We start from the raw sequence: 72,089 nt of genomic DNA on the forward strand, positions 1-72,089 counted from the left end.
GACGTAGCACGTCCTGTAATACCGCGAACGTGACGTAGAACGTCATCTAACGGCGAGGGCGGAAACTGTGCGAGAGCGCTCTTATGCTACCTATGGCATCAAGGCTGCCTGAACCGAGACCCTCGTAAAGCTATTAGCAGACAAGTTAAATGAAATGAGGGGCCCGTTTGACAAATTTATGAAGGGAGCCAACAGTCACCGAAACCAAGGTGCATAGGGGAACGTTAATTTTTTCTTATGTGTTATGCTTATCAGTGGGATAATAATACTTAGATTAATAAATCGCTTAAAGAAAATTACTTATAAAGCAGCAGAAAAACAACCATGCCGCCGGTGGGATCCGAACCCACGACCTCCGAATATCGCGTCCGGTGCTCTTACCAACTGAGCTACGGCGACGGCTGTCCAATCTGCTGCTCTCGTGGGTATTTATATTTACTGGGTGTAAGCGAGCCTTGAGAGTGTTCAACAGCGCCACCCTCGACCATAGCGGCAAGGTAGCACGTCCTGTAATACCGCGAACGTGAGGTAGAACGTCATCTAACGGCGAGGGCGGAACCTGTGCGAGAGCCCTCTTATACTACCTATGGCATTAAGAATGCCAGAACCGAGACCCTCGTTAAGCTATTAGCAGACAAGTTAAATGAAATGAGGGGCCCGTTTGACAAATGTATGAAGGGAGCCAACAGTCACCGAAACCAAGGTGCATAGGGGAACGTTAATTTTTTTTATGTGTTATGCTTATCAGTGGGATAATATTACTCAGATTAATAAGTCACTTAAAGAAAATTACTTATAAAGCAGCAGAAAAAACAACAATGCCGCCGGTGGGATCCGAACCCAAGACCTCCGAATATCGCGTCCGGTGTTCTTACCAACTGAGCTACGGCGACGGCTGTCCAATCTGCTGCTCTCGTGGGTATTTATGTTTACTGGGTGTAAGCGAGCCTTGAGAGTGTTCACCAGCGCCACCCTCGACCATAGCGGCGGACGTAGCACGTCCTGTAATACCGCGAGCGTGACGTAGAACGTTATCTAACGGCGAGGGCGGAAACTGCGGGACAGCCCTCTTAAGCTACCTATGGCATCAAGACTGCCAGAACCGAGACCCTCGTTAAGCTATTAGCAGACAAGTTAAATGAAATGAGGGGCCCGTTTGACAAATTTATGAAGGGAGCCAACAGTCACCGAAACCAAGGTGCATAGGCGAACGTTAATTTTTTTTATGTGTTATGCTTATCAGTGGGATAATAATACTTAGATTAATAAATCGCCTAAAGAAAATTACTTATAAAGGAGCAGAAAAACAACCATGCCGCCGGTGGGATCCGAACCCACGACCTCCGAATATCGCGTCCGGTGCTCTTACCAACTGAGCTACGGCGAAGGCTCTCCAATCTGCTGCTCTCCTGGGTATTTATGTTCACTGGGTGTAAGCGAGCCTTGAGAGTGTTCACCAGCGCCACCCTCGACCATAGCGGCGGACGTAGAACGTCCTGGAATACCGCGAGCGTGCCGTAGAACATCATCGGCGAGGGCGGAAACTGTGCGAGAGCCCTCTTATGCTACCTATGGCATCAAGACTGCCTGAACCGAGACCCTCGGTAAGCTATTAGCAGACAAGTTAAATGAAATGAGGGGCCCGTTTGACAAATTTATAAAGGGAGCCAACAGTCACCGAAACCAAGGTGCATATTGGAACGTTAATTTTTTCTTATGTGTTATGCTCATCAGTGGGATAATAATACTTAGATTAATAAATCGCTTAAAGAAAATTACTTTAAAGCAGCAGAAAAACAACCATGCCGCCGGTGGGATCCGAACCCACGACCTCCGAATATCGCGTCCGGTGCTCTTACCAACTGAGCTACGGCGACGGCTGTCCAATCTGCTGCTCTCGTGGGTATTTATGTTTACTGGGAGTAAGCGAGCCTTGAGAGTGTTCAACAGCGCCACCCTCGACCATAGCGGCAAGGTAGCACGTCCTGTAATACCGCGAACGTGAGGTAGAACGTCATCTAACGGCGAGGGCGGAACCTGTGCGAGAGCCCTCTTATGCTACCTATGGCATCAAGGCTGCCAGAACCGGGACCCTCGTTAAGCTATTAGCAGACAAGTTAAATGAAATGAGGGGCCCGTTTGACAAATTTATGAAGGGAGCCAACAGTCACCGAAACCAAGGTGCATAGAGGAACGCTAATTTTTTTATGTGTTATGCTTATCAGTGGGATAATAATACTTAGATTAATAAATCGGTTAAAGAAAATTACTTATAAAGCAGCAGAAAAACAACCATGCCGCCGGTGGGATCCGAACCCACGACCTCCGAATATCGCGTCCGGTGCTCTTACCAACTGAGCTACGGCGACGGCTGTCCAATCTGCTGCTCTCGTGGCTATTTATGTTTACTGGGTGTAAGCGAGCTTTGAGAGTGTTCACCAGCGCCACCCTCGACCATAGCGGCGGACGTAGCACGTCCTGTAATACCGCGAACGTGACGTAGAACGTCATCTAACGGCGAGGGCGGAAACTGTGCGAGAGCCCTCTTATGCTACCTATGGCATCAAGACTGCCAGAACCGAGACCCTCGTTAAGCTATTAGCAGACAAGTTAAATGAAATTAGAGCCCGTTTGACAAATTTATGAAGGGAGCCAACAGTCACCAAAACCAAGGTGCATAGAGGAACGCTAATTTTTTTTATGTGTTATGCTTATCAGTGGGATAATAATATTTAGATTAATAAATCGGTTAAAGAAAATTACTTATAAAGCAGCAGAAATACAGCCATGCCGCCGGTGGGATCCGAACCCACGACCTCCGAATATCGCGTCCGGTGCTCTTACCAACTGAGCTACGGCGACTGCTGTCCAAATGCTGCTCTCGTGGCTATTTATGCTTACTGGGTGTAAGGGAGCCTTGAGAGTGTTCAACAGCGCCACCCTCGACCCTAGCGGCAACGTAGCACGTCCTGTAATACCGCGAGCGTGACGTAGAACGTCATCTAACGGCGAGGGCGGAAACTGTGCGAGAGCCCTCTTATGCTACCTATGGCATCAAGACTGCCAGAACCGAGACCCTCGTTAAGCTATTAGCAGACAAGTTAAATGAAATGAGGGGCCCGTTTGACAAATGTATGAAGGGAGCCAACAGTCACCGAAACCAAGGTGCATAGGGGAACGTTAATTTTTTTGTGTTATGCTTATCAGTGGGATAATAATACTTAGATTAATAAGTCGCTTAAAGAAAATTACTTATAAAGCAGCAGGAAAAACAACAATGCCGCCGGTGGGATCCGAACCCACGACCTCCGAATATCGCGTCCGGTGTTCTTACCAACTGAGCTACGGCGACGGCTGTCCAATCTGCTGCTCTCGTGGGTATTTATGTTTACTGGGTGTAAGCGAGCCTTGAGAGTGTTCACCAGCGCCACCCTCGACCACAGCGGCGGACGTAGCACGTCCTGTAATACCGCGAGCGTGACGTAGAACGTCATCTAACGGCGAGGGCGGAAACTGTGGGAGAGCCCTCATAAGCTACCTATGGCATCAAGACTGCCAGAACCGAGACCCTCGTTAAGCTATTAGCAGACAAGTTAAATGAAATGAGGGGCCCGTTTGACAAATTTATGAAGGGAGCCAACAGTCACCGAAACCAAGGTGCATATTGGAACGTTAATTTTTTCTTATGTGTTATGCTTATCAGTGGGATAATAATACTTAGATTAATAAATCGCTTAAAGAAAATTACTTATAAAGCAGCAGAAAAACAACCATGCCGCAGGTGGGATCCGAACCCACGACCTCCGAATATCGCGTCCGGTGCTCTTACCAACTGAGCTACGGCGACGGCTGTCCAATCTGCTGCTCTCGTGGGTATTTATGTTTACTGGGAGTAAGCGAGCCTTGAGAGTGTTCAACAGCGCCACCCTCGACCATAGCGGCAAGGTAGCACGTCCTGTAATACCGCGAACGTGAGGTAGAACGTCATCTAACGGCGAGGGCGGAACCTGTGCGAGAGCCCTCTTATGCTACCTATGGTATCAAGGCTGCCAGAACCGGGACCCTCGTTAAGCTATTAGCAGACAAGTTAAATGAAATGAGGGGCCCGTTTGACAAATTTATGAAGGGAGCCAACAGTCACCGAAACCAAGGTGCATAGAGGAACGCTAATTTTTTTTATGTGTTATGCTTATCAGTGGGATAATAATACTTAGATTAATAAATCGGTTAAAGAAAATTACTTATAAAGCAGCAGAAAAACAACCATGCCGCCGGTGGGATCCGAACCCACGACCTCCGAATATCGCGTCCGGTGCTCTTACCAACTGAGCTACGGCGACTGCTGTCCAAATGCTGCTCTCGTGGCTATTTATGCTTACTGGGTGTAAGGGAGCCTTGAGAGTGTTCAACAGCGCCACCCTCGACCATAGCGGCAACGTAGCACGTCCTGTAATACCGCGAGCGTGACGTAGAACGTCATCTAACGGCGAGGGCGGAAACTGTGCGAGAGCCCTCTTATGCTACCTATTTCATCAAGACTGCCAGAACCGAGACCCTCGTTAAGCTATTAGCAGACAAGTTAAATGAAATGAGGGGCCCGTTTGACAAATGTATGAAGGGAGCCAACAGTCACCGAAACCAAGGTGCATAGGGGAACGTTAATTTTTTTTATGTGTAATGCTTATCAGTGGGATAATAATACTTAGATTAATAAAACGCTTAAAAAAATTACTTATAAAGCAGCAGAAAAAACAACCACGCCGCCGGCGGGATCCGAACCCACGACCTCCGAATATCGCGTCCGGTGCTGTTACCAACAGAGCTACGGCGACGGCTGTCCAATCTGCTGCTCTCGTGGGTATTTATGTTTACTGGGTGTAAGCGAGCCTTGAGAGTGTTCACCAGCGCCACCCTCGACCATAGCGGCGGACGTAGCACGTCCTGTAATACCGCGAGCGTGCCGTAGAACGTCATCTAACGGCGAGAGCGGAAACTGTGCGAGAGCCCTCTTATGCTACCTATGGCATCAAGACTGCCAGAACCGAGACCCTCGTTAAGCTATTAGCAGACAAGTTAAATGAATTGAGGGGCCCGTTTGACAAATTAATGAAGGGAGCCAACAGTCACCGAAACCAAGGTGCATAGGGGAACGTTAATTTTTTTTTGTTATGCTTATCTGTGGGATAGTAATACTTAGATTAATAAATCGCTTAAACAAAATTACATATAAAGCAGCAGAAAAAACAACCATGCCGCCGGCGGGATCCGAACCCACGACCTCCGAATATCGCGTCCGGTGCTGTTACCAACAGAGCTACGGCGACGGCTGTCCAATCTGCTGCTCTCGTGGGTATTTATGTTTCCTGGGTGTAAGCGAGCCTTGAGAGTGTTCACCAGCGCCACCCTCGACTATAGCGGCGGACGTAGCACGTCCTGTAATACCGCGAACGTGACGTAGAACGTCATCTAACGGCGAGGGCGGAAACTGTGCGAGAGCGCTCTTATGCTACCTATGGCATCAAGGCTGCCTGAACCGAGACCCTCGTAAAGCTATTAGCAGACAAGTTAAATGAAATGAGGGGCCCGTTTGACAAATTTATGAAGGGAGCCAACAGTCACCGAAACCAAGGTGCATAGGGGAACGTTAATTTTTTCTTATGTGTTATGCTTATCAGTGGGATAATAATACTTAGATTAATAAATCGCTTAAAGAAAATTACTTATAAAGCAGCAGAAAAACAACCATGCCGCCGGTGGGATCCGAACCCACGACCTCCGAATATCGCGTCCGGTGCTCTTACCAACTGAGCTACGGCGACGGCTGTCCAATCTGCTGCTCTCGTGGGTATTTATATTTACTGGGTGTAAGCGAGCCTTGAGAGTGTTCAACAGCGCCACCCTCGACCATAGCGGCAAGGTAGCACGTCCTGTAATACCGCGAACGTGAGGTAGAACGTCATCTAACGGCGAGGGCGGAACCTGTGCGAGAGCCCTCTTATACTACCTATGGCATTAAGACTGCCAGAACCGAGACCCTCGTTAAGCTATTAGCAGACAAGTTAAATGAAATGAGGGGCCCGTTTGACAAATGTATGAAGGGAGCCAACAGTCACCGAAACCAAGGTGCATAGGGGAACGTTAATTTTTTTTATGTGTTATGCTTATCAGTGGGATAATATTACTCAGATTAATAAGTCACTTAAAGAAAATTACTTATAAAGCAGCAGAAAAAACAACAATGCCGCCGGTGGGATCCGAACCCAAGACCTCCGAATATCGCGTCCGGTGTTCTTACCAACTGAGCTACGGCGACGGCTGTCCAATCTGCTGCTCTCGTGGGTATTTATGTTTACTGGGTGTAAGCGAGCCTTGAGAGTGTTCACCAGCGCCACCCTCGACCACAGCGGCGGACGTAGCACGTCCTGTAATACCGCGAGCGTGACGTAGAACGTCATCTAACGGCGAGGGCGGAAACTGTGGGAGAGCCCTCATAAGCTACCTATGGCATCAAGACTGCCAGAACCGAGACCCTCGTTAAGCTATTAGCAGACAAGTTAAATGAAATGAGGGGCCCGTTTGACAAATTTATGAAGGGAGCCAACAGTCACCGAAACCAAGGTGCATATTGGAACGTTAATTTTTTCTTATGTGTTATGCTTATCAGTGGGATAATAATACTTAGATTAATAAATCGCTTAAAGAAAATTACTTATAAAGCAGCAGAAAAACAACCATGCCGCAGGTGGGATCCGAACCCACGACCTCCGAATATCGCGTCCGGTGCTCTTACCAACTGAGCTACGGCGACGGCTGTCCAATCTGCTGCTCTCGTGGGTATTTATGTTTACTGGGAGTAAGCGAGCCTTGAGAGTGTTCAACAGCGCCACCCTCGACCATAGCGGCAAGGTAGCACGTCCTGTAATACCGCGAACGTGAGGTAGAACGTCATCTAACGGCGAGGGCGGAACCTGTGCGAGAGCCCTCTTATGCTACCTATGGCATCAAGGCTGCCAGAACCGGGACCCTCGTTAAGCTATTAGCAGACAAGTTAAATGAAATGAGGGGCCCGTTTGACAAATTTATGAAGGGAGCCAACAGTCACCGAAACCAAGGTGCATAGAGGAACGCTAATTTTTTTTATGTGTTATGCTTATCAGTGGGATAATAATACTTAGATTAATAAATCGGTTAAAGAAAATTACTTATAAAGCAGCAGAAAAACAACCATGCCGCCGGTGGGATCCGAACCCACGACCTCCGAATATCGCGTCCGGTGCTCTTACCAACTGAGCTACGGCGACGGCTGTCCAATCTGCTGCTCTCGTGGCTATTTATGTTTACTGGGTGTAAGCGAGCTTTGAGAGTGTTCACCAGCGCCACCCTCGACCATAGCGGCGGACGTAGCACGTCCTGTAATACCGCGAACGTGACGTAGAACGTCATCTAACGGCGAGGGCGGAAACTGTGCGAGAGCCCTCTTATGCTACCTATGGCATCAAGACTGCCAGAACCGAGACCCTCGTTAAGCTATTAGCAGACAAGTTAAATGAAATTAGAGCCCGTTTGACAAATTTATGAAGGGAGCCAACAGTCACCAAAACCAAGGTGCATAGAGGAACGCTAATTTTTTTTGTGTTATGCTTATCAGTGGGATAATAAAATTTAGATTAATAAATCGGTTAAAGAAAATTACTTATAAAGCAGCAGAAAAACAGCCATGCCGCCGGTGGGATCCGAACCCACGACCTCCGAATATCGCGTCCGGTGCTCTTACCAACTGAGCTACGGCGACTGCTGTCCAAATGCTGCTCTCGTGGCTATTTATGCTTACTGGGTGTAAGGGAGCCTTGAGAGTGTTCAACAGCGCCACCCTCGACCCTAGCGGCAACGTAGCACGTCCTGTAATACCGCGAGCGTGACGTAGAACGTCATCTAACGGCGAGGGCGGAAACTGTGCGAGAGCCCTCTTATGCTACCTATGGCATCAAGACTGCCAGAACCGAGACCCTTGTTAAGCTATTAGCAGACAAGTTAAATGAAATGAGGGGCCCGTTTGACAAATGTATGAAGGGAGCCAACAGTCACCGAAACCAAGGTGCATAGAGGAACGTTAATTTTTTTGTGTTATGCTTATCAGTGGGATAATAATACTTAGATTAATAAGTCGCTTAAAGAAAATTACTTATAAAGCAGCAGGAAAAACAACAATGCCACCGGTGGGATCCGAACCCACGACCTCCGAATATAGCGTCCGGTGTTCTTACCAACTGAGCTACGGCGACGGCTGTCCAATCTGCTGCTCTCGTGGGTATTTATGTTTACTGGGTGTAAGCGAGCCTTGAGAGTGTTCACCAGCGCCACCCTCGACCACAGCGGCGGACGTAGCACGTCCTGTAATACCGCGAGCGTGACGTAGAACGTCATCTAACGGCGAGGGCGGAAACTGTGCGAGAGCCATCTTATGCTACCTATGGCATCAAGACTGCCAGAACCGAGACCCTCGTTAAGCTATTAGCAGACAAGTTAAATGAAATTAGAGCCCGTTTGACAAATTTATGAAGGGAGCCAACAGTCACCAAAACCAAGGTGCATAGAGGAACGCTAATTTTTTTTATGTGTTATGCTTATCAGTGGGATAATAATATTTAGATTAATAAATCGGTTAAAGAAAATTACTTATAAAGCAGCAGAAAAACAGCCATGCCGCCGGTGGGATCCGAACCCACGACCTCCGAATATCGCGTCCGGTGCTCTTACCAACTGAGCTAAGGCGACTGCTGTCCAAATGCTGCTCTCGTGGCTATTTATGCTTACTGGGTGTAAGGGAGCCTTGAGAGTGCTCAACAGCGCCACCCTCGACCATAGCGGCAACGTAGCACGTCCTGTAATACCGCGAGCGTGACGTAGAACGTCATCTAACGGCGAGGGCGGAAACTGTGCGAGAGCCCTCTTATGCTACCTATTTCATCAAGACTGCCAGAACCGAGACCCTCGTTAAGCTATTAGCAGACAAGTTAAATGAAATGAGGGGCCCGTTTGACAAATGTATGAAGGGAGCCAACAGTCACCGAAACCAAGGTGCATAGGGGAACGTTAATTTTTTTTATGTGTAATGCTTATCAGTGGGATAATAATACTTAGATTAATAAAACGCTTAAAAAAATTACTTATAAAGCAGCAGAAAAAACAACCACGCCGCCGGCGGGATCCGAACCCACGACCTCCGAATATCGCGTCCGGTGCTGTTACCAACTGAGCTACGGCGACGGCTGTCCAATCTGCTGCTCTCGTGGGTATTTATGTTTACTGGGTGTAAGCGAGCCTTGAGAGTGTTCACCAGCGCCACCCTCGACCATAGCGGCGGACGTAGCACGTCCTGTAATACCGCGAGCGTGCCGTAGAACGTCATCTAACGGCGAGCGCGGAAACTGTGCGAGAGCCCTCTTATGCTACCTATGGCATCAAGACTGCCAGAACCGAGACCCTCGTTAAGCTATTAGCAGACAAGTTAAATGAATTGAGGGGCCCGTTTGACAAATTAATGAAGGGAGCCAACAGTCACCGAAACCAAGGTGCATAGGGGAACGTTAATTTTTTTTGTGTTATGCTTATCTGTGGGATAGTAATACTTAGATTAATAAATCGCTTAAACAAAATTACATATAAAGCAGCAGAAAAAACAACCATGCCGCCGGCGGGATCCGAACCCACGACCTCCGAATATCGCGTCCGGTGCTGTTACCAACAGAGCTACGGCGACGGCTGTCCAATCTGCTGCTCTCGTGGGTATTTATGTTTCCTGGGTGTAAGCGAGCCTTGAGAGTGTTCACCAGCGCCACCCTCGACTATAGCGGCGGACGTAGCACGTCCTGTAATACCGCGAACGTGACGTAGAACGTCATCTAACGGCGAGGGCGGAAACTGTGCGAGAGCGCTCTTATGCTACCTATGGCATCAAGGCTGCCTGAACCGAGACCCTCGTAAAGCTATTAGCAGACAAGTTAAATGAAATGAGGGGCCCGTTTGACAAATTTATGAAGGGAGCCAACAGTCACCGAAACCAAGGTGCATAGGGGAACGTTAATTTTTTCTTATGTGTTATGCTTATCAGTGGGATAATAATACTTAGATTAAAAAATCGCTTAAAGAAAATTACTTATAAAGCAGCAGAAAAACAACCATGCCGCCGGTGGGATCCGAACCCACGACCTCCGAATATCGCGTCCGGTGCTCTTACCAACTGAGCTACGGCGACGGCTGTCCAATCTGCTGCTCTCGTGGGTATTTATATTTACTGGGTGTAAGCGAGCCTTGAGAGTGTTCAACAGCGCCACCCTCGACCATAGCGGCAAGGTAGCACGTCCTGTAATACCGCGAACGTGAGGTAGAACGTCATCTAACGGCGAGGGCGGAACCTGTGCGAGAGCCCTCTTATACTACCTATGGCATTAAGACTGCCAGAACCGAGACCCTCGTTAAGCTATTAGCAGACAAGTTAAATGAAATGAGGGGCCCGTTTGACAAATGTATGAAGGGAGCCAACAGTCACCGAAACCAAGGTGCATAGGGGAACGTTAATTTTTTTTATGTGTTATGCTTATCAGTGGGATAATATTACTCAGATTAATAAGTCACTTAAAGAAAATTACTTATAAAGCAGCAGAAAAAACAACAATGCCGCCGGTGGGATCCGAACCCAAGACCTCCGAATATCGCGTCCGGTGTTCTTACCAACTGAGCTACGGCGACGGCTGTCCAATCTGCTGCTCTCGTGGGTATTTATGTTTACTGGGTGTAAGCGAGCCTTGAGAGTGTTCGCCAGCGCCACCCTCGACCATAGCGGCGGACGTAGCACGTCCTGTAATACCGCGAGCGTGACGTAGAACGTTATCTAACGGCGAGGGCGGAAACTGCGGGACAGCCCTCTTAAGCTACCTATGGCATCAAGACTGCCAGAACCGAGACCCTCGTTAAGCTATTAGCAGACAAGTTAAATGAAATGAGGGGCCCGTTTGACAAATTTATGAAGGGAGCCAACAGTCACCGAAACCAAGGTGCATAGGCGAACGTTAATTTTTTTTATGTGTTATGCTTATCAGTGGGATAATAATACTTAGATTAATAAATCGCCTAAAGAAAATTACTTATAAAGGAGCAGAAAAACAACCATGCCGCCGGTGGGATCCGAACCCACTACCTCCGAATATCGCGTCCGGTGCTCTTACCAACTGAGCTACGGCGAAGGCTCTCCAATCTGCTGCTCTCCTGGGTATTTATGTTCACTGGGTGTAAGCGAGCCTTGAGAGTGTTCACCAGCGCCACCCTCGACCATAGCGGCGGACGTAGAACGTCCTGGAATACCGCGAGCGTGCCGTAGAACATCATCGGCGAGGGCGGAAACTGTGCGAGAGCCCTCTTATGCTACCTATGGCATCAAGACTGCCTGAACCGAGACCCTCGGTAAGCTATTAGCAGACAAGTTAAATGAAATGAGGGGCCCGTTTGACAAATTTATGAAGGGAGCCAACAGTCACCGAAACCAAGGTGCATATTGGAACGTTAATTTTTTCTTATGTGTTATGCTTATCAGTGGGATAATAATACTTAGATTAATAAATCGCTTAAAGAAAATTACTTTAAAGCAGCAGAAAAACAACCATGCCGCCGGTGGGATCCGAACCCACGACCTCCGAATATCGCGTCCGGTGCTCTTACCAACTGAGCTACGGCGACGGCTGTCCAATCTGCTGCTCTCGTGGGTATTTATGTTTACTGGGAGTAAGCGAGCCTTGAGAGTGTTCAACAGCGCCACCCTCGACCATAGCGGCAAGGTAGCACGTCCTGTAATACCGCGAACGTGAGGTAGAACGTCATCTAACGGCGAGGGCGGAACCTGTGCGAGAGCCCTCTTATGCTACCTATGGCATCAAGGCTGCCAGAACCGGGACCCTCGTTAAGCTATTAGCAGACAAGTTAAATGAAATGAGGGGCCCGTTTGACAAATTTATGAAGGGAGCCAACAGTCACCGAAACCAAGGTGCATAGAGGAACGCTAATTTTTTTATGTGTTATGCTTATCAGTGGGATAATAATACTTAGATTAATAAATCGGTTAAAGAAAATTACTTATAAAGCAGCAGAAAAACAACCATGCCGCCGGTGGGATCCGAACCCACGACCTCCGAATATCGCGTCCGGTGCTCTTACCAACTGAGCTACGGCGACGGCTGTCCAATCTGCTGCTCTCGTGGCTATTTATGTTTACTGGGTGTAAGCGAGCTTTGAGAGTGTTCACCAGCGCCACCCTCGACCCTAGCGGCAACGTAGCACGTCCTGTAATACCGCGAGCGTGACGTAGAACGTCATCTAACGGCGAGGGCGGAAACTGTGCGAGAGCCCTCTTATGCTACCTATGGCATCAAGACTGCCAGAACCGAGACCCTCGTTAAGCTATTAGCAGACAAGTTAAATGAAATGAGGGGCCCGTTTGACAAATGTATGAAGGGAGCCAACAGTCACCGAAACCAAGGTGCATAGGGGAACGTTAATTTTTTTGTGTTATGCTTATCATTGGGATAATAATACTTAGATTAATAAGTCGCCTAAAGAAAATTACTTATAAAGCAGCAGGAAAAACAACAATGCCGCCGGTGGGATCCGAACCCACGACCTCCGAATATCGCGTCCGGTGTTCTTACCAACTGAGCTACGGCGACGGCTGTCCAATCTGCTGCTCTCGTGGGTATTTATGTTTACTGGGTGTAAGCGAGCCTTGAGAGTGTTCACCAGCGCCACCCTCGACCACAGCGGCGGACGTAGCACGTCCTGTAATACCGCGAGCATGACGTAGAACGTCATCTAACGGCGAGGGCGGAAACTGTGGGAGAGCCCTCATAAGCTACCTATGGCATCAAGACTGCCAGAACCGAGACCCTCGTTAAGCTATTAGCAGACAAGTTAAATGAAATGAGGGGCCCGTTTGACAAATTTATGAAGGGAGCCAACAGTCACCGAAACCAAGGTGCATATTGGAACGTTAATTTTTTCTTATGTGTTATGCTTATCAGTGGGATAATAATACTTAGATTAATAAATCGCTTAAAGAAAATTACTTATAAAGCAGCAGAAAAACAACCATGCCGCCGGTGGGATCCGAACCCACGACCTCCGAATATCGCGTCCGGTGCTCTTACCAAATGAGCTACGGCGACTGCTGTCCAAATGCTGCTCTCGTGGCTATTTATGCTTACTGGGTGTAAGGGAGCCTTGAGAGTGTTCAACAGCGCCACCCTCGACCCTAGCGGCAACGTAGCACGTCCTGTAATACCGCGAGCGTGACGTAGAACGTCATCTAACGGCGAGGGCGGAAACTGTGCGAGAGCCCTCTTATGCTACCTATGGCATCAAGACTGCCAGAACCGAGACCCTCGTTAAGCTATTAGCAGACAAGTTAAATGAAATGAGGGGCCCGTTTGACAAATGTATGAAGGGAGCCAACAGTCACCGAAACCAAGGTGCATAGGGGAACGTTAATTTTTTTGTGTTATGCTTATCAGTGGGATAATAATACTTAGATTAATAAGTCGCTTAAAGAAAATTACTTATAAAGCAGCAGGAAAAACAACAATGCCGCCGGTGGGATCCGAACCCACGACCTCCGAATATAGCGTCCGGTGTTCTTACCAACTGAGCTACGGCGACGGCTGTCCAATCTGCTGCTCTCGTGGGTATTTATGTTTACTGGGTGTAAGCGAGCCTTGTGAGTGTTCACCAGCGCCACCCTCGACCACAGCGGCGGACGTAGCACGTCCTGTAATACCGCGAGCGTGACGTAGAACGTCATCTAACGGCGAGGGCGGAAACTGTGGGAGAGCCCTCATAAGCTACCTATGGCATCAAGACTGCCAGAACCGAGACCCTCGTTAAGCTATTAGCAGACAAGTTAAATGAAATGAGGGGCCCGTTTGACAAATGTATGAAGGGAGCCAACAGTCACCGAAACCAAGGTGCATAGGGGAACGTTAATTTTTTCTTATGTGTTATGCTTATCAGTGGGATAATAATACTTAGATTAATAAATCGCTTAAAGAAAATTACTTATAAAGCAGCAGAAAAACAACCATGCCGCCGGTGGGATCCGAACCCAAGACCTCCGAATATCGCGTCCGGTGCTCTTACCAACTGAGCTACGGCGGCGGCTGTCCAATCTGCTGCTCTCGTGGGTATTTATATTTACTGGGTGTAAGCGAGCCTTGAGAGTGTTCAACAGCGCCACCCTCGACCATAGCGGCAAGGTAGCACGTCCTGTAATACCGCGAACGTGAGGTAGAACGTCATCTAACGGCGAGGGCGGAACCTGTGCGAGAGCCCTCTTATACTACCTATGGCATCAAGACTGCCAGAACCGAGACCCTCGTTAAGCTATTAGCAGACAAGTTAAATGAAATGAGGGTCCCGTTTGACAAATGTATGAAGGGAGCCAACAGTCACCGAAACCAAGGTGCATAGGGGAACGTTAATTTTTTGGTGTTATGCTTATCAGTGGGATAGTAATACTTAGATTAATAAATCACTTAAACAAAATTACTTATAAAGCAGCAGAAAAAACAACAATGCCGCCGGTGGGATCCAAACCCACGACCTCCAAATATCGCGTCCGGTGTTCTTACCAACTGAGCTACGGCGACGGCTGTCCAATCTGCTGCTCTCGTGGGTATTTATGTTTACTGGGTGTATGCGAGCCTTGAGAGTGTTCACCAGCGCCACCCTCGACCATAGCGGCGGACGTAGCACGTCCTGTAATACCGCGAGCGTGCCGTAGAACGTCATCGGCGAGGGCGGAAACTGTGCGAGAGCCCTCTTATGCTACCTATGGCATCAAGACTGCCAGAACCGAGACCCTCGTTAAGCTATTAGCAGACAAGTTAAATGAAATGAGGGGCCCGTTTGACAAATTTATGAAGGGAGCCAACAGTCACCGAAACCAAGGTGCATAGGCGAACGTTAATTTTTTTTTATGTGTTATGCTTATCAGTGGGATAATAATACTTAGATTAATAAATCGCCTGAAGAAAATTACTTATAAAGCAGCAGAAAAACAACCATGCCGCCGGTGGGATCCGAACCCACGACCTCCGAATATCGCGTCCGGTGCTCTTACCAACTGAGCTACGGCGAAGGCTCTCCAATCTGCTGCTCTCCTGGGTATTTATGTTCACTGGGTGTAAGCGAGCCTTGAGAGTGTTCACCAGCGCCACCCTCGACCATAGCGGCGGACGTAGAACGTCCTGGAATACCGCGAGCGTGCCGTAGAACATCATCGGCGAGGGCGGAAACTGTGCGAGAGCCCTCTTATGCTACCTATGGCATCAAGACTGCCTGAACCGAGACCCTCGGTAAGCTATTAGCAGACAAGTTAAATGAAATGAGGGGCCCGTTTGACAAATTTATGAAGGGAGCCAACAGTCACCGAAACCAAGGTGCATATCGGAACGTTAATTTTTTCTTATGTGTTATGCTTATCAGTGGGATAATAATACTTAGATTAATAAATCGCTTAAAGAAAATTACTTATAAAGCAGCAGAAAAACAACCATGCCGCCGGTGGGATCCGAACCCACGACCTCCGAATATCCCGTCCGGTGCTCTTACCAACTGAGCTACGGCGACGGCTGTCCAATCTGCTGCTCTCGTGGGTATTTATGTTTACTGGGAGTAAGCGAGCCTTGAGAGTGTTCAACAGCGCCACCCTCGACCATAGCGGCAAGGTAGCACGTCCTGTAATACCGCGAACGTGAGGTAGAACGTCATCTAACGGCGAGGGCGGAAACTGTGCGAAGCGGTCTTATGCTACCTATGGCATCAAGGCTGCCAGAACCGGGACCCTCGTTAAGCTATTAGCAGACAAGTTAAATGAAATGAGGGGCCCGTTTGACAAATTTATGAAGGGAGCCAACAGTCACCGAAACCAAGGTGCATAGAGGAACGCTAATTTTTTTTATGTGTTATGCTTATCAGTGGGATAATAATACTTAGATTAATAAATCGGTTAAAGAAAATTACTTATAAAGCAGCAGAAAAACAACCATGCCGCCGGTGGGATCCGAACCCACGACCTCCGAATATCGCGTCCGGTGCTCTTACCAACTGAGCTACGGCGACGGCTGTCCAATCTGCTGCTCTCGTGGCTATTTATGTTTACTGGGTGTAAGCGAGCATTGAGAGTGTTCACCAGCGCCACCCTCGACCATGGCGGCGGACGTAGCACGTCCTGTAATACCGCGAACGTGACGTAGAACGTCATCTAAAGGCGAGGGCGGAAACTGTGCGAGAGCCCTCTTATGCTACCTATGGCATCAAGACTGCCAGAACCGAGACCCTCGTTAAGCTATTAGCAGACAAGTTAAATGAAATTAGAGCCCGTTTGACAAATTTATGAAGGGAGCCAACAGTCACCAAAACCAAGGTGCATAGGGGAACGTTAATTTTTTGGTGTTATGCTTATCAGTGGGATAGTAATACTTAGATTAATAAATCACTTAAACAAAATTACTTATAAAGCAGCAGAAAAAACAACAATGCCGCCGGTGGGATCCAAACCCACGACCTCCGAATATCGCGTCCGGTGTTCTTACCAACTGAGCTACGGCGATGGCTGTCCAATCTACTGCTCTCGTGGGTATTTATGTTTACTGGGTGTAAGCGAGCCTTGAGAGTGTTCACCAGCGCCACCCTCGACCATAGCGGCGGACGTAGCACGTCCTGTAATACCGCGAGCGTGACGTAGAACGTTATCTAACGGCGAGGGCGGAAACTGCGGGACAGCCCTCTTAAGCTACCTATGGCATCAAGACTGCCAGAACCGAGACCCTCGTTAAGCTATTAGCAGACAAGTTAAATGAAATGAGGGGCCCGTTTGACAAATTTATGAAGGAAGCCAACAGTCACCGAAACCAAGGTGCATAGGCGAACGTTAATTTTTTTTATGTGTTATGCTTATCAGTGGGATAATAATACTTAGATTAATAAATCGCTTAAAGAAAATTACTTATAAAGCAGCAGAAAAACAACCATGCCGCCGGTGGGATCCGAACCCACGACCTCCCAATATCGCGTCCGGTGCTCTTACCAACTGAGCTACGGCGACGGCTGTCCAATCTGCTGCTCTCGTGGGTATTTATGTTTACTGGGAGTAAGCGAGCCTTGAGAGTGTTCAACAGCGCCACCCTCGACCATAGCGGCAAGGTAGCACGTCCTGTAATACCGCGAACGTGAGGTAGAACGTCATCTAACGGCGAGGGCGGAACCTGTGCGAGAGCCCTCTTATGCTACCTATGGCATCAAGGCTGCCAGAACCGGGACCCTCGTTAAGCTATTAGCAGACAAGTTAAATGAAATGAGGGGCCCGTTTGACAAATTTATGAAGGGAGCCAACAGTCACCGAAACCAAGGTGCATAGAGGAACGCTAATTTTTTTATGTGTTATGCTTATCAGTGGGATAATAATACTTAGATTAATAAATCGGTTAAAGAAAATTACTTATAAAGCAGCAGAAAAACAACCATGCCGCCGGTGGGATCCGAACCCACGACCTCCGAATATCGCGTCCGGTGCTCTTACCCACTGAGCTACGGCGACGGCTGTCCAATCTGCTGCTCTCGTGGCTATTTATGTTTACTGGGTGTAAGCGAGCTTTGAGAGTGTTCACCAGCGCCACCCTCGACCATAGCGGCGGACGTAGCACGTCCTGTAATACCGCGAACGTGACGTAGAACGTCATCTAACGGCGAGGGCGGAAACTGTGCGAGAGCCATCTTATGCTACCTATGGCATCAAGACTGCCAGAACCGAGACCCTCGTTAAGCTATAAGCAGACAAGTTAAATGAAATTAGAGCCCGTTTGACAAATTTATGAAGGGAGCCAACAGTCACCAAAACCAAGGTGCATACAGGAACGCTAATTTTTTTTATGTGTTATGCTTATCTGTGGGATAGTAATACTTAGATTAATAAATCGCTTAAACAAAATTACATATAAAGCAGCAGAAAAAACAACCATGCCGCCGGCGGGATCCGAACCCACGACCTCCGAATATCGCGTCCGGTGCTGTTACCAACAGAGCTACGGCGACGGCTGTCCAATCTGCTGCTCTCGTGGGTATTTATGTTTCCTGGGTGTAAGCGAGCCTTGAGAGTGTTCACCAGCGCCACCCTCGACTATAGCGGCGGACGTAGCACGTCCTGTAATACCGCGAACGTGACGTAGAACGTCATCTAACGGCGAGGGCGGAAACTGTGCGAGAGCGCTCTTATGCTACCTATGGCATCAAGGCTGCCTGAACCGAGACCCTCGTAAAGCTATTAGCAGACAAGTTAAATGAAATGAGGGGCCCGTTTGACAAATTTATGAAGGGAGCCAACAGTCACCGAAACCAAGGTGCATAGGGGAACGTTAATTTTTTCTTATGTGTTATGCTTATCAGTGGGATAATAATACTTAGATTAATAAATCGCTTAAAGAAAATTACTTATAAAGCAGCAGAAAAAACAACCATGCCGCCGGTGGGATCCGAACCCACGACCTCCGAATATCGCGTCCGGTGCTCTTACCAACTGAGCTACGGCGACGGCTGTCCAATCTGCTGCTCTCGTGGGTATTTATATTTACTGGGTGTAAGCGAGCCTTGAGAGTGTTCAACAGCGCCACCCTCGACCATAGCGGCAAGGTAGCACGTCCTGTAATACCGCGAACGTGAGGTAGAACGTCATCTAACGGCGAGGGCGGAACCTGTGCGAGAGCCCTCTTATACTACCTATGGCATCAAGACTGCCAGAACCGAGACCCTCGTTAAGCTATTAGCAGACAAGTTAAATGAAATGAGGGGCCCGTTTGACAAATGTATGAAGGGAGCCAACAGTCACCGAAACCAAGGTGCATAGGGGAACGTTAATTTTTTTTATGTGTTATGCTTATCAGTGGGATAATAATACTAAGATTAATAAGTCACTTAAAGAAAATTACTTATAAAGCAGCAGAAAAAACAACAATGCCGCCGGTGGGATCCGAACCCAAGACCTCCGAATATCGCGTCCGGTGTTCTTACCAACTGAGCTACGGCGACGGCTGTCCAATCTGCTGCTCTCGTGGGTATTTATGTTTACTGGGTGTAAGCGAGCCTTGAGAGTGTTCACCAGCGCCACCCTCGACCATAGCGGCGGACGTAGCACGTCCTGTAATACCGCGAGCGTGACGTAGAACGTTATCTAACGGCGAGGGCGGAAACTGCGGGACAGCCCTCTTAAGCTACCTATGGCATCAAGACTGCCAGAACCGAGACCGTCGTTAAGCTATTAGCAGACAAGTTAAATGAAATGAGGGGCCCGTTTGACAAATTTATGAAGGGAGCCAACAGTCACCGAAACCAAGGTGCATACGCGAACGTTAATTTTTTTTATGTGTTATGCTTATCAGTGGGATAATAATACTTAGATTAATAAATCGCCTAAAGAAAATTACTTATAAAGGAGCAGAAAAACAACAATGCCGCCGGTGGGATCCGAACCCACGACCTCCGAATATCGCGTCCGGTGCTCTTACCAACTGAGCTACGGCGAAGGCTCTCCAATCTGCTGCTCTCCTGGGTATTTATGTTCACTGGGTGTAAGCGAGCCTTGAGAGTGTTCACCAGCGCCACCCTCGACCATAGCGGCGGACGTAGAACGTCCTGGAATACCGCGAGCGTGCCGTAGAACATCATCGGCGAGGGCGGAAACTGTGCGAGAGCCCTCTTATGCTACCTATGGCATCAAGACTGCCTGAACCGAGACCCTCGGTAAGCTATTAGCAGACAAGTTAAATGAAATGAGGGGCCCGTTTGACAAATTTATGAAGGGAGCCAACAGTCACCGAAACCAAGGTGCATATTGGAACGTTAATTTTTTCTTATGTGTTATGCTTATCAGTGGGATAATAATACTTAGATTAATAAATCGCTTAAAGAAAATTACTTATAAAGCAGCAGAAAAACAACCATGCCGCCGGTGGGATCCGAACCCACGACCTCCGAATATCGCGTCCGGTGCTCTTACCAACTGAGCTACGGCGACGGCTGTCCAATCTGCTGCTCTCGTGGGTATTTATGTTTACTGGGAGTAAGCGAGCCTTGAGAGTGTTCAAGAGCGCCACCCTCGACCATAGCGGCAAGGTAGCACGTCCTGTAATACCGCGAACGTGAGGTAGAACGTCATCTAACGGCGAGGGCGGAACCTGTGCGAGAGCCCTCTTATGCTACCTATGGCATCAAGGCTGCCAGAACCGGGACCCTCGTTAAGCTATTAGCAGACAAGTTAAATGAAATGAGGGGCCCGTTTGACAAATTTATGAAGGGAGCCAACAGTCACCGAAACCAAGGTGCATAGAGGAACGCTAATTTTTTTTATGTGTTATGCTTATCAGTGGGATAATATTACTTAGATTAATAAATCGGTTAAAGAAAATTACTTATAAAGCAGCAGAAAAACAACCATGCCGCCGGTGGGATCCGAACCCACGACCTCCGAATATCGCGTCCGGTGCTCTTACCAACTGAGCTACGGCGACGGCTGTCCAATCTGCTGCTCTCGTGGCTATTTATGTTTACTGGGTGTAAGCGAGCTTTGAGAGTGTTCACCAGCGCCACCCTCGACCATAGCGGCGGACGTAGCACGTCCTGTAATACCGCGAACGTGACGTAGAACGTCATCTAACGGCGAGGGCGGAAACTGTGCGAGAGCCCTCTTATGCTACCTATGGCATCAAGACTGCCAGAACCGAGACCCTCGTTAAGCTATTAGCAGACAAGTTAAATGAAATGAGGGGCCCGTTTGACAAATGTATGAAGGGAGCCAACAGTCACCGAAACCAAGGTGCATAGGGGAACGTTAATTTTTTTTATGTGTAATGCTTATCAGTGGGATAATAATACTTAGATTAATAAAACGCTTAAAAAAATTACTTATAAAGCAGCAGAAAAAACAACCACGCCGCCGGCGGGATCCGAACCCACGACCTCCGAATATCGCGTCCGGTGCTGTTACCAACAGAGCTACGGCGACGGCTGTCCAATCTGCTGCTCTCGTGGGTATTTATGTTTACTGGGTGTAAGCGAGCCTTGAGAGTGTTCACCAGCGCCACCCTCGACCATAGCGGCGGACGTAGCACCTCCTGTAATACCGCGAGCGTGCCGTAGAACGTCATCTAACGGCGAGAGCGGAAACTGTGCGAGAGCCCTCTTATGCTACCTATGGCATCAAGACTGCCAGAACCGAGACCCTCGTTAAGCTATTAGCAGACAAGTTAAATGAATTGAGGGGCCCGTTTGACAAATTAATGAAGGGAGCCAACAGTCACCGAAACCAAGGTGCATAGGGGAACGTTAATTTTTTTTGTGTTATGCTTATCTGTGGGATAGTAATACTTAGATTAATAAATCGCTTAAACAAAATTACATATAAAGCAGCAGAAAAAACAACCATGCCGCCGGCGGGATCCGAACCCACGACCTCCGAATATCGCGTCCGGTGCTGTTACCAACAGAGCTACGGCGACGGCTGTCCAATCTGCTGCTCTCGTGGGTATTTATGTTTCCTGGGTGTAAGCGAGCCTTGAGAGTGTTCACCAGCGCCACCCTCGACTATAGCGGCGGACGTAGCACGTCCTGTAATACCGCGAACGTGACGTAGAACGTCATCTAACGGCGAGGGCGGAAACTGTGCGAGAGCGCTCTTATGCTACCTATGGCATCAAGGCTGCCTGAACCGAGACCCTCGTAAAGCTATTAGCAGACAAGTTAAATGAAATGAGGGGCCCGTTTGACAAATTTATGAAGGGAGCCAACAGTCACCGATACCAATTTGCATAGGGGAACGTTAATTTTTTCTTATGTGTTATGCTTATCAGTGGGATAATAATACTTAGATTAATAAATCGCTTAAAGAAAATTACTTATAAAGCAGCAGAAAAACAACCATGCCGCCGGTGGGATCCGAACCCACGACCTCCGAATATCGCGTCCGGTGCTCTTACCAACTGAGCTACGGCGGCGGCTGTCCAATCTGCTGCTCTCGTGGGTATTTATATTTACTGGGTGTAAGCGAGCTTTGAGAGTGTTCAACAGCGCCACCCTCGACCATAGCGGCAAGGTAGCACGTCCTGTAATACCGCGAACGTGAGGTAGAACGTCATCTAACGGCGAGGGCGGAACCTGTGCGAGAGCCCTCTTATACTACCTATGGCATCAAGACTGCCAGAACCGAGACCCTCGTTAAGCTATTAGCAGACAAGTTAAATGAAATGAGGGGCCCGTTTGACAAATGTATGAAGGGAGCCAACAGTCACCGAAACCAAGGTGCATAGGGGAACGTTAATTTTTTTATGTGTTATGCTTATCAGTGGGATAATAATACTTAGATTAATAAGTCACCTAAAGAAAATTACTTATAAAGCAGCAGAAAAAACAACAATGCCGCCGGTGGGATCCGAACCCAAGACCTCCGAATATCGCGTCCGGTGTTCTTACCAACTGAGCTACGGCGACGGCTGTCCAATCTGCTGCTCTCGTGGGTATTTATGTTTACTGGGTGTATGCGAGCCTTGAGAGTGTTCACCAGCGCCACCCTCGACCATAGCGGCGGACGTAGCACGTCCTGTAATACCGCGAGCGTGCCGTAGAACGTCATCGGCGAGGGCGGAAACTGTGCGAGAGCCCTCTTATGCTACCTATGGCATCAAGACTGCCAGAACCGAGACCCTCGTTAAGCTATTAGCAGACAAGTTAAATGAAATGAGGGGCCCGTTTGACAAATTTATGAAGGGAGCCAACAGTCACCGAAACCAAGGTGCATAGGCGAACGTTAATTTTTTTTTATGTGTTATGCTTATCAGTGGGATAATAATACTTAGATTAATAAATCGCCTAAAGAAAATTACTTATAAAGCAGCAGAAAAACAACCATGCCGCCGGTGGGATCCGAACCCACGACCTCCGAATATCGCGTCCGGTGCTCTTACCAACTGAGCTACGGCGAAGGCTCTCCAATCTGCTGCTCTCCTGGGTATTTATGTTCACTGGGTGTAAGCGAGCCTTGAGAGTGTTCACCAGCGCCACCCTCGACCATAGCGGCGGACGTAGAACGTCCTGGAATACCGCGAGCGTGCCGTAGAACATCATCGGCGAGGGCGGAAACTGTGCGAGAGCCCTCTTATGCTACCTATGGCATCAAGACTGCCTGAACCGAGACCCTCGGTAAGCTATTAGCAGACAAGTTAAATGAAATGAGGGGCCCGTTTGACAAATTTATGAAGGGAGCCAACAGTCACCGAAACCAAGGTGCATATCGGAACGTTAATTTTTTCTTATGTGTTATGCTTATCAGTGGGATAATAATACTTAGATTAATAAATCGCTTAAAGAAAATTACTTATAAAGCAGCAGAAAAACAACCATGCCGCCGGTGGGATCCGAACCCACGACCTCCGAATATCGCGTCCGGTGCTCTTACCAACTGAGCTACGGCGACGGCTGTCCAATCTGCTGCTCTCGTGGGTATTTATGTTTACTGGGAGTAAGCGAGCCTTGAGAGTGTTCAACAGCGCCACCCTCGACCATAGCGGCAAGGTAGCACGTCCTGTAATACCGCGAACGTGAGGTAGAACGTCATCTAACGGCGAGGGCGGAACCTGTGCGAGAGCCCTCTTATGCTACCTATGGCATCAAGACTGCCAGAACCGAGACCCTCGTTAAGCTATTAGCAGACAAGTTAAATGAAATGAGGGACCCGTTTGACAAATGTATGAAGGGAGCCAACAGTCACCGAAACCAAGGTGCATAGGGGAACGGTAATGTTTTTTATGTGTTATGCTTATCAGTGGATAATAATACTTAGATTAATAAATCGCTTAAAGAAAATTACTTATAAAGCAGCAGAAAAACCAACCATGCCGCCGGCGGGATCCGAACCCACGACCTCCGAATATCGCGTCCGGTGCTGTTACCAACAGAGCTACGGCGACGGCTGTCCAATCTGCTGCTCTCGTGGGTATTTATGTTTACTGGGTGTAAGCGAGCCTTGAGAGTGTTCACCAGCGCCACCCTCGACTATAGCGGCGGACGTAGCACGTCCTGTAATACCGCGAACGTGACGTAGAACGTCATCTAACGGCGAGGGCGGAAACTGTGCGAAGCGGTCTTATGCTACCTATGGCATCAAGGCTGCCAGAACCGGGACCCTCGTTAAGCTATTAGCAGACAAGTTAAATGAAATGAGGGGCCCGTTTGACAAATTTATGAAGGGAACCAACAGTCACCGAAACCAAGGTGCATAGAGGAACGCTAATTTTTTTTATGTGTTATGCTTATCAGTGGGATAATAATACTTAGATTAATAAATCGGTTAAAGAACATTACTTATAAAGCAGCAGAAAAACAACCATGCCGCCGGTGGGATCCGAACCCACGACCTCCGAATATCGCGTCCGGTGCTCTTACCAACTGAGCTACGGCGACGGCTGTCCAATCTGCTGCTCTCGTGGCTATTTATGTTTACTGGGTGTAAGCGAGCTTTGAGAGTGTTCACCAGCGCCACCCTCGACCATGGCGGCGGACGTAGCACGTCCTGTAATACCGCGAACGTGACGTAGAACGTCATCTAAAGGCGAGGGCGGAAACTGTGCGAGAGCCCTCTTATGCTACCTATGGCATCAAGACTGCCAGAACCGAGACCCTCGTTAAGCTATTAGCAGACAAGTTAAATGAAATTAGAGCCCGTTTGACAAATTTATGAAGGGAGCCAACAGTCACCAAAACCAAGGTGCATAGGGGAACGTTAATTTTTTTTATGTGTTATGCTTATCAGTGGGATAATAATATTTAGATTAATAAATCGGTTAAAGAAAATTACTTATAAAGCAGCAGAAAAACAGCCATGCCGCCGGTGGGATCCGAACCCACGACCTCCGAATATCGCGTCCGGTGCTCTTACCAACTGAGCTACGGCGACTGCTGTCCAAATGCTGCTCTCGTGGCTATTTATGCTTACTGGGTGTAAGGGAGCCTTGAGAGTGTTCAACAGCGCCACCCTCGACCATAGCGGCAACGTAGCACGTCCTGTAATACCGCGAGCCTGACGTAGAACGTCATCTAACGGCGAGGGCGGAAACTGTGCGAGAGCCCTCTTATGCTACCTATGGCATCAAGACTGCCAGAACCGAGACCCTCGTTAAGCTATTAGCAGACAAGTTAAATGAAATGAGGGGCCCGTTTGACAAATTTATGAAGGGAGCCAACAGTCACCGAAACCAAGGTGCATAGGCGAACGTTAATTTTTTTTTATGTGTTATGCTTATCAGTGGGATAATAATACTTAGATTAATAAATCGCCTAAAGAAAATTACTTATAAAGCAGCAGAAAAACAACCATGGCGCCGGTGGGATCCGAACCCACGACCTCCGAATATCGCGTCCGGTGCTCTTACCAACTGAGCTACGGCGAAGGCTCTCCAATCTGCTGCTCTCCTGGGTATTTATGTTCACTGGGTGTAAGCGAGCCTTGAGAGTGTTCACCAGCGCCACCCTCGACCATAGCGGCGGACGTAGAACGTCCTGGAATACCGCGAGCGTGCCGTAGAACATCATCGGCGAGGACGGAAACTGTGCGAGAGCCCTCTTATGCTACCTATGGCATCAAGACTGCCTGAACCGAGACCCTCGGTAAGCTATTAGCAGACAAGTTAAATGAAATGAGGGGCCCGTTTGACAAATTTATGAAGGGAGCCAACAGTCACCGAATCCAAGGTGCATATCGGAACGTTAATTTTTTCTTATGTGTTATGCTTATCAGTGGGATAATAATACTTAGATTAATAAATCGCTTAAAGAAAATTACTTATAAAGCAGCAGAAAAACAACCATGCCGCCGGTGGGATCCGAACCCACGACCTCCGAATATCGCGTCCGGTGCTCTTACCAACTGAGCTACGGCGACGGCTGTCCAATCTGCTGCTCTCGTGGGTATTTATGTTTACTGGGAGTAAGCGAGCCTTGAGAGTGTTCAACAGCGCCACTCTCGACCATAGCGGCAAGGTAGCACGTCCTGTAATACCGCGAACGTGAGGTAGAACGTCATCTAACGGCGAGGGCGGAACCTGTGCGAGAGCCCTCTTATGCTACCTATGGCATCAAGACTGCCAGAACCGAGACCCTCGTTAAGCTATTAGCAGACAAGTTAAATGAAATGAGGGACCCGTTTGACAAATGTATGAAGGGAGCCAACAGTCACCGAAACCAAGGTGCATAGGGGAACGGTAATGTTTTTTATGTGTTATGCTTATCAGTGGATAATAATACTTAGATTAATAAATCGCTTAAAGAAAATTACTTATAAAGCAGCAGAAAAACCAACCATGCCGCCGGCGGGATCCGAACCCACGACCTCCGAATATCGCGTCCGGTGCTGTTACCAACAGAGCTACGGCGACGGCTGTCCAATCTGCTGCTCTCGTGGGTATTTATGTTTACTGGGTGTAAGCGAGCCTTGAGAGTGTTCACCAGCGCCACCCTCGACTATAGCGGCGGACGTAGCACGTCCTGTAATACCGCGAGCGTGCCGTAGAACGTCATCTAACGGCGAGAGCGGAAACTGAGCGAGAGCCCTCTTATGCTACCTATGGCATCAAGACTGCCAGAACCGAGACCCTCGTTAAGCTATTAGCAGACAAGTTAAATGAATTGAGGGGCCCGTTTGACAAATTAATGAAGGGAGCCAACAGTCACCGAAACCAAGGTGCATAGGGGAACGTTAATTTTTTTTGTGTTATGCTTATCTGTGGGATAGTAATACTTAGATTAATAAATCGCTTAAACAAAATTACATATAAAGCAGCAGAAAAAACAACCATGCCGCCGGCGGGATCCGAACCCACGACCTCCGAATATCGCGTCCGGTGCTGTTACCAACAGAGCTACGGCGACGGCTGTCCAATCTGCTGCTCTCGTGGGTATTTATGTTTCCTGGGTGTAAGCGAGCCTTGAGAGTGTTCACCAGCGCCACCCTCGACTATAGCGGCGGACGTAGAACGTCCTGTAATACCGCGAACGTGACGTAGAACGTCATCTAACGGCGAGGGCGGAAACTGTGCGAGAGCGCTCTTATGCTACCTATGGCATCAAGGCTGCCTGAACCGAGACCCTCGTAAAGCTATTAGCAGACAAGTTAAATGAAATGAGGGGCCCGTTTGACAAATTTATGAAGGGAGCCAACAGTCACCGAAACCAAGGTGCATAGGGGAACGGTAATTTTTTCTTATGTGTTATGCTTATCAGTGGGATAATAATACTTAGATTAATAAATCGCTTAAAGAAAATTACTTATAAAGCAGCAGAAAAACAACCATGCCGCCGGTGGGATCCGAACCCACGACCTCCGAATATCGCGTCCGGTGCTCTTACCAACTGAGCTACGGCGACGGCTGTCCAATCTGCTGCTCTCGTGGGTATTTATATTTACTGGGTGTAAGCGAGCCTTGAGAGTGTTCAACAGCGCCACCCTCGACCATAGCGGCAAGGTAGCACGTCCTGTAATACCGCGAACGTGAGGTAGAACGTCATCTAACGGCGAGGGCGGAACCTGTGCGAGAGCCCTCTTATACTACCTATGGCATCAAGACTGCCAGAACCAAGACCCTCGTTAAGCTATTAGCAGACAAGTTAAATGAAATGAGGGGCCCGTTTGACAAATGTATGAAGGGAGCCAACAGTCACCGAAACCAAGGTGCATAGGGGAACGTTAATTTTTTTTTTATGTGTTATGCTTATCAGTGGGATAATAATACTTAGATTAATAAGTCACTTAAAGAAAATTACTTATAAAGCAGCAGAAAAAACAACAATGCCGCCGGTGGGATCCGAACCCAAGACCTCCGAATATCGCGTCCGGTGTTCTTACCAACTGAGCTACGGCGACGGCTGTCCAATCTGCTGCTCTCGTGGGTATTTATGTTTACTGGGTGTAAGCGAGCCTTGAGAGTGTTCACCAGCGCCACCCTCGACCATAGCGGCGGACGTAGCACGTCCTGTAATACCGCGAGCGTGACGTAGAACGTCATCTAACGGCGAGGGCGGAAACTGTGGCAGAGCCCTCTTAAGCTACCTATGGCATCAATACTGCCAGAACCGAGACCCTCGTTAAGCTATTAGCAGACAAGTTAAATGAAATGAGGGGCCCGTTTGACAAATGTATGAAGGGAGCCAACAGTCACCGAAACCAAGGTGCATAGGAGAACGTTAATTTTTTTTATGTGTTATGCTTATCAGTGGGATAATAATACTTAGATTAATAAATCGGTTAAAGAAAATTACTTATAAAGCAGCAGAAAAACAACCATGCCGCCGGTGGGATCCGAACCCACGACCTCCGAATATCGCGTCCGGTGCTCTTACCAACTGAGCTACGGCGACGGCTGTCCAATCTGCTGCTCTCGTGGCTATTTATGTTTACTGGGTGTAAGCGAGCTTTGAGAGTGTTCACCAGCGCCACCCTCGACCATAGCGGCGGACGTAGCACGTCCTGTAATACCGCGAACGTGACGTAGAACGTCATCTAACGGCGAGGGTGGAAACTGTGCGAGAGCCCTCTTATGCTACCTATGGCATCAAGACTGCCAGAACCGAGACCCTCGTTAAGCTATTAGCAGACAAGTTAAATGAAATTAGAGCCCGTTTGACAAATTTATGAAGGGAGCCAACAGTCACCAAAACCAAGGTGCATAGAGGAACGCTAATTTTTTTTATGTGTTATGCTTATCAGTGGGATAATAATATTTAGATTAATAAATCGGTTAAAGAAAATTACTTATAAAGCAGCAGAAAAACAGCCATGCCGCCGGTGGGATCCGAACCCACGACCTCCGAATATCGCGTCCGGTGCTCTTACCAACTGAGCTACGGCGACTGCTGTCCAAATGCTGCTCTCGTGGCTATTTATGCTTACTGGGTGTAAGGGAGCCTTGAGAGTGTTCAACAGCGCCACCCTCGACCATAGCGGCAACGTAGCACGTCCTGTAATACCGCGAGCGTGACGTAGAACGTCATCTAACGGCGAGGGCGGAAACTGTGCGAGAGCCCTCTTATGCTACCTATGGCATCAAGGCTGCCTGAACCGAGACCCTCGTAAAGCTATTAGCAGACAAGTTAAATGAAATGAGGGGCCCGTTTGACAAATTTATGAAGGGAGCCAACAGTCACCGAAACCAAGGTGCATAGGGGAACGTTAATTTTTTTGTGTTATGCTTATCAGTGGGATAATAATACTTAGATTAATAAGTCGCTTAAAGAAAATTACTTATAAAGCAGCAGGAAAAACAACAATGCCGCCGGTGGGATCCGAACCCACGACCTCCGAATATCGCGTCCGGTGTTCTTACCAACTGAGCTACGGCGACGGCTGTCCAATCTGCTGCTCTCGTGGCTATTTATGTTTACTGGGTGTAAGCGAGCCTTGAGAGTGTTCACCAGCGCCACCCTCGACCACAGCGGCGGACGTAGCACGTCCTGTAATACCGCGAGCGTGACGTAGAACTTCATCTAACGGCGAGGGCGGAAACTGTGGGAGAGCCCTCATAAGCTACCTATGGCATCAAGACTGCCAGAACCGAGACCCTCGTTAAGCTATTAGCAGACAAGTTAAATGAAATGAGGGGCCCGTTTGACAAATGTATGAAGGGAGCCAACAGTCACCGAAACCAAGGTGCATAGGGGAACGTTAATTTTTTTTATGTGTAATGCTTATCAGTGGGATAATAATACTTAGATTAATAAATCGCTTAAACAAAATTACATATAAAGCAGCAGAAAAAACAACCATGCCGCCGGCGGGATCCGAACCCACGACCTCCGAATATCGCGTCCGGTGCTGTTACCAACAGAGCTACGGCGACGGCTGTCCAATCTGCTGCTCTCGTGGGTATTTTTGTTTCCTGGGCGTAAGCGAGCCTTGAGAGTGTTCACCAGCGCCACCCTCGACTATAGCGGCGGACGTAGCACGTCCTGTAATACCGCGAACGTGACGTAGAACGTCATCTAACGGCGAGGGCGGAAACTGTGCGAGAGCGCTCTTATGCTACCTATGGCATCAAGGCTGCCTGAACCGAGACCCTCGTAAAGCTATTAGCAGACAAGTTAAATGAAATGAGGGGCCCGTTTGACAAATTTATGAAGGGAGCCAACAGTCACCGAAACCAAGGTGCATAGGGGAACGTTAATTTTTTCTTATGTGTTATGCTTATCAGTGGGATAATAATACTTAGATTAATAAATCGCTTAAAGAAAATTACTTATAAAGCAGCAGAAAAACAACCATGCCGCCGGTGGGATCCGAACCCACGACCTCCGAATATCGCGTCCGGTGCTCTTACCAACTGAGCTACGGCGACGGCTGTCCAATCTGCTGTTCTCGTGGGTATTTATATTTACTGGGTGTAAGCGAGCCTTGAGAGTGTTCAACAGCGCCACCCTCAACCATAGCGGCAAGGTAGCACGTCCTGTAATACCGCGAACGTGAGGTAGAACGTCATCTAACGGCGAGGGCGGAACCTGTGCGAGAGCCCTCTTATACTACCTATGGCATCAAGACTGCCAGAACCGAGACCCTCGTTAAGCTATTAGCAGACAAGTTAAATGAAATGAGGGGCCCGTTTGACAAATGTATGAAGGGAGCCAACAGTCACCGAAACCAAGGTGCATAGGGGAACGTTAATTTTTTTTATGTGTTATGCTTATCAGTGGGATAATAATACTTAGATTAATAAGTCACTTAAAGAAAATTACTTATAAAGCAGCAGAAAAAACAACAATGCCGCCGGTGGGATCCGAACCCAAGACCTCCGAATATCGCGTCCGGTGTTCTTACCAACTGAGCTACGGCGACGGCTGTCCAATCTGCTGCTCTCGTGGGTATTTATGTTTACTGGGTGTAAGCGAGCCTTGAGAGTGTTCACCAGCGCCACCCTCGACTATAGCGGCGGACGTAGCACGTCCTGTAATACCGCGAGCGTGCCGTAGAACGTCATCTAACGGCGAGGGCGGAAACTGTGGGAGAGCCCTCTTAAGCTACCTATGGCATCAATACTGCCAGAACCGAGACCCTCGTTAAGCTATTAGCAGACAAGTTAAATGAAATGAGGGGCCCGTTTGACAAATGTATGAAGGGAGCCAACAGTCACCGAAACCAAGGTGCATAGGAGAACGTTAATTTTTTTTATGTGTTATGCTTATCAGTGGGATAATAATACTTAGATTAATAAATCGGTTAAAGAAAATTACTTATAAAGCAGCAGAAAAACAACCATGCCGCCGGTGGGATCCGAACCCACGACCTCCGAATATCGCGTCCGGTGCTCTTACCAACTGAGCTACGGCGACGGCTGTCCAATCTGCTGCTCTCGTGGCTATTTATGTTTACTGGGTGTAAGCGAGCTTTGAGAGTGTTCACCAGCGCCACCCTCGACCATAGCGGCGGACGTAGCATGTCCTGTAATACCGCAAACGTGACGTAGAACGTCATCTAACGGCGAGGGTGGAAACTGTGCGAGAGCCCTCTTATGCTACCTATGGCATCAAGACTGCCAGAACCGAGACCCTCGTTAAGCTATTAGCAGACAAGTTAAATGAAATTAGAGCCCGTTTGACAAATTTATGAAGGGAGCCAACAGTCACCAAAACCAAGGTGCATAGAGGAATGCTAATTTTTTTTATGTGTTATGCTTATCAGTGGGATAATATTATTTAGATTAATAAATCGGTTAAAGAAAATTACTTATAAAGCAGCAGAAAAACAGCCATGCCGCCGGTGGGATACGAACCCACGACCTCCGAATATCGCGTCCGGTGCTCTTACCAACTGAGCTACGGCGACTGCTGTCCAAATGCTGCTCTCGTGGCTATTTATGCTTACTGGGTGTAAGGGAGCCTTGAGAGTGTTCAACAGCGCCACCCTCGACCATAGCGGCAACGTAGCACGTCCTGTAATACCGCGAGCGTGACGTAGAACGTCATCTAACGGCGAGGGCGGAAACTGTGCGAGAGCCCTCTTATGCTACCTATGGCATCAAGGCTGCCTGAACCGAGACCCTCGTAAAGCTATTAGCAGACAAGTTAAATGAAATAAGGGGCCCGTTTGACAAATTTATGAAGGGAGCCAACAGTCACCGAAACCAAGGTGCATAGGGGAACGTTAATTTTTTTGTGTTATGCTTATCAGTGGGATAATAATACTTAGATTAATAAGTCGCTTAAAGAAAATTACTTATAAAGCAGCAGGAAAAACAACAATGCCGCCGGTGGGATCCGAACCCACGACCTCCGAATATCGCGTCCGGTGTTCTTACCAACTGAGCTACGGCGACGGCTGTCCAATCTGCTGCTCTCGTGGGTATTTATGTTTACTGGGTGTAAGCGAGCCTTGAGAGTGTTCACCAGCGCCACCCTCGACCACAGCGGCGGACGTAGCACGTCCTGTAATACCGCGAGCGTGACGTAGAACATCATCTAACGGCGAGGGCGGAAACTGTGGGAGAGCCCTCATAAGCTACCTATGGCATCAAGACTGCCAGAACCGAGACCCTCGTTAAGCTATTAGCAGACAAGTTAAATGAAATTAGAGCCCGTTTGACAAATTTATGAAGGGAGCCAACAGTCACCAAAACCAAGGTGCATAGAGGAACGCTAATTTTTTTTATGTGTTATGCTTATCAGTGGGATAATAATATTTAGATTAATAAATCGGTTAAAGAAAATTACTTATAAAGCAGCAGAAAAACAGCCATGCCGCCGGTGGGATCCGAACCCACGACCTCCGAATATCGCGTCCGGTGCTCTTACCAACTGAGCTACGGCGACTGCTGTCCAAATGCTGCTCTCGTGGCTATTTATGCTTACTGGGTGTAAGGGAGCCTTGAGAGTGTTCAACAGCGCCACCCTCGACCATAGCGGCAACGTAGCACGTCCTGTAATACCGCGAGCGTGACGTAGAACGTCATCTAACGGCGAGGGCGGAAACTGTGCGAGAGCCCTCTTATACTACCTATGGCATCAAGACTGCCAGAACCGAGACCCTCGTTAAGCTATTAGCAGAAAAGGTAAATGAAATGAGGGGCCCGTTTGACAAATGTATGAAGGGAGCCAACAGTCACCGAAACCAAGGTGCATAGGGGAACGTTAATTTTTTTTATGTGTTATGCTTATCAGTGGGATAATATTACTTAGATTAATAAGTCACTTAAAGAAAATTACTTATAAAGCAGCAGAAAAAACAACAATGCCGCCGGTGGGATCCGAACCCAAGACCTCCGAATATCGCGTCCGGTGTTCTTACCAACTGAGCTACGGCGACGGCTGTCCAATCTGCTGCTCTCGTGGGTATTTATGTTTACTGGGTGTAAGCGAGCCTTGAGAGTGTTCACCAGCGCCACCCTCGACCATAGCGGCGGACGTAGCACGTCCTGTAATACCGCGAGCGTGACGTAGAACGTCATCTAACGGCGAGGGCGGAAACTGTGGGAGAGCCCTCTTAAGCTACCTATGGCATCAATACTGCCAGAACCGAGACCCTCGTTAAGCTATTAGCAGACAAGTTAAATGAAATGAGGGGCCCGTTTGACAAATGTATGAAGGGAGCCAACAGTCACCGAAACCAAGGTGCATAGGAGAACGTTAATTTTTTTTCTGTGTTTTGCTTATCAGTGGGATAATAATACTTAGATTAATAAATCGGTTAAAGAAAATTACTTATAAAGCAGCAGAAAAACAACCATGCCGCCGGTGGGATCCGAACCCACGACCTCCGAATATTGCGTCCGGTGCTCTTACCAACTGAGCTATGGCGACGGCTGTCCAATCTGCTGCTCTCGTGGCTATTTATGTTTACTGGGTGTAAGCGAGCTTTGAGAGTGTTCACCAGCGCCACCCTCGACCATAGCGGCGGACGTAGCACGTCCTGTAATACCGCGAACGTGACGTAGAACATCATCTAACGGCGAGGGTGGAAACTGTGCGAGAGCCCTCTTATGCTACCTATGGCATCAAGACTGCCAGAACCGAGACCCTCGTTAAGCTATTAGCAGACAAGTTAAATGAAATTAGAGCCCGTTTGACAAATTTATGAAGGGAGCCAACAGTCACCAAAACCAAGGTGCATAGAGGAACGCTAATTTTTTTTATGTGTTATGCTTATCAGTGGGATAAAATTATTTAGATTAATAAATCGGTTAAAGAAAATTACTTATAAAGCAGCAGAAAAACTGCCATGCCGACGGTGGGATCCGAACCCACGACCTCCGAATATCGTGTCCGGTGCTCTTACCAACTGAGCTACGGCGACTACTGTCCAAATGCTGCTCTCGTGGCTATTTATGCTTACTGGGTGTAAGGGAGCCTTGAGAGTGTTCAACAGCGCCACCCTCGACCATAGCGGCAACGTAGCACGTCCTGTAATACCGCGAGCGTGACGTAGAACGTCATCTAACGGCGAGGGCGGAAACTGTGCGAGAGCCCTCTTATGCTACCTATGGCATCAAGACTGCCAGAACCGGGACCCTCGTTAAGCTATTAGCAGACAAGTTAAATGAAATGAGGGGCCCGTTTGACAAATGTATGAAGGGAGCCAACAGTCACCGAAACCAAGGTGCATAGGGGAACGTTAATTTTTTTATGTGTTATGCTTATCAGTGGGATAGTAATACTTAGATTAATAAGTCGCTTAAAGAAAATTACTTATAAAGCAGCAGGAAAAACAACAATGCCGCCGGTGGGATCCGAACCCACGACCTCCGAAAATCGCGTCCGGTGTTCTTACCAACTGAGCTACGGCGACGGCTGTCCAATCTGCTGCTCTCGTGGGTATTTATGTTTACTGGGTGTAAGCGAGCCTTGAGAGTGTTCACCAGCGCCACCCTCGACCACAGCGGCGGACGTAGCACGTCCTGTAATACCGCGAGCGTGACGTAGAACGTCATCTAACGGCGAGAGCGGAAACTGTGCGAGAGCCCTCTTATGCTACCTATGGCATCAAGACTGCCAGAACCGAGACCCTCGTTAAGCTATTAGCAGACAAGTTAAATGAATTGAGGGGCCCGTTTGACAAAAATAATGAAGGGAGCCAACAGTCACCGAAACCAAGGTGCATAGGGGAACGTTAATTTTTTTTGTGTTATGCTTATCAGTGGGATAGTAATACTTAGATTAATAAATCGCTTAAACAAAATTACTTATAAAGCAGCAGAAAAAACAACCATGCCGCCGGTGGGATCCGAACCCACGACCTCCGAATATCGCGTCCGGTGCTCTTACCAACTGAGCTACGGCGACGGCTGTCCAATCTGCTGCTCTCGTGGGTATTTATATTTACTGGGTGTAAGCGAGCCTTGAGAGTGTTCAACAGCGCCACCCTCGACCATAGCGGCAAGGTAGCACGTCCTGTAATACCGCGAACGTGAGGTAAAACGTCATCTAACGGCGAGGGCGGAACCTGTGCGAGAGCCCTCTTATACTACCTATGGCATCAAGACTGCCAGAACCGAGACCCTCGTTAAGCTATTAGCAGACAAGTTAAATGAAATGAGGGGCCCGTTTGACAAATGTATGAAGGGAGCCAACAGTCACCGAAACCAAGGTGCATAGGGGAACGTTAATTTTTTTATGTGTTATGCTTATCAGTGGGATAATAATACTTAGATTAATAAGTCACCTAAAGAAAATTACTTATAAAGCAGCAGAAAAAACAACAATGCCGCCGGAGGGATCCGAACCCAAGACCTCCGAATATCGCGTCCGGTGTTCTTACCAACTGAGGTACGGCGACGGCTGTCCAATCTGCTGCTCTCGTGGGTATTTATGTTTACTGGGTGTAAGCGAGCCTTGAGAGTGTTCACCAGCGCCACCCTCGACCATAGCGGCGGACGTAGCACGTCCTGTAATACCGCGAGCGTGACGTAGAACGTCATCTAACGGCGAGGGCGGAAACTTTGGGAGAGCCCTCTTAAGCTACCTATGGCATCAAGACTGCCAGAACCGAGACCCTCGTTAAGCTATTAGCAGACAAGTTAAATGAAATGAGGGGCCCGTTTGACAAATGTATGAAGGGAGCCAACAGTCACCGAAACCAAGGTGCATAGGAGAACGTTAATTTTTTTTCTGTGTTTTGCTTATCAGTGGGATAATAATACTTAGATTAATAAATCGGTTAAAGAAAATTACTTATAAAGCAGCAGAAAAACAACCATGCCGCCGGTGGGATCCGAACCCACGACCTCCGAATATTGCGTCCGGTGCTCTTACCAACTGAGCTATGGCGACGGCTGTCCAATCTGCTGCTCTCGTGGCTATTTATGTTTACTGGGTGTAAGCGAGCTTTGAGAGTGTTCACCAGCGCCACCCTCGACCATAGCGGCGGACGTAGCACGTCATGTAATACCGCGAACGTGATGTAGAACATCATCTAACGGCGAGGGTGGAAACTGTGCGAGAGCCCTCTTATGCTACCTATGGCATCAAGACTGCCAGAACCGAGACCCTCGTTAAGCTATTAGCAGACAAGTTAAATGAAATTAGAGCCCGTTTGACAAATTTATGAAGGGAGCCAACAGTCACCAAAACCAAGGTGCATAGAGGAACGCTAATTTTTTTTATGTTTTATGCTTATCAGTGGGATAAAATTATTTAGATTAATAAATCGGTTAAAGAAAATTACTTATAAAGCAGCAGAAAAACTGCCATGCCGACGGTGGGATCCGAACCCACGACCTCCGAATATCGTGTCCGGTGCTCTTACCAACTGAGCTACGGCGACTACTGTCCAAATGCTGCTCTCGTGGCTATTTATGCTTACTGGGTGTAAGGGAGCCTTGAGAGTGTTCAACAGCGCCACCCTCGACCATAGCGGCAACGTAGCACGTCCTGTAATACCGCGAGCGTGACGTAGAACGTCATCTAACGGCGAGGGCGGAAACTGTGCGAGAGCCCTCTTATGCTACCTATGGCATCAAGACTGCCAGAACCGAGATCCTCGTTAAGCTATTAGCAGACAAGTTAAATGAAATGAGGGGCCCGTTTGACAAATGTATGAAGGGAGCCAACAGTCACCGAAACCAAGGTGCATAGGGGAACGTTAATTTTTTTATGTGTTATGCTTATCAGTGGGATAATAATACTTAGATTAATAAGTCGCTTAAAGAAAATTACTTATAAAGCAGCAGGAAAAACAACAGTGCCGCCGGTGGGATCCGAACCCACGACCTCCGAAAATCGCGTCCGGTGTTCTTACCAACTGAGCTACGGCGACGGCTGTCCAATCTGCTGCTCTCGTGGGTATTTATGTTTACTGGGTGTAAGCGAGCCTTGAGAGTGTTCACCAGCGCCACCCTCGACCACAGCGGCGGACGTAGCACGTCCTGTAATACCGCGAGCGTGACGTAGAACGTCATCTAACGGCGAGAGCGGAAACTGTGCGAGAGCCCTCTTATGCTACCTATGGCATCAAGACTGCCAGAACCGAGACCCTCGTTAAGCTATTAGCAGACAAGTTAAATGAATTGAGGGGCCCGTTTGACAAAAATAATGAAGGGAGCCAACAGTCACCGAAACCAAGGTGCATAGGGGAACGTTAATTTTTTTTGTGTTATGCTTATCAGTGGGATAGTAATACTTAGATTAATAAATCGCTTAAACAAAATTACTTATAAAGCAGCAGAAAAAACAACCATGCCGCCGGTGGGATCCGAACCCACGACCTCCGAATATCGCGTCCGGTGCTCTTACCAACTGAGCTACGGCGACGGCTGTCCAATCTGCTGCTCTCGTGGGTATTTATATTTACTGGGTGTAAGCGAGCCTTGAGAGTGTTCAACAGCGCCACCCTCGACCATAGCGGCAAGGTAGCACGTCCTGTAATACCGCGAACGTGAGGTAAAACGTCATCTAACGGCGAGGGCGGAACCTGTGCGAGAGCCCTCTTATACTACCTATGGCATCAAGACTGCCAGAACCGAGACCCTCGTTAAGCTATTAGCAGACAAGTTAAATGAAATGAGGGGCCCGTTTGACAAATGTATGAAGGGAGCCAACAGTCACCGCAACCAAGGTGCATAGGGGAACGTTAATTTTTTTTATGTGTTATGCTTATCAGTGGGATAATAATACTTAGATTAATAAGTCACTTAAAGAAAATTACTTATAAAGCAGCAGAAAAAACAACAATGCCGCCGGAGGGATCCGAACCCAAGACCTCCGAATATCGCGTCCGGTGTTCTTACCAACTGAGGTACGGCGACGGCTGTCCAATCTGCTGCTCTCGTGGGTATTTATGTTTACTGGGTGTAAGCGAGCCTTGAGAGTGTTCACCAGCGCCACCCTCGACCATAGCGGCGGACGTAGCACGTCCTGTAATACCGCGAGCGTGACGTAGAACGTCATCTAACGGCGAGGGCGGAAACTGTGGGAGAGCCCTCTTAAGCTACCTATGGCATCAAGACTGCCAGAACCGAGACCCTCGTTAAGCTATTAGCAGACAAGTTAAATGAAATGAGGGGCCCGTTTGACAAATGTATGAAGGGAGCCAACAGTCACCGAAACCAAGGTGCATAGGACAACGTTAATTTTTTTTATGTGTTATGCTTATCAGTGGGATAATAATACTTAGATTAATAAATCGCTTAAAGAAAATTACTTATTAAGCAGCAGAAAAACCAACCATGCCGCCGGCGGGATCCGAACCCACGACCTCCGAATATCGCGTCCAGTGCTGTTACCAACAGAGCTACGGCGACGGCTGTCCAATCTGCTGCTTTTGTGGGAATTTATGTTTACTGGGTGTAAGCGAGCCTTGGGAGTGTTCACCAGCGCCACCCTCGACTATAGCGGCAACGTAGCACGTCCTGTAATACCGCGAGCGTGAGGTAGAACGTCATCTAACGGCGAGGGCAGAAACTGTGCGAAAGCCCTCTTATGCTACCTATGGCATCAAGACTGCCAGAACCGAGACCCTCGTTAAGCTATTAGCAGACAAGTTAAATGAAATGAGGGGCCCGTTTGACAAATGTATGAAGGGAGCCAACAGTCACCGAAACCAAGGTGCATAGGGGAACGTTAATTTTTTTAATGTGTTATGCTTATCAGTGGGATAATAATACTTAGATTAATAAATCGGGTAAAGAAAATTACTTATAAAGCAGCAGAAAAACAACCATGCCGCCGGTGGGATCCAAACCCACGACCTCCGAATATCGCGTCCGGTGCTCTTACCAACTGAGCTACGGCGACGGCTGTCCAATCTGCTGCTCTCGTGGGTACTTATGTTTACTGGGTGTAAGCGAGCCTTGAGAGTGCTCAACAGCGCCACCCTCGACCATAGCGGCAAGGTAGCACGTCCGGTAATACCGCGAACGTGAGGTAGAACGTCATCTAACGGCGAGGGCGGAACCTGTGCGAGAGCCCTCTTATGCTACCTATGGCATCAAGACTGCCAGAACCGAGACCCTCGTTAAGCTATTAGCAGACAAGTTAAATGTAATGAGGGACCCGTTTGACAAATGTTTGAAGGGAGCCAACAGTCACCGAAACCAAGGTGCATAGGGGAACGTTAATGTTTTTTATGTGTTATGCTTATCAGTGGGATAATATTACTTAGATTAATAAATCGCTTAAAGAAAATTACTTATAAAGCAGCAGAAAAACCAACCATGCCGCCGGCGGGATCCGAACCCACGACCTCCGAATATCGCGTCCGGTGCTGTTACCAACAGAGCTACGGCGACGGCTGTCCAATCTGCTGCTCTCGTGGGTATTTATGTTTACTGGGTGTAAGCGAGCCTTGAGAGTGTTCACCAGCGCCACCCTCGACCACAGCGGCGGACGTAGCACATCCTGTAATACCGCGAGCGTGACGTAGAACGTCATCTAACGGCGAGGGCGGAAACTGTGGGAGAGCCCTCATAAGCCACCTATGGCATCAAGACTGCCAGAACCGAGACCCTCGTTAAGCTATTAGCAGACAAGTTAAATGAATTGAGGGGCCCGTTTGACAAATTAATGAAGGGAGCCAACAGTCACCGAAACCAAGGTGCATAGGGGAACGTTAATTTTTTTTGTGTTATGCTTATCTGTGGGATAGTAATACTTAGATTAATAAATCGCTTAAACAAAATTACATATAAAGCAGCAGAAAAAACAACCATGCCGCCGGCGGGATCCGAACCCACGACCTCCGAATATCGCGTCCGGTGCTGTTACCAACAGAGCTACGGCGACGGCTGTCCAATCTGCTGCTCTCGTGGGTATTTATGTTTCCTGGGTGTAAGCGAGCCTTGAGAGTGTTCACCAGCGCCACCCTCGACTATTGCGGCGGACGTAGCACGTCCTGTAATACCGCGAACGTGAGGTAGAACGTCATCTAACGGCGAGGGCGGAACCTGTGCGAGAGCCCTCTTATACTACCTATGGCATCAAGACTGCCAGAACCGAGACCCTCGTTAAGCTATTAGCAGACAAGTTAAATGAAATGAGGGGCCCGTTTGACAAATGTATGAAGGGAGCCAACAGTCACCGAAACCAAGGTGCATAGGGGAACGTTAATTTTTTTTATGTGTTATGCTTATCAGTGGGATAATAATACTTAGATTATTAAATCGGTTAAAGAAAATTACTTATAAAGCAGCAGAAAAACAACCATGCCGCCGGTGGGATCCGAACCCACGACCTCCGAATATTGCGTCCGGTGCTCTTACCAACTGAGCTATGGCGACGGCTGTCCAATCTGCTGCTCTCGTGGCTATTTATGCTTACTGGGTGTAAGGGAGCCTTGAGAGTGTTCAACAGCGCCACCCTAGACCATAGCGGCAACGTAGCACGTCCTGTAATACCGCGAGCGTGACGTTGAACGTCATCTAACGGCGAGGGCGGAAACTGTGCGAGAGCCCTCTTATGCTACCTATGGCATCAAGACTGCCAGAACCGAGACCCTCGTTAAGCTATTAGCAGACAAGTTAAATGAAATGAGGGGCCCGTTTGACAAATGTATGAAGGGAGCCAACAGTCACCGAAACCAAGGTGCATAGGGGAACGTTAATTTTTTTATGTGTTGTGCTTATCAGTGGGATAATAATACTTAGATTAATAAGTCGCTTAAAGAAAATTACTTATAAAGCAGCAGGAAAAACAACAATGCCGCCGGTGGGATCCGAACCCACGACCTCCGAAAATCGCGTCCGGTGTTCTTACCAACTGAGCTACGGCGACGGCTGTCCAATCTGCTGCTCTCGTGGGTATTTATGTTTACTGGGTGTAAGCGAGCCTTGAGAGTGTTCACCAGCGCCACCCTCGACCACAGCGGCGGACGTAGCACGTCCCGTAATACCGCGAGCGTGACGTAGAACGTCATCTAACGGCGAGAGCGGAACCTGTGCGAGAGCCCTCTTATACTACCTATGGCATCAAGACTGCCAGAACCGAGACCCTCGTTAAGCTATTAGCAGACAAGTTAAATGAAATGAGGGGCCCGTTTGACAAATGTATGAAGGGAGCCAACAGTCACCGAAACCAAGGTGCATAGGGGAACGTTAATTTTTTTTATGTGTTATGCTTATCAGTGGGATAATAATACTTAGATTAATAAGTCACTTAAAGAAAATTACTTATAAAGCAGCAGAAAAAACAACAATGCCGCCGGAGGGTTCCGAACCCAAGACCTCCGAATATCGCGTCCGGTGTTCTTACCAACTGAGGTACGGCGACGGCTGTCCAATCTGCTGCTCTCGTGGGTATTTGTGTTTACTGGGTGTAAGCGAGCCTTGAGAGTGTTCACCAGCGCCACCCTCGACCATAGCGGCGGACGTAGCACGTCCTGTAATACCGCGAGCGTGACGTAGAACGTCATCTAACGGCGAGGGCGGAAACTGTGGGAGAGCCCTCTTAAGCTACCTATGGCATCAAGACTGCCAGAACCGAGACCCTCGTTAAGCTATTAGCAGACAAGTTAAATGAAATGAGGGGCCCGTTTGACAAATGTATGAAGGGAGCCAACAGTCACCGAAACCAAGGTGCATAGGAGAACGTTAATTTTTTTTATGTGTTATGCTTATCAGTGGGATAATAATACTTAGATTAATAAATCGCTTAAAGAAAATTACTTATTAAGCAGCAGAAAAACCAACCATGCCGCCGGCGGGATCCGAACCCACGACCTCCGAATATCGCGTCCAGTGCTGTTACCAACAGAGCTACGGCGACGGCTGTCCAATCTGCTGCTCTCGTGGGAATTTATGTTTACTGGGTGTAAGCGAGCCTTGGGAGTGTTCACCAGCGCCACCCTCGACTATAGCGGCAACGTAGCACGTCCTGTAATACCGCGAGCGTGAGGTAGAACGTCATCTAACGGCGAGGGCAGAAACTGTGCGAAAGCCCTCTTATGCTACCTATGGCATCAAGACTGCCAGAACCGAGACCCTCGTTAAGCTATTAGCAGACAAGTTAAATGAAATGAGGGGCCCGTTTGACAAATGTATGAAGGGAGCCAACAGTCACCGAAACCAAGGTGCATAGGGGAACGTTAATTTTTTTTATGTGTTATGCTTATCAGTGGGATAATAATACTTAGATTAATAAATCGGGTAAAGAAAATTACTTATAAAGCAGCAGAAAAACAACCATGCCGCCGGTGGGATCCAAACCCACCACCTCCGAATATCGCGTCCGGTGCTCTTACCAACTGAGCTACGGCGACGGCTGTCCAATCTGCTGCTCTCGTGGGTATTTATGTTTACTGGGTGTAAGCGAGCCTTGAGAGTGCTCAACAGCGCCACCCTCGACCATAGCGGCAAGGTAGCACGTCCGGTAATACCGCGAACGTGAGGTAGAACGTCATCTAACGGCGAGGGCGGAACCTGTGCGAGAGCCCTCTTATGCTACCTATGGCATCAAGACTGCCAGAACCGAGACCCTCGTTAAGCTATTAGCAGACAAGTTAAATGAAATGAGGGACCCGTTTGACAAATGTTTGAAGGGAGCCAACAGTCACCGAAACCAAGGTGCATAGGGGAACGTTAATGTTTTTTATGTGTTATGCTTATCAGTGGGATAATATTACTTAGATTAATAAATCGCTTAAAGAAAATTACTTATAAAGCAGCAGAAAAACCAACCATGCCGCCGGCGGGATCCGAACCCACGACCTCCGAATATCGCGTCCGGTGCTGTTACCAACAGAGCTACGGCGACGGCTGTCCAATCTGCTGCTCTCGTGGGTATTTATGTTTACTGGGTGTAAGCGAGCCTTGAGAGTGTTCACCAGCGCCACCCTCGACTATAGCGGCGGACGTAGCACGTCCTGTAATACCGCGAACGTGACGTAGAACGTCATCTAACGGCGAGGGCGGAAACTGTGCGAGAGCGCTCTTAGGCTACCTATGGCATCAAGGCTGCCAGAACCGAGACCCTCGTTAAGCTATTAGCAGACAAGTTAAATGAAATGAGGGGCCCGTTTGACAAATTTATGAAGGGAGCCAACAGTCACCGAAACCAAGGTGCATAGAGGAACGCTAATTTTTTTTATGTGTTATGCTTATCAGTGGGATAATAATACTTAGATTAATAAATCGGTTAAAGAAAATTACTTATAAAGCAGCAGAAAAACAACCATGCCGCCGGTGGGATCCGAACCCACGACCTCCGAATATCGCGTCCGGTGCTCTTACCAACTGAGCTACGGCGACGGCTGTCCAATCTGCTGCTCTCGTGGCTATTTATGTTTACTGGGTGTAAGCGAGCTTTGAGAGTGTTCACCAGCGCCGCCCTCGACCATAGCGGGAACGTAGCACGTCCTGTAACACCGCGAGCGTGACGTAGAACGTCATCTAACGGCGAGGGCGGAAACTGTGCGAGAGCCCTCTTATTCTACCTATGGCATCAAGACTGCCAGAACCGAGACCCTCGTTAAGCTATTAGCAGACAAGTTAAATTAAATGAGGGGCCCGTTTGACAAATGTATGAAGGGAGCCAACAGACACCGAAACCAAGGTGCATAGGGGAACGTTAATTTTTTTATGTGTTATGCTTATCAGTGGGATAATAATACTTAGATTAATAAGTCGCTTAAAGAAAATTACTTATAAAGCAGCAGGAAAAACAACAATGCCGCCTGTGGGATCCGAACCCACGACCTCCGAATATCGCGTCCGGTGTTCTTACCTAGTGAGCTACGGCGACGGCTGTCCAATCTGCTGCTCTCGTGGGTAATTATGTTTACTGGGTGTAAGCGAGCCTTGAGAGTGTTCACCAGCGCCACCCTCGACCACAGCGGCGGACGTAGCACGTCCTGTAATACCGCGAGCGGGACGTAGAACGTCATCTAACGGCGAGGGCGGAAACTGTGGGAGAGCCCTCATAAGCTACCTATGGCATCAAGACTGCCAGAACCGAGACCCTCGTTAAGCTATTAGCAGACAAGTTAAATGAAATGAGGGGCCCGTTTGACAAATGTATGAAGGGAGCCAACAGTCACCGAAACCAAGGTGCATAGGGGAACGTTAATTTTTTTTATGTGTTATGCTTATCAGTGGGATAATAATACTTAGATTAATAAAACGCTTAAAAAAAATTACTTATAAAGCAGCAGAAAAAACAACCACGCCGCCGGCGGGATCCGAACCCACGACCTCCGAATATCGCGTCCGGTGCTGTTACCAACAGAGCTACGGCGACGGCTGTCCAATCTGCTGCTCTCGTGGGTATTTATGTTTACTGGGTGTAAGCGAGCCTTGAGAGAGTTCACCAGCGCCACCCTCGACCATAGCGGCGGACGTAGCACGTCCTGTAATACCGCGAGCGTGCCGTAGAACGTCATCTAACGGCGAGAGCGGAAACTGTCCGAGAGCCCTCTTATGCTACCTATGGCATCAAGACTGCCAGAACCGAGACCCTCGTTAAGCTATTAGCAGACAAGTTAAATGAATTGAGGGGCCCGTTTGACAAATTAATGAAGGGAGCCAACAGTCACCGAAACCAAGGTGCATAGGGGAACGTTAATTTTTTTTGTGTTATGCTTATCAGTGGGATAGTAATACTTAGATTAATAAATCGCTTAAACAAAATTACTTATAAAGCAGCAGAAAAAACAACCATGCCGCCGGTGGGATCCGAACCCACGACCTCTGAATATCGCGTCCGGTGCTGTTACCAACAGAGCTACGGCGGCGGCTGTCCAATCTGCTGCTCTCGTGGGCATTTATGTTTACTGGGTGTAAGCGAGCCTTGAGAGTGTTCACCAGCGCCACCCTCAACTGTAGCGTCGGACGTAGCACGTCCTGTAATACCGCGAACGTGACGTAGAACGTCATCTAACGGCGAGGGCGGAAACTGTGCGAGAGCGCTCTTATGCTACCTATGGCATCAAGGCTGCCTGAACCGAGACCCTCGTTAAGCTATTAGCAGACAAGTTAAATGAAATGAGGGGCCCGTTTGACAAATTTATGAAGGGAGCCAACAGTCACCGAAACCAAGGTGCATAGGGGAACGTTAATTTTTTCTTATGTGTTATGCTTATCAGTGGGATAATAATACTTAGATTAATAAATCGCTTAAAGAAAATTACTTATAAAGCAGCAGAAAAACAACCATGCCGCCGGTGGGATCCGAACCCACGACCTCCGAATATCGCGTCCGGTGCTCTTACCAACTGAGCTACGGCGACGGCTGTCCAATCTGCTGCTCTCGTGGGTATTTATATTTACTGGGTGTAAGCGAGCCTTGAGAGTGTTCAACAGCGCCACCCTCGACCATAGCGGCAAGGTAGCACGTCCTGTAATACCGCGAACGTGAGGTAGAACGTCATCTAACGGCGAGGGCGGAACCTGTGCGAGAGCCCTCTTATGCTACCTATGGCATCAAGACTGCCAGAACCGAGACCCTCGTTAAGCTATTAGCAGACAAGTTAAATGAAATGAGGGGCCCGTTTGACAAATGTATGAAGGGAGCCAACAGTCACCGAAACCAAGGTGCATAGGGGAACGTTAATTTTTTTTATGTGTTATGCTTATCAGTGGGATAATAATACTTAGATTAATAGGTCACTTAAAGAAAATTACTTATAAAGCAGCAGAAAAAACAACAATGCCGCCGGTGGGATCCGAACCCAAGACCTCCGAATATCGCGTCAGGTGTTCTTACCAACTGAGCTACGGCGACGGCTGTCCAATCTGCTGCTCTCGTGGGTATTTATGTTTACTGGGTGTAAGCGAGCCTTGAGAGTGTTCACCAGCGCCACCCTCGACCATAGCGGCGGACGTAGCACGTCCTGTAATACCGCGAGCGTGACGTAGAACGTCATCTAACGGCGAGGGCGGAAACTGTGGGAGAGCCCTCTTAAGCTACCTATGGCATCAAGACTGCCAGAACCGAGACCCTCGTTAAGCTATTAGCAGACAAGTTAAATGAAATGAGGGGCCCGTTTGACAAATGTATGAAGGGAGCCAACAGTCACCGAAACCAAGGTGCATAGGGGAACGTTAATTTTTTTTATGTGTTATGCTTATCAGTGGGATAATAATACTTAGATTAATAAATCGCTTAAAGAAAATTACTTATAAAGCAGCAGGAAAACCAACCATGCCGCCGGCGGGATCCGAACCCACGACCTCCGAATATCGCGTCCAGTGCTTTTACCAACAGAGCTACGGCGACGGCTGTCCAATCTGCTGCTCTCGTGGGTATTTATCTTTACTGGGTGTAAGCGAGCCTTGAGAGTGTTCACCAGCGCCACCCTCGACTATAGCGGCAACGTAGCACGTCCTGTAATACCGCGAGCGTGAGGTAGAACGTCATTTAACGGCGAGGGCAGAAACTGTGCGAAGGCCCTCTTATGCTACCTATGGCATCAAGACTGCCAGAACCGAGACCCTCGTTAAGCTATTAGCAGAGAAGCTAAATGAATTGAGGGGCCCGTTTGACAAATTAATGAAGGGAGCCAACAGTCACCGAAACCAAGGTGCATAGGGGAACGTTAATTTTTTTTGTGTTATGCTTATCAGTGGGATAGTAATACTTAGATTAATAAATCGCTTAAACAAAATTACTTATAAAGCAGCAGAAAAAACAACCATGCCGCCGGCGGGATCCGAACCCACAACCTCCGAATATCGCGTCCGGTGCTGTTACCAACAGAGCTACGGCGACGGCTGTCCAATCTGCTGCTCTCGTGGGTATTGATGTTTACTGGGTGTAAGCGAGCCTTGAGAGTGTTCACCAGCGCCACCCTCGACTATATCGGCGGACGTAGCACGTCCTGTAATACCGCGAACGTGACGTAGAACGTCATCTAACGGCGAGGGCGGAAACTGTGCGAGAGCGCTCTTATGCTACCTATGGCATCAAGGCTGCAGAACCGAGACCCTCGTTAAGCTATTAGCAGACAAGTTAAATGAAATGAGGGGCCCGTTTTACAAATTTATGAAGGGAGCCAACAGTCACCGAAACCAAGGTGCATAGAGGAACGCTAATTTTTTTTATGTGTTATGCTTATCAGTGGGATAATAATACTTAGATTAATAGGTCACTTAAAGAAAATTACTTATAAAGCAGCAGAAAAAACAACAATGCCGCCGGTGGGATCCGAACCCAAGACCTCCGAATATCGCGTCAGGTGTTCTTACCAACTGAGCTACGGCGACGGCTGTCCAATCTGCTGCTCTCGTGGGTATTTATGTTTACTGGGTGTAAGCGAGCCTTGAGAGTGTTCACCAGCGCCACCCTCGACCATAGCGGCGAACGTAGCACGTCCTGTAATACCGCGAGCGTGACATAGAACGTCACCTAACGGCGAGGGCGGAAACTGTGGGAGAGCCCTCTTAAGCTACCTATGGCATCAAGACTGCCAGAACCGAGACCCTCGTTAAGCTATTAGCAGACAAGTTAAATGAAATGAGGGGCCCGTTTGACAAATGTATGAAGGAAGCCAACAGTCACCGAAACCAAGGTGCATAGGGGAACGTTAATTTTTTTTATGTGTTATGCTTATCAGTGGGATAATAATACTTAGATTAATAAATCGCTTAAAGAAAATTACTTATAAAGCAGCAGGAAAACCAACCATGCCGCCGGCGGGATCCGAACCCACGACCTCCGAATATCGCGTCCAGTGCTGTTACCAACAGAGCTACGGCGACGGCTGTCCAATCTGCTGCTCTCGTGGGTATTTATCTTTACTGGGTGTAAGCGAGCCTTGAGAGTGTTCACCAGCGCCACCCTCGACTATAGCGGCAACGTAGCACGTCCTGTAATACCGCGAGCGTGAGGTACAACGTCATTTAACGGCGAGGGCAGAAACTGTGCGAAGGCCCTCTTATGCTACCTATGGCATCAAGACTGCCAGAACCGAGACCCTCGTTAAGCTATTAGCTGAGAAGCTAAATGAATTGAGGGGCCCGTTTGACAAATTAATGAAGGGAGCCAACAGTCGCCGAAACCAAGGTGCATAGGGGAACGTTAATTTTTTTTGTGTTATGCTTATCAGTGGGATAGTAATACTTAGATTAATAAATCGCTTAAACAAAATTACTTATAAAGCAGCAGAAAAAACAACCATGCCGCCGGCGGGATCCGAACTTACAACCTCCGAATATCGCGTCCGGTGCTGTTACCAACAGAGCTACGGCGACGGCTGTCCAATCTGCTGCTCTCGTGGGTATTTATGTTTACTGGGTGTAAGCGAGCCTTGAGAGTGTTCACCAGCGCCACCCTCGACTATATCGGCGGACGTAGCACACACGTAGCACGTCCTGTAATACCGCGAACGTGACGTAGAACGTCATCTAACGGCGAGGGCGGAAACTGTGCGAGAGCGCTCTTATGCTACCTATGGCATCAAGGCTGCAGAACCGAGACCCTCGTTAAGCTATTAGCAGACAAGTTAAATGAAATGAGGGGCCCGTTTTACAAATTTATGAAGGGAGCCAACAGTCACCGAAACCAAGGTGCATAGAGGAACGCTAATTTTTTTTATGTGTTATGCTTATCAGTGGGATAATAATACCTAGAATAATAAATCGGTTAAAGAAAATTACTTATAAAGCAGCAGAAAAACAACCATGCCGCCGGTGGGATCCAAACCCACGACCTCCGAATATCGCGTCCGGTGCTCTTACCAACTGAGCTACGGCGACGGCTGTCCAATCTGCTGCTCTCGTGGGTATTTATGTTCACTGGGTGTAAGCGAGCCTTGAGAGTGTTCACCAGCGCCACCCTCGACTATATCGGCGGACGTAGCACGTCCTGTAATACCGCGAACGTGACGTAGAACGTCATCTAACGGCGAGGGCGGAAACTGTGCGAGAGCGCTTTTATGCTACCTATGGCATCAAGGCTGCAGAACCGAGACCCTCGTTAAGCTATTAGCAGACAAGTTAAATGAAATGAGGGGCCCGTTTGACAAATTTATGAAGGGAGCCAACAGTCACCGAAACCAAGGTGCATAGAGGAACGCTAATTTTTTTTATGTGTTATGCTTATCAAAGGGATAATAATACTTAGATTAATAAATCGCTTAAAGAAAATTACTTATAAAGCAGCAGAAAAACAACCATGCCGCCGGTGGGATCCGAACCCACGACCTCCGAATATCGCGTCCGGTGCTCTTAATAACTGAGCTACGGCGACGGCTGTCCAATCTGCTGCTCTCGTGGGTATTTATGTTTACTGGGTGTAAGCGAGCCTTGAGAGTGTTCAACAGCGCCACCCTCGACCATAGCGGCAACGTATTACGTCCTGTAATACCGCGAGCGTGAGGTAGAACGTCATCTAACAGCGAGGGCAGAAACTGTGCGAAAGCCCTCTTATGCTACCTATGGCATCAAGACTGCCAGAACCGAGACCCTCGTTAAGCTATTAGCAGACAAGTTAAATGAATTGAGGGGCCCGTTTGACAAATTAATGAAGGGAGCCAACAGTCACCGAAACCAAGGTGCATAGGGGAACGTTAATTTTTTTTGTGTTATGCTTATCAGTGGGATAGTAATTCTTAGATTAATAGATCGGTTAAAGAAAATTACTTATAAAGCAGCAGAAAAACAACCATGCCGCCGGTGGGATCCGAACCCACGACCTCCGAATATCGCGTCCGGTGCTCTTACCAACAGAGCTACGGCGACGGCTGTCCAATCTGCTGCTCTCGTGGGTATTTATGTTTACTGGGTGTAAGCGAGCCTTGAGAGTGTTCACCAGCGCCACCCTCGACTATAGCGGCGGACGTAGCACGTCCTGTAATACCGCGAACGTGACGTAGAACGTCATCTAACGGCGAGGGCGGAAACTGTGCGAGAGCGCTCTTATGCTACCTATGGCATCAAGGCTGCCTGAACCGAGACCCTCGTTAAGCTATTAGCAGACAAGTTAAATGAAATGAGGGGCCCGTTTGACAAATTTATGAAGGGAGCCAACAGTCACCGAAACCAAGGTGCATAGGGGAACGTTAATTTTTTCTTATGTGTTATGCTTATCAGTGGGATAATAATACTTAGATTAATAAATCGCTTAAAGAAAATTACTTATAAAGCAGCAGAAAAACAACCATGCCGCCGGTGGGATCCGAACCCACGACCTCCGAATATCGCGTCCGGTGCTCTTACCAACTGAGCTACGGCGACGGCTGTCCAATCTGCTGCTCTCGTGGGTATTTATATTTACTGGGTGTAAGCGAACCTTGAGAGTGTTCAACAGCGCCACCCTCGACCATAGCGGCAAGGTAGCACGTCCTGTAATAGCGCGAACGTGAGGTAGAACGTCATCTAACGGCGAGGGCGGAACCTGTGCGAGAGCCCTCTTATGCTACCTATGGCATCAAGACTGCCAGAACCGAGACCCTCGTTAAGCTATTAGCAGACAAGTTAAATGAAATTAGAGCCCGTTTGAGAAATTTATGAAGGGAGCCAACAGTCACCAAAACCAAGGTGCATAGAGGAACGCTAATTTTTTTATGTATTATGCTTATCAGTGGGATAATATTACTTAGATTAATAAATCGGTTAAAGAAAATTACTTATAAAGCAGCAGGAAAACAGCCATGCCGCCGGTGGGATCCGAACCCACGACCTCCGAATATCGCGTCCGGTGCTCTTACCAACTGAGCTACGGCGACGGCTGTCCAATCTGCTGCTCTCGTGGCTATTTATGTTAACTGGTTGTAAGGGAGCCTTGAGAGTGTTCAACAGCGCCACCCTCGACCATAGCGGCAACGTAGCACGTCCTGTAATACCGCAAACGTGAGGTAGAACGTCATCTAACGGCGAGGGCGGAACCTGTGCGAGAGCCCTCTTATGCTACCTATGGCATCAAGACTGCCAGAACCGAGACCCTCGTTAAGCTATTAGCAGACAAGTTAAATGAAATGAGGGGCCCGTTTGACAAATGTATGAAGGGAGCCAACAGTCACCGAAACCAAGGTGCATAGGGGAACGTTATTTTTTTTATGTGTTATGCTTATCAGTGGGATAATAATACTTAGGTTAATAAGTCACTTAAAGAAAATTACTTATAAAGCAGCAGAAAAAACAACAATGCCGCCGGTGGGATCCCAACCCAAGACCTCCGAATATCGCGTCCGGTGTTCTTACCAACTGAGCTACGGCGACGGCTGTCCAATCTGCTGCTCTCGTGGGTATTTATGTTTACTGGGTGTAAGCGAGCCTTGAGAGTGTTCACCAGCGCCACCCTCGACCATAGCGGCGGACGTAGCACGTCCTGTATTACCGCGAACGTGACGTAGAACGTCATCTAACGGCGAGGGCGGAAACTGTGCGAGAGCCCTCTTATGCTACCTATGGCATCAAGACTGCCAGAACCGAGACCCTCGTTAAGCTATTAGAGTCAAGTTAAATGAAATTAGAGCCCGTTTGACAAATTTATGAAGGGAGCCAACAGTCACCAAAACCAAGGTGCATAGAGGAACGCTAATTTTTTTTATGTATTATGCTTATCAGTGGGATAATAATACTTAGATTAATAAATCGGTTAAAGAAAATTACTTATAAAGCAGCAGAAAAACAGCCATGCCGCCGGTGGGATCCGAACCCACGACCTCCGAATATCGTGTCCGGTGCTCTTACCAACTGAGCTACGGCGACTACTGTCCAAATGCTGCTCTCGTGGCTATTTATGCTTACTGGGTGTAAGGGAGCCTTGAGAGTGTTCAACAGCGCCACCCTCGACCATAGCGGCAACGTAGCACGTCCTGTAATACCGCGAGCGTGACGTAGAACGTCATCTAACGGCGAGGGCGGAAACTGTGCGAGAGCCCTCTTATGCTACCTATGGCATCAAGACTGCCAGAACCGAGACCCTCGTTAAGCTATTAGCAGACAAGTTAAATGAAATGAGGGGCCCGTTTGACAAATGTATGAAGGGAGCCAACAGTCACCGAAACCAAGGTGCATAGGGGAACGTTAATTTTTTTATGTGTTGTGCTTATCAGTGGGATAATAATACTTAGATTAATAAGTCGCTTAAAGAAAATTACTTATAAAGCAGCAGGAAAAACAACAATGCCGCCGGTGGGATCCGAACCCACGACCTCCGAAAATCGCGTCCGGTGTTCTTACCAACTGAGCTACGGCGACGGCTGTCCAATCTGCTGCTCTCGTAGGTATTTATGTTTACTGGGTGTAAGCGAGCCTTGAGAGTGTTCACCAGCGCCACCCTCGACCACAGCGGCGGACGTAGCACGTCCCGTAATACCGCGAGCGTGACGTAGAACGTCATCTAACGGCGAGAGCGGAAACTGTGCGAGAGCCCTCTTATGCTACCTATGCCATCAAGACTGCCAGAACCGAGACCCTCGTTAAGCTATTAGCAGACAAGTTAAATGAATTGAGGGGCCCGTTTGACAAAAATAATGAAGGGAGCCAACAGTCACCGAAACCAAGGTGCATAGGGGAACGTTAATTTTTTTTGTGTTATGCTTATCAGTGGGATAGTAATACCTAGATTAATAAATCGCTTAAACAAAATTACTTATAAAGCAGCAGAAAAAACAACCATGCCGCCGGTGGGATCCGAACCCACGACCTCCGAATATCGCGTCCAGTGCTCTTACCAACTGAGCTACGGCGACGGCTGTCCAATCTGCTGCTCTCGTGGGTATTTATATTTACTGGGTGTAAGCGAGCCTTGAGAGTGTTCAACAGCGCCACCCTCGACCATAGCGGCAAGGTAGCACGTCCTGTAATACCGCGAACGTGAGGTAAAACGTCATCTAACGGCGAGGGCGGAACCTGTGCGAGAGCCCTCTTATACTACCTATGGCATCAAGACTGCCAGAACCGAGACCCTCGTTAAGCTATTAGCAGACAAGTTAAATGAAATGAGGGGCCCGTTTGACAAATGTATGAAGGGAGCCAACAGTCACCGAAACCAAGGTGCATAGGGGAACGTTAATTTTTTTTATGTGTTATGCTTATCAGTGGGATAATAATACTTAGATTAATAAGTCACTTAAAGAAAATTACTTATAAAGCAGCAGAAAAAACAACAATGCCGCCGGAGGGATCCGAACCCAAGACCTCCGAATATCGCGTCCGGTGTTCTTACCAACTGAGGTACGGCGACGGCTGTCCAATCTGCTGCTCTCGTGGGTATTTATGTTTACTGGGTGTAAGCGAGCCTTGAGAGTGTTCACCAGCGCCACCCTCGACCATAGCGGCGGACGTAGCACGTCCTGTAATACCGCGAGCGTGACGTAGAACGTCATCTAACGGCGAGGGCGGAAACTGTGGGAGAGCCCTCTTAAGCTACCTATGGCATCAAGACTGCCAGAACCGAGACCCTCGTTAAGCTATTAGCAGACAAGTTAAATGAAATGAGGGGCCCGTTTGACAAATGTATGAAGGGAGCCAACAGTCACCGAAACCAAGGTGCATAGGAGAACGTTAATTTTTTTTATGTGTTATGCTTATCAGTGGGATAATAATACTTAGATTAATAAATCGCTTAAAGAAAATTACTTATTAAGCAGCAGAAAAACCAACCATGCCGCCGGCGGGATCCGAACCCACGACCTCCGAATATCGCGTCCAGTGCTGTTACCAACAGAGCTACGGCGACGGCTGTCCAATCTGCTGCTCTCGTGGGAATTTATGTTTACTGGGTGTAAGCGAGCCTTGGGAGTGTTCACCAGCGCCACCCTCGACTATAGCGGCAACGTAGCACGTCCTGTAATACCGCGAGCGTGAGGTAGAACGTCATCTAACGGCGAGGGCAGAAACTGTGCGAAAGCCCTCTTATGCTACCTATGGCATCAAGACTGCCAGAACCGAGACCCTCGTTAAGCTATTAGCAGACAAGTTAAATGAAATGAGGGGCCCGTTTGACAAATGTATGAAGGGAGCCAACAGTCACCGAAACCAAGGTGCATAGGGGAACGTTAATTTTTTTTATGTGTTATGCTTATCAGTGGGATAATAATACTTAGATTAATAAATCGGGTAAAGAAAATTACTTATAAAGCAGCAGAAAAACAACCATGCCGCCGGTGGGATCCAAACCCACGACCTCCGAATATCGCGTCCGGTGCTCTTACCAACTGAGCTACGGCGACGGCTGTCCAATCTGCTGCTCTCGTGGGTATTTATGTTTACTGGGTGTAAGCGAGCCTTGAGAGTGCTCAACAGCGCCACCCTCGACCATAGCGGCAAGGTAGCACGTCCGGTAATACCGCGAACGTGAGGTAGAACGTCATCTAACGGCGAGGGCGGAACCTGTGCGAGAGCCCTCTTATGCTACCTATGGCATCAAGACTGCCAGAACCGAGACCCTCGTTAAGCTATTAGCAGACAAGTTAAATGAAATGAGGGACCCGTTTGACAAATGTTTGAAGGGAGCCAACAGTCACCGAAACCAAGGTGCATAGGGGAACGTTAATGTTTTTTATGTGTTATGCTTATCAGTGGGATAATATTACTTAGATTAATAAATCGCTTAAAGAAAATTACTTATAAAGCAGCAGAAAAACCAACCATGCCGCCGGCGGGATCCGAACCCACGACCTCCGAATATCGCGTCCGGTGCTGTTACCAACAGAGCTACGGCGACGGCTGTCCAATCTGCTGCTCTCGTGGGTATTTATGTTTACTGGGTGTAAGCGAGCCTTGAGAGTGTTCACCAGCGCCACCCTCGACTATAGCGGCGGACGTAGCACGTCCTGTAATACCGCGAACGTGACGTAGAACGTCATCTAACGGCGAGGGCGGAAACTGTGCGAGAGCGCTCTTAGGCTACCTATGGCATCAAGACTGCCAGAACCGAGACCCTCGTTAAGCTATTAGCAGACAAGTTAAATGAAATGAGGGGCCCGTTTGACAAATGTATGAAGGGAGCCAACAGTCACCGAAACCAAGGTGCATAGGGGAACGTTAATTTTTTTTATGTGTTATGCTTATCAGTGGGATAATAATACTTAGATTAATAAGTCACTTAAAGAAAATTACTTATAAAGCAGCAGAAAAAACAACAATGCCGCCGGAGGGATCTGAACCCAAGACCTCCGAATATCGCGTCCGGTGTTCTTACCAACTGAGGTACGGCGACGGCTGTCCAATCTGCTGCTCTCGTGGGTATTTATGTTTACTGGGTGTAAGCGAGCCTTGAGAGTGTTCACCAGCGCCACCCTCGACCATAGCGGCGGACGTAGCACGTCCTGTAATACCGCGAGCGTGACGTAGAACGTCATCTAACGGCGAGGGCGGAAACTGTGGGAGAGCCCTCTTAAGCTACCTATGGCATCAAGACTGCCAGAACCGAGACCCTCGTTAAGCTATTAGCAGACAAGTTAAATGAAATGAGGGGCCCGTTTGACAAATGTATGAAGGGAGCCAACAGTCACCGAAACCAAGGTGCATAGGAGAACGTTAATTTTTTTTATGTGTTATGCTTATCAGTGGGATAATAATACTTAGATTAATAAATCGCTTAAAGAAAATTACTTATTAAGCAGCAGAAAAACCAACCATGCCGCCGGCGGGATCCGAACCCACGACCTCCGAATATCGTGTCCAGTGCTGTTACCAACAGAGCTACGGCGACGGCTGTCCAATCTGCTGCTCTCGTGGGAATTTATGTTTACTGGGTGTAAGCGAGCCTTGGGAGTGTTCACCAGCGCCACCCTCGACTATAGCGGCAACGTAGCACGTCCTGTAATACCGCGAGCGTGAGGTAGAACGTCATCTAACGGCGAGGGCAGAAACTGTGCGAAAGCCCTCTTATGCTACCTATGGCATCAAGACTGCCAGAACCGAGACCCTCGTTAAGCTATTAGCAGACAAGTTAAATGAAATGAGGGGCCCGTTTGACAAATGTATGAAGGGAGCCAACAGTCACCGAAACCAAGGTGCATAGGGGAACGTTAATTTTTTTTATGTGTTATGCTTATCAGTGGGATAATAATACTTAGATTAATAAATCGGGTAAAGAAAATTACTTATAAAGCAGCAGAAAAACAACCATGCCGCCGGTGGGATCCAAACCCACGACCTCCGAATATCGCGTCCGGTGCTCTTACCAACTGAGCTACGGCGACGGCTGTCCAATCTGCTGCTCTCGTGGGTATTTATGTTTACTGGGTGTAAGCGAGCCTTGAGAGTGCTCAACAGCGCCACCCTCGACCATAGCGGCAAGGTAGCACGTCCGGTAATACCGCGAACGTGAGGTAGAACGTCATCTAACGGCGAGGGCGGAACCTGTGCGAGAGCCCTCTTATGCTACCTATGGCATCAAGACTGCCAGAACCGAGACCCTCGTTAAGCTATTAGCAGACAAGTTAAATGAAATGAGGGACCCGTTTGACAAATGTTTGAAGGGAGCCAACAGTCACCGAAACCAAGGTGCATAGGGGAACGTTAATGTTTTTTATGTGTTATGCTTATCAGTGGGATAATATTACTTAGATTAATAAATCGCTTAAAGAAAATTACTTATAAAGCAGCAGAAAAACCAACCATGCCGCCGGCGGGATCCGAACCCACGACCTCCGAATATCGCGTCCGGTGCTGTTACCAACAGAGCTACGGCGACGGCTGTCCAATCTGCTGCTCTCGTGGGTATTTATGTTTACTGGGTGTAAGCGAGCCTTGAGAGTGTTCACCAGCGCCACCCTCGACTATAGCGGCGGACGTAGCACGTCCTGTAATACCGCGAACGTGACGTAGAACGTCATCTAACGGCGAGGGCGGAAACTGTGCGAGAGCGCTCTTAGGCTACCTATGGCATCAAGGCTGCCAGAACCGAGACCCTCGTTAAGCTATTAGCAGACAAGTTAAATGAAATGAGGGGCCCGTTTGACAAATTTATGAAGGGAGCCAACAGTCACCGAAACCAAGGTGCATAGAGGAACGCTAATTTTTTTTATGTGTTATGCTTATCAGTGGGATAATAATACTTAGATTAATAAATCGGTTAAAGAAAATTACTTATAAAGCAGCAGAAAAACAACCATGCCGCCGGTGGGATCCGAACCCACGACCTCCGAATATCGCGTCCGGTGCTCTTACCAACTGAGCTACGGCGACGGCTGTCCAATCTGCTGCTCTCGTGGCTATTTATGTTTACTGGGTGTAAGCGAGCTTTGAGAGTGTTCACCAGCGCCGCCCTCGACCATAGCGGGAACGTAGCACGTCCTGTAACACCGCGAGCGTGACGTAGAACGTCATCTAACGGCGAGGGCGGAAACTGTGCGAGAGCCCTCTTATTCTACCTATGGCATCAAGACTGCCAGAACCGAGACCCTCGTTAAGCTATTAGCAGACAAGTTAAATTAAATGAGGGGCCCGTTTGACAAATGTATGAAGGGAGCCAACAGACACCGAAACCAAGGTGCATAGGGGAACGTTAATTTTTTTATGTGTTATGCTTATCAGTGGGATAATAATACTTAGATTAATAAGTCGCTTAAAGAAAATTACTTATAAAGCAGCAGGAAAAACAACAATGCCGCCTGTGGGATCCGAACCCACGACCTCCGAATATCGCGTCCGGTGTTCTTACCAACTGAGCTACGGCGACGGCTGTCCAATCTGCTGCTCTCGTGGGTAATTATGTTTACTGGGTGTAAGCGAGCCTTGAGAGTGTTCACCAGCGCCACCCTCGACCACAGCGGCGGACGTAGCACGTCCTGTAATACCGCGAGCGGGACGTAGAACGTCATCTAACGGCGAGGGCGGAAACTGTGGGAGAGCCCTCATAAGCTACCTATGGCATCAAGACTGCCAGAACCGAGACCCTCGTTAAGCTATTAGCAGACAAGTTAAATGAAATGAGGGGCCCGTTTGACAAATGTATGAAGGGAGCCAACAGTCACCGAAACCAAGGTGCATAGGGGAACGTTAATTTTTTTTATGTGTTATGCTTATCAGTGGGATAATAATACTTAGATTAATAAAACGCTTAAAAAAAATTACTTATAAAGCAGCAGAAAAAACAACCACGCCGCCGGCGGGATCCGAACCCACGACCTCCGAATATCGCGTCCGGTGCTGTTACCAACAGAGCTACGGCGACGGCTGTCCAATCTGCTGCTCTCGTGGGTATTTATGTTTACTGGGTGTAAGCGAGCCTTGAGAGAGTTCACCAGCGCCACCCTCGACCATAGCGGCGGACGTAGCACGTCCTGTAATACCGCGAGCGTGCCGTAGAACGTCATCTAACGGCGAGAGCGGAAACTGTCCGAGAGCCCTCTTATGCTACCTATGGCATCAAGACTGCCAGAACCGAGACCCTCGTTAAGCTATTAGCAGACAAGTTAAATGAATTGAGGGGCCCGTTTGACAAATGTATGAAGGGAGCCAACAGTCACCGAAACCAAGGTGCATAGGGGAACGTTAATTTTTTTTGTGTTATGCTTATCAGTGGGATAGTAATACTTAGATTAATAAATCGCTTAAACAAAATTACTTATAAAGCAGCAGAAAAAACAACCATGCCGCCGGTGGGATCCGAACCCACGACCTCTGAATATCGCGTCCGGTGCTGTTACCAACAGAGCTACGGCGGCGGCTGTCCAATCTGCTGCTCTCGTGGGCATTTATGTTTACTGGGTGTAAGCGAGCCTTGAGAGTGTTCACCAGCGCCACCCTCAACTGTAGCGTCGGACGTAGCACGTCCTGTAATACCGCGAACGTGACGTAGAACGTCATCTAACGGCGAGGGCGGAAACTGTGCGAGAGCGCTCTTATGCTACCTATGGCATCACTGGCTGCCTGAACCGAGACCCTCGTTAAGCTATTAGCAGACAAGTTAAATGAAATGAGGGGCCCGTTTGACAAATGTATGAAGGGAGCCAACAGTCACCGAAACCAAGGTGCATAGGGGAACGTTAATTTTTTTTATGTGTTATGCTTATCAGTGGGATAATAATACTTAGATTAATAGGTCACTTAAAGAAAATTACTTATAAAGCAGCAGAAAAAACAACAATGCCGCCGGTGGGATCCGAACCCACGACCTCCGAATATCGCGTCCGGTGCTCTTACCAACTGAGCTACGGCGACGGCTGTCCAATCTGCTGCTCTCGTGGGTATTTATATTTACTGGGTGTAAGCGAGCCTTGAGAGTGTTCAACAGCGCCACCCTCGACCATAGCGGCAAGGTAGCACGTCCTGTAATACCGCGAACGTGAGGTAGAACGTCATCTAACGGCGAGGGCGGAACCTGTGCGAGAGCCCTCTTATGCTACCTATGGCATCAAGACTGCCAGAACCGAGACCCTCGTTAAGCTATTAGCAGACAAGTTAAATGAAATGAGGGGCCCGTTTGACAAATGTATGAAGGGAGCCAACAGTCACCGAAACCAAGGTGCATAGGGGAACGTTAATTTTTTTATGTGTTATGCTTATCAGTGGGATAATAATACTTAGATTAATAGGTCACTTAAAGAAAATTACTTATAAAGCAGCAGAAAAAACAACAATGCCGCCGGTGGGATCCGAACCCAAGACCTCCGAATATCGCGTCAGGTGTTCTTACCAACTGAGCTACGGCGACGGCTGTCCAATCTGCTGCTCTCGTGGGTATTTATGTTTACTGGGTGTAAGCGAGCCTTGAGAGTGTTCACCAGCGCCACCCTCGACCATAGCGGCGGACGTAGCACGTCCTGTAATACCGCGAGCGTGACGTAGAACGTCATCTAACGGCGAGGGCGGAAACTGTGGGAGAGCCCTCTTAAGCTACCTATGGCATCAAGACTGCCAGAACCGAGACCCTCGTTAAGCTATTAGCAGACAAGTTAAATGAAATGAGGGGCCCGTTTGACAAATGTATGAAGGGAGCCAACAGTCACCGAAACCAAGGTGCATAGGGGAACGTTAATTTTTTTTAAGTGTTATGCTTATCAGTGGGATAATAATACTTAGATTAATAAATCGCTTAAAGAAAATTACTTATAAAGCAGCAGGAAAACCAACCATGCCGCCGGCGGGATCCGAACCCACGACCTCCGAATATCGCGTCCAGTGCTGTTACCAACAGAGCTACGGCGACGGCTGTCCAATCTGCTGCTCTCGTGGGTATTTATCTTTACTGGGTGTAAGCGAGCCTTGAGAGTGTTCACCAGCGCCACCCTCGACTATAGCGGCAACGTAGCACGTCCTGTAATACCGCGAGCGTGAGGTAGAACGTCATTTAACGGCGAGGGCAGAAACTGTGCGAAGGCCCTCTTATGCTACCTATGGCATCAAGACTGCCAGAACCGAGACCCTCGTTAAGCTATTAGCAGAGAAGCTAAATGAATTGAGGGGCCCGTTTGACAAATAATGAAGGGAGCCAACAGTCACCGAAACCAAGGTGCATAGGGGAACGTTAATTTTTTTTATGTGTTATGCTTATCAGTGGGATAATAATACTTAGATTAATAGGTCACTTAAAGAAAATTACTTATAAAGCAGCAGAAAAAACAACAATGCCGCCGGTGGGATCCGAACCCAAGACCTCCGAATATCGCGTCAGGTGTTCTTACCAACTGAGCTACGGCGACGGCTGTCCAATCTGCTGCTCTCGTGGGTATTTATGTTTACTGGGTGTAAGCGAGCCTTGAGAGTGTTCACCAGCGCCACCCTCGACCATAGCGGCGGACGTAGCACGTCCTGTAATACCGCGAGCGTGACGTAGAACGTCATCTAACGGCGAGGGCGGAAACTGTGGGAGAGCCCTCTTAAGCTACCTATGGCATCAAGACTGCCAGAACCGAGACCCTCGTTAAGCTATTAGCAGACAAGTTAAATGAAATGAGGGGCCCGTTTGACAAATGTATGAAGGGAGCCAACAGTCACCGAAACCAAGGTGCATAGGGGAACGTTAATTTTTTTTATGTGTTATGCTTATCAGTGGGATAATAATACTTAGATTAATAAATCGCTTAAAGAAAATTACTTATAAAGCAGCAGGAAAACCAACCATGCCGCCGGCGGGATCCGAACCCACGACCTCCGAATATCGCGTCCAGTGCTGTTACCAACAGAGCTACGGCGACGGCTGTCCAATCTGCTGCTCTCGTGGGTATTTATCTTTACTGGGTGTAAGCGAGCCTTGAGAGTGTTCACCAGCGCCACCCTCGACTATAGCGGCAACGTAGCACGTCCTGTAATACCGCGAGCGTGAGGTAGAACGTCATTTAACGGCGAGGGCAGAAACTGTGCGAAGGCCCTCTTATGCTACCTATGGCATCAAGACTGCCAGAACCGAGACCCTCGTTAAGCTATTAGCAGAGAAGCTAAATGAATTGAGGGGCCCGTTTGACAAATTAATGAAGGGAGCCAACAGTCACCGAAACCAAGGTGCATAGGGGAACGTTAATTTTTTTTGTGTTATGCTTATCAGTGGGATAGTAATACTTAGATTAATAAATCGCTTAAACAAAATTACTTATAAAGCAGCAGAAAAAACAACCATGCCGCCGGCGGGATCCGAACCCACAACCTCCAAATATCGCGTCCGGTGCTGTTACCAACAGAGCTACGGCGACGGCTGTCCAATCTGCTGCTCTCGTGGGTATTGATGTTTACTGGGTGTAAGCGAGCCTTGAGAGTGTTCACCAGCGCCACCCTCGACTATATCGGCGGACGTAGCACGTCCTGTAATACCGCGAACGTGACGTAGAACGTCATCTAACGGCGAGGGCGGAAACTGTGCGAGAGCGCTCTTATGCTACCTATGGCATCAAGGCTGCAGAACCGAGACCCTCGTTAAGCTATTAGCAGACAAGTTAAATGAAATGAGGGGCCCGTTTTACAAATTTATGAAGGGAGCCAACAGTCACCGAAACCAAGGTGCATAGAGGAACGCTAATTTTTTTTATGTGTTATGCTTATCAGTGGGATAATAATACTTAGATTAATAGGTCACTTAAAGAAAATTACTTATAAAGCAGCAGAAAAACAACCATGCCGCCGGTGGGATCCAAACCCACGACCTCCGAATATCGCGTCCGGTGCTCTTACCAACTGAGCTACGGCGACGGCTGTCCAATCTGCTGCTCTCGTGGGTATTTATGTTCACTGGGTGTAAGCGAGCCTTGAGAGTGTTCACCAGCGCCACCCTCGACTATATCGGCGGACGTAGCACGTCCTGTAATACCGCGAACGTGACGTAGAACGTCATCTAACGGCGAGGGCGGAAACTGTGCGAGAGCGCTTTTATGCTACCTATGGCATCAAGGCTGCAGAACCGAGACCCTCGTTAAGCTATTAGCAGACAAGTTAAATGAAATGAGGGGCCCGTTTGACAAATTTATGAAGGGAGCCAACAGTCACCGAAACCAAGGTGCATAGAGGAACGCTAATTTTTTTTATGTGTTATGCTTATCAAAGGGATAATAATACTTAGATTAATAAATCGCTTAAAGAAAATTACTTATAAAGCAGCAGAAAAACAACCATGCCGCCGGTGGGATCCGAACCCACGACCTCCGAATATCGCGTCCGGTGCTCTTAATAACTGCGCTACGGCGACGGCTGTCCAATCTGCTGCTCTCGTGGGTATTTATGTTTACTGGGTGTAAGCGAGCCTTGAGAGTGTTCAACAGCGCCACCCTCGACCATAGCGGCAACGTATTACGTCCTGTAATACCGCGAGCGTGAGGTAGAACGTCATCTAACAGCGAGGGCAGAAACTGTGCGAAAGCCCTCTTATGCTACCTATGGCATCAAGACTGCCAGAACCGAGACCCTCGTTAAGCTATTAGCAGACAAGTTAAATGAATTGAGGGGCCCGTTTGACAAATTAATGAAGGGAGCCAACAGTCACCGAAACCAAGGTGCATAGGGGAACGTTAATTTTTTTTGTGTTATGCTTATCAGTGGGATAGTAATTCTTAGATTAATAGATCGGTTAAAGAAAATTACTTATAAAGCAGCAGAAAAACAACCATGCCGCCGGTGGGATCCGAACCCACGACCTCCGAATATCGCGTCCGGTGCTCTTACCAACAGAGCTACGGCGACGGCTGTCCAATCTGCTGCTCTCGTGGGTATTTATGTTTACTGGGTGTAAGCGAGCCTTGAGAGTGTTCACCAGCGCCACCCTCGACTATAGCGGCGGACGTAGCACGTCCTGTAATACCGCGAACGTGACGTAGAACGTCATCTAACGGCGAGGGCGGAAACTGTGCGAGAGCGCTCTTATGCTACCTATGGCATCAAGGCTGCCTGAACCGAGACCCTCGTTAAGCTATTAGCAGACAAGTTAAATGAAATGAGGGGCCCGTTTGACAAATTTATGAAGGGAGCCAACAGTCACCGAAACCAAGGTGCATAGGGGAACGTTAATTTTTTCTTATGTGTTATGCTTATCAGTGGGATAATAATACTTAGATTAATAAATCGCTTAAAGAAAATTACTTATAAAGCAGCAGAAAAACAACCATGCCGCCGGTGGGATCCGAACCCACGACCTCCGAATATCGCGTCCGGTGCTCTTACCAACTGAGCTACGGCGACGGCTGTCCAATCTGCTGCTCTCGTGGGTATTTATATTTACTGGGTGTAAGCGAACCTTGAGAGTGTTCAACAGCGCCACCCTCGACCATAGCGGCAAGGTAGCACGTCCTGTAATAGCGCGAACGTGAGGTAGAACGTCATCTAACGGCGAGGGCGGAACCTGTGCGAGAGCCCTCTTATGCTACCTATGGCATCAAGACTGCCAGAACCGAGACCCTCGTTAAGCTATTAGCAGACAAGTTAAATGAAATTAGAGCCCGTTTGAGAAATTTATGAAGGGAGCCAACAGTCACCAAAACCAAGGTGCATAGAGGAACGCTAATTTTTTATGTATTATGCTTATCAGTGGGATAATATTACTTAGATTAATAAATCGGTTAAAGAAAATTACTTATAAAGCAGCAGAAAAACAGCCATGCCGCCGGTGGGATCCGAACCCACGACCTCCGAATATCGCGTCCGGTGCTCTTACCAACTGAGCTACGGCGACGGCTGTCCAATCTGCTGCTCTCGTGGCTATTTATGTTAACTGGTTGTAAGGGAGCCTTGAGAGTGTTCAACAGCGCCACCCTCGACCATAGCGGCAACGTAGCACGTCCTGTAATACCGCAAACGTGAGGTAGAACGTCATCTAACGGCGAGGGCGGAACCTGTGCGAGAGCCCTCTTATGCTACCTATGGCATCAAGACTGCCAGAACCGAGACCCTCGTTAAGCTATTAGCAGACAAGTTAAATGAAATGAGGGGCCCGTTTGACAAATGTATGAAGGGAGCCAACAGTCACCGAAACCAAGGTGCATAGGGGAACGTTATTTTTTTTATGTGTTATGCTTATCAGTGGGATAATAATACTTAGATTAATAAGTCACTTAAAGAAAATTACTTATAAAGCAGCAGAAAAAACAACAATGCCGCCGGTGGGATCCCAACCCAAGACCTCCGAATATCGCGTCCGGTGTTCTTACCAACTGAGCTACGGCGACGGCTGTCCAATCTGCTGCTCTCGTGGGTATTTATGTTTACTGGGTGTAAGCGAGCCTTGAGAGTGTTCACCAGCGCCACCCTCGACCATAGCGGCGGACGTAGCACGTCCTGTATTACCGCGAACGTGACGTAGAACGTCATCTAACGGCGAGGGCGGAAACTGTGCGAGAGCCCTCTTATGCTACCTATGGCATCAAGACTGCCAGAACCGAGACCCTCGTTAAGCTATTAGCAGACAAGTTAAATGAAATGAGGGGCCCGTTTGACAAATGTATGAAGGGAGCCAACAGTCACCGAAACCAAGGTGCATAGGGGAACGTTAATTTTTTTATGTGTTATGCTTATCAGTGGGATAATAATACTTAGATTAATAGGTCACTTAAAGAAAATTACTTATAAAGCAGCAGAAAAAACAACAATGCCGCCGGTGGGATCCGAACCCAAGACCTCCGAATATCGCGTCAGGTGTTCTTACCAACTGAGCTACGGCGACGGCTGTCCAATCTGCTGCTCTCGTGGGTATTTATGTTTACTGGGTGTAAGCGAGCCTTGAGAGTGTTCACCAGCGCCACCCTCGACCATAGCGGCGGACGTAGCACGTCCTGTAATACCGCGAGCGTGACGTAGAACGTCATCTAACGGCGAGGGCGGAAACTGTGGGAGAGCCCTCTTAAGCTACCTATGGCATCAAGACTGCCAGAACCGAGACCCTCGTTAAGCTATTAGCAGACAAGTTAAATGAAATGAGGGGCCCGTTTGACAAATGTATGAAGGGAGCCAACAGTCACCGAAACCAAGGTGCATAGGGGAACGTTAATTTTTTTTATGTGTTATGCTTATCAGTGGGATAATAATACTTAGATTAATAGGTCACTTAAAGAAAATTACTTATAAAGCAGCAGAAAAAACAACAATGCCGCCGGTGGGATCCGAACCCAAGACCTCCGAATATCGCGTCAGGTGTTCTTACCAACTGAGCTACGGCGACGGCTGTCCAATCTGCTGCTCTCGTGGGTATTTATGTTTACTGGGTGTAAGCGAGCCTTGAGAGTGTTCACCAGCGCCACCCTCGACCATAGCGGCGGACGTAGCACGTCCTGTAATACCGCGAGCGTGACGTAGAACGTCATCTAACGGCGAGGGCGGAAACTGTGGGAGAGCCCTCTTAAGCTACCTATGGCATCAAGACTGCCAGAACCGAGACCCTCGTTAAGCTATTAGCAGACAAGTTAAATGAAATGAGGGGCCCGTTTGACAAATGTATGAAGGGAGCCAACAGTCACCGAAACCAAGGTGCATAGGGGAACGTTAATTTTTTTTATGTGTTATGCTTATCAGTGGGATAATAATACTTAGATTAATAAATCGCTTAAAGAAAATTACTTATAAAGCAGCAGGAAAACCAACCATGCCGCCGGCGGGATCCGAACCCACGACCTCCGAATATCGCGTCCAGTGCTGTTACCAACAGAGCTACGGCGACGGCTGTCCAATCTGCTGCTCTCGTGGGTATTTATCTTTACTGGGTGTAAGCGAGCCTTGAGAGTGTTCACCAGCGCCACCCTCGACTATAGCGGCAACGTAGCACGTCCTGTAATACCGCGAGCGTGAGGTAGAACGTCATTTAACGGCGAGGGCAGAAACTGTGCGAAGGCCCTCTTATGCTACCTATGGCATCAAGACTGCCAGAACCGAGACCCTCGTTAAGCTATTAGCAGAGAAGCTAAATGAATTGAGGGGCCCGTTTGACAAATTAATGAAGGGAGCCAACAGTCACCGAAACCAAGGTGCATAGGGGAACGTTAATTTTTTTTGTGTTATGCTTATCAGTGGGATAGTAATACTTAGATTAATAAATCGCTTAAACAAAATTACTTATAAAGCAGCAGAAAAAACAACCATGCCGCCGGCGGGATCCGAACCCATAACCTCCAAATATCGCGTCCGGTGCTGTTACCAACAGAGCTACGGCGACGGCTGTCCAATCTGCTGCTCTCGTGGGTATTGATGTTTACTGGGTGTAAGCGAGCCTTGAGAGTGTTCACCAGCGCCACCCTCGACTATATCGGCGGACGTAGCACGTCCTGTAATACCGCGAACGTGACGTAGAACGTCATCTAACGGCGAGGGCGGAAACTGTGCGAGAGCGCTCTTATGCTACCTATGGCATCAAGGCTGCAGAACCGAGACCCTCGTTAAGCTATTAGCAGACAAGTTAAATGAAATGAGGGGCCCGTTTTACAAATTTATGAAGGGAGCCAACAGTCACCGAAACCAAGGTGCATAGAGGAACGCTAATTTTTTTTATGTGTTATGCTTATCAGTGGGATAATAATACTTAGATTAATAGGTCACTTAAAGAAAATTACTTATAAAGCAGCAGAAAAAACAACAATGCCGCCGGTGGGATCCGAACCCAAGACCTCCGAATATCGCGTCAGGTGTTCTTACCAACTGAGCTACGGCGACGGCTGTCCAATCTGCTGCTCTCGTGGGTATTTATGTTTACTGGGTGTAAGCGAGCCTTGAGAGTGTTCACCAGCGCCACCCTCGACCATAGCGGCGGACGTAGCACGTCCTGTAATACCGCGAGCGTGACGTAGAACGTCACCTAACGGCGAGGGCGGAAACTGTGGGAGAGCCCTCTTAAGCTACCTATGGCATCAAGACTGCCAGAACCGAGACCCTCGTTAAGCTATTAGCAGACAAGTTAAATGAAATGAGGGGCCCGTTTGACAAATGTATGAAGGAAGCCAACAGTCACCGAAACCAAGGTGCATAGGGGAACGTTAATTTTTTTTATGTGTTATGCTTATCAGTGGGATAATAATACTTAGATTAATAAATCGCTTAAAGAAAATTACTTATAAAGCAGCAGGAAAACCAACCATGCCGCCGGCGGGATCCGAACCCACGACCTCCGAATATCGCGTCCAGTGCTGTTACCAACAGAGCTACGGCGACGGCTGTCCAATCTGCTGCTCTCGTGGGTATTTATCTTTACTGGGTGTAAGCGAGCCTTGAGAGTGTTCACCAGCGCCACCCTCGACTATAGCGGCAACGTAGCACGTCCTGTAATACCGCGAGCGTGAGGTACAACGTCATTTAACGGCGAGGGCAGAAACTGTGCGAAGGCCCTCTTATGCTACCTATGGCATCAAGACTGCCAGAACCGAGACCCTCGTTAAGCTATTAGCTGAGAAGCTAAATGAATTGAGGGGCCCGTTTGACAAATTAATGAAGGGAGCCAACAGTCGCCGAAACCAAGGTGCATAGGGGAACGTTAATTTTTTTTGTGTTATGCTTATCAGTGGGATAGTAATACTTAGATTAATAAATCGCTTAAACAAAATTACTTATAAAGCAGCAGAAAAAACAACCATGCCGCCGGCGGGATCCGAACTTACAACCTCCGAATATCGCGTCCGGTGCTGTTACCAACAGAGCTACGGCGACGGCTGTCCAATCTGCTGCTCTCGTGGGTATTTATGTTTACTGGGTGTAAGCGAGCCTTGAGAGTGTTCACCAGCGCCACCCTCGACTATATCGGCGGACGTAGCACACACGTAGCACGTCCTGTAATACCGCGAACGTGACGTAGAACGTCATCTAACGGCGAGGGCGGAAACTGTGCGAGAGCGCTCTTATGCTACCTATGGCATCAAGGCTGCAGAACCGAGACCCTCGTTAAGCTATTAGCAGACAAGTTAAATGAAATGAGGGGCCCGTTTTACAAATTTATGAAGGGAGCCAACAGTCACCGAAACCAAGGTGCATAGAGGAACGCTAATTTTTTTTATGTGTTATGCTTATCAGTGGGATAATAATACCTAGAATAATAAATCGGTTAAAGAAAATTACTTATAAAGCAGCAGAAAAACAACCATGCCGCCGGTGGGATCCAAACCCACGACCTCCGAATATCGCGTCCGGTGCTCTTACCAACTGAGCTACGGCGACGGCTGTCCAATCTGCTGCTCTCGTGGGTATTTATGTTCACTGGGTGTAAGCGAGCCTTGAGAGTGTTCACCAGCGCCACCCTCGACTATATCGGCGGACGTAGCACGTCCTGTAATACCGCGAACGTGACGTAGAACGTCATCTAACGGCGAGGGCGGAAACTGTGCGAGAGCGCTTTTATGCTACCTATGGCATCAAGGCTGCAGAACCGAGACCCTCGTTAAGCTATTAGCAGACAAGTTAAATGAAATGAGGGGCCCGTTTGACAAATTTATGAAGGGAGCCAACAGTCACCGAAACCAAGGTGCATAGAGGAACGCTAATTTTTTTTATGTGTTATGCTTATCAAAGGGATAATAATACTTAGATTAATAAATCGCTTAAAGAAAATTACTTATAAAGCAGCAGAAAAACAACCATGCCGCCGGTGGGATCCGAACCCACGACCTCCGAATATCGCGTCCGGTGCTCTTAATAACTGAGCTACGGCGACGGCTGTCCAATCTGCTGCTCTCGTGGGTATTTATGTTTACTGGGTGTAAGCGAGCCTTGAGAGTGTTCAACAGCGCCACCCTCGACCATAGCGGCAACGTATTACGTCCTGTAATACCGCGAGCGTGAGGTAGAACGTCATCTAACAGCGAGGGCAGAAACTGTGCGAAAGCCCTCTTATGCTACCTATGGCATCAAGACTGCCAGAACCGAGACCCTCGTTAAGCTATTAGCAGACAAGTTAAATGAATTGAGGGGCCCGTTTGACAAATTAATGAAGGGAGCCAACAGTCACCGAAACCAAGGTGCATAGGGGAACGTTAATTTTTTTTGTGTTATGCTTATCAGTGGGATAGTAATTCTTAGATTAATAGATCGGTTAAAGAAAATTACTTATAAAGCAGCAGAAAAACAACCATGCCGCCGGTGGGATCCGAACCCACGACCTCCGAATATCGCGTCCGGTGCTCTTACCAACAGAGCTACGGCGACGGCTGTCCAATCTGCTGCTCTCGTGGGTATTTATGTTTACTGGGTGTAAGCGAGCCTTGAGAGTGTTCACCAGCGCCACCCTCGACTATAGCGGCGGACGTAGCACGTCCTGTAATACCGCGAACGTGACGTAGAACGTCATCTAACGGCGAGGGCGGAAACTGTGCGAGAGCGCTCTTATGCTACCTATGGCATCAAGGCTGCCTGAACCGAGACCCTCGTTAAGCTATTAGCAGACAAGTTAAATGAAATGAGGGGCCCGTTTGACAAATTTATGAAGGGAGCCAACAGTCACCGAAACCAAGGTGCATAGGGGAACGTTAATTTTTTCTTATGTGTTATGCTTATCAGTGGGATAATAATACTTAGATTAATAAATCGCTTAAAGAAAAAACTTATAAAGCAGCAGAAAAACAACCATGCCGCCGGTGGGATCCGAACCCACGACCTCCGAATATCGCGTCCGGTGCTCTTACCAACTGAGCTACGGCGACGGCTGTCCAATCTGCTGCTCTCGTGGGTATTTATATTTACTGGGTGTAAGCGAACCTTGAGAGTGTTCAACAGCGCCACCCTCGACCATAGCGGCAAGGTAGCACGTCCTGTAATAGCGCGAACGTGAGGTAGAACGTCATCTAACGGCGAGGGCGGAACCTGTGCGAGAGCCCTCTTATGCTACCTATGGCATCAAGACTGCCAGAACCGAGACCCTCGTTAAGCTATTAGCAGACAAGTTAAATGAAATTAGAGCCCGTTTGAGAAATTTATGAAGGGAGCCAACAGTCACCAAAACCAAGGTGCATAGAGGAACGCTAATTTTTTATGTATTATGCTTATCAGTGGGATAATATTACTTAGATTAATAAATCGGTTAAAGAAAATTACTTATAAAGCAGCAGAAAAACAGCCATGCCGCCGGTGGGATCCGAACCCACGACCTCCGAATATCGCGTCCGGTGCTCTTACCAACTGAGCTACGGCGACGGCTGTCCAATCTGCTGCTCTCGTGGCTATTTATGTTAACTGGTTGTAAGGGAGCCTTGAGAGTGTTCAACAGCGCCACCCTCGACCATAGCGGCAACGTAGCACGTCCTGTAATACCGCAAACGTGAGGTAGAACGTCATCTAACGGCGAGGGCGGAACCTGTGCGAGAGCCCTCTTATGCTACCTATGGCATCAAGACTGCCAGAACCGAGACCCTCGTTAAGCTATTAGCAGACAAGTTAAATGAAATGAGGGGCCCGTTTGACAAATGTATGAAGGGAGCCAACAGTCACCGAAACCAAGGTGCATAGGGGAACGTTATTTTTTTTATGTGTTATGCTTATCAGTGGGATAATAATACTTAGATTAATAAGTCACTTAAAGAAAATTACTTATAAAGCAGCAGAAAAAACAACAATGCCGCCGGTGGGATCCCAACCCAAGACCTCCGAATATCGCGTCCGGTGTTCTTACCAACTGAGCTACGGCGACGGCTGTCCAATCTGCTGCTCTCGTGGGTATTTATGTTTACTGGGTGTAAGCGAGCCTTGAGAGTGTTCACCAGCGCCACCCTCGACCATAGCGGCGGACGTAGCACGTCCTGTATTACCGCGAACGTGACCTAGAACGTCATCTAACGGCGAGGGCGGAAACTGTGCGAGAGCCCTCTTATGCTACCTATGGCATCAAGACTGCCAGAACCGAGACCCTCGTTAAGCTATTAGAGTCAAGTTAAATGAAATTAGAGCCCGTTTGACAAATTTATGAAGGGAGCCAACAGTCACCAAAACCAAGGTGCATAGAGGAACGCTAATTTTTTTTATGTATTATGCTTATCAGTGGGATAATAATACTTAGATTAATAAATCGGTTAAAGAAAATTACTTATAAAGCAGCAGAAAAACAGCCATGCCGCCGGTGGGATCCGAACCCACGACCTCCGAATATCGCGTCCGGTGCTCTTACCAACTGAGCTACGGCGACGGCTGTCCAATCTGCTGCTCTCGTGGCTATTTATGTTCACTGGTTGTAAGGGAGCCTTGAGAGTGTTCAACAGCGCCACCCTCGACCATAGCGGCAACGTAGCACGTCCTGTAATACCGCAAACGTGAGGTAGAACGTCATCTAACGGCGAGGGCGGA

At 48.2% G+C, this 72,089-nt stretch overlaps 5 non-coding genes across 5 annotated transcripts; all 5 read right to left on the reverse strand.

Annotated features, from left to right (window-relative positions):
* Window positions 1-15,595: 15,595 nt before the first annotated feature.
* On the reverse strand, window positions 15,596-15,669 carry TRNAS-GGA (transfer RNA serine (anticodon GGA)). The gene has a single exon. It is a non-coding gene; the product is annotated as a tRNA-Ser (tRNA).
* Window positions 15,670-22,008: 6,339 nt separating this feature from the next.
* Window positions 22,009-22,082, reverse strand: TRNAS-CGA (transfer RNA serine (anticodon CGA)). Its single transcript has one exon. It is a non-coding gene; the product is annotated as a tRNA-Ser (tRNA).
* An 11,759-nt stretch (window positions 22,083-33,841) lies between these two features.
* On the reverse strand, window positions 33,842-33,918 carry TRNAL-CAA (transfer RNA leucine (anticodon CAA)). The gene has a single exon. It is a non-coding gene; the product is annotated as a tRNA-Leu (tRNA).
* A 2,389-nt stretch (window positions 33,919-36,307) lies between these two features.
* TRNAL-CAA (transfer RNA leucine (anticodon CAA)) lies at window positions 36,308-36,384 on the reverse strand. Its single transcript has one exon. It is a non-coding gene; the product is annotated as a tRNA-Leu (tRNA).
* Window positions 36,385-40,749: 4,365 nt separating this feature from the next.
* TRNAL-CAA (transfer RNA leucine (anticodon CAA)) lies at window positions 40,750-40,826 on the reverse strand. Its single transcript has one exon. It is a non-coding gene; the product is annotated as a tRNA-Leu (tRNA).
* Between the last annotated feature and the right edge of the window lie 31,263 nt (window positions 40,827-72,089).

Source organism: Amblyomma americanum, chromosome 6, assembly GCF_052857255.1.
Source record: "Amblyomma americanum isolate KBUSLIRL-KWMA chromosome 6, ASM5285725v1, whole genome shotgun sequence".
NCBI classification, from domain to species: Eukaryota; Metazoa; Arthropoda; class Arachnida; order Ixodida; family Ixodidae; genus Amblyomma; species Amblyomma americanum.